Source organism: Scomber japonicus, chromosome 21 (genome assembly GCF_027409825.1).
Source record: "Scomber japonicus isolate fScoJap1 chromosome 21, fScoJap1.pri, whole genome shotgun sequence".
Classification (NCBI taxonomy): Eukaryota; Metazoa; Chordata; class Actinopteri; order Scombriformes; family Scombridae; genus Scomber; species Scomber japonicus.
The window spans coordinates 968,229-1,032,780 of NC_070598.1; the positions used below are offsets into that span (position 1 = coordinate 968,229).

Sequence of the window (64,552 nt, forward strand, 5' to 3'; positions counted from 1 at the left end):
TTCCTTCCTTCCTTCCTTCTTTCCTTCCTTCCATCTTTCCTTCCTTCCTTCCTTCCTTCCAGCAGAGCCTCAGATTAACACGCCTGGATAAAAAGCTCAAATATTATATTATACTTATTATAATGTTAGAAAAGGTAATTTTAGTGGTTTAATCTTCCTTCCTTCCTTCCTTGCTTCCTTCATCCCTTTTTTCCTTTCTCCCTCCCTCCTTCCTTCCTTCCTCCTTTCCTTCCTTCCCTCCTTCCCCAAAATGTTCCCAAATGTCCCAAAAAAATATTCCCATGTCCCTAAATGTTCCCAAAATGTTGCCAAATGTCCCCCAAATGTTCCCAAATGTCCGCAAAATGTCCCCCAAATGTTCTCTAAAATGTTCCCAAATGTCTCCAAAATGTTCCCAAAATGTCCCCAAAATGTTGCCTAAAATGTTCCCAAATGTCCCAAAAAATATTCCTATGTCCCTAAATGTTCCCAAAATGTTCCCGAATGTTCCCAAAATGTTCCCTAATATGTTCCCTAATATGTTCCCAAATGTCCCCAAAATGTTCCCAAATGTCCCCCCCAAAATGTTCCCGAATGTTCCCAAAATGTTCCCTAAAATGTTCCCTAAAATGTTCCCTAAAATGTTCCCAAATGTCCCAAAAATGTTCCCTAAAATGTCCCCCAAATGTTCTCTAAAATGTTCCCAAAATGTTCCTAAAATGTCCCCAAAATGTTCCCTAAAATGTTCCCAAATGTCCCCAAAAGTTCCCAAATGTCCCAAAAATGTTCCCTAAAATATCCCCAAAATGTTCCTAAAATGTCCTCAAAATGTTCCCTCAAATGTCCCCAAAATGTTCCCAAATTTTGCCAAAATGTTCCCTAAAATGTTCCCAAATGTCCCCAAAATGTTCCCTAAAATGTTCCCAAATGTTCCCAAATGTCCCCAGAAAGTTCCCAAATGTTCCCAAAATGTCCCCAAAACTGTTCCCAAATGTTCCCAAATGTTCCCAAAATGTTGTATAAAATGTTCCCAAAATGTTCCCAAAACTTATGAATGAGCTTAAGGTGAGTATTTTCTTTGTTAGAGAACTTTTTATTTTTTTTATTAATGTCTTTATTGAGGACATTGCAGGTACCACAAACTCTCCCCACTAAGGACAAAACAAAGCTACAAGCAAAAAGTAAACCAGAGAGGAAACATTAATAAATAAATAAATAAATAAATAGAAGACAACAGAACAAAAGGAAAGTGTTCAGTCAGACTTTAAGTGAGTTGACATATGTGATAAACAGCTGCCATTTCCAGTTGTAGGAGAAACATCCTGAAGCCACTCAGAGATCGGAGCGGTGCGATCTGATTTCCGCTGGAGAAGAAAACAACAGCGTGCTAATAAAGATGTAAAAGCTTAAAGTCCAACTGTTCACGGTTTGATCTCCAAATATTCCTGCAAAACATCCTGTAAGTTTGAGTCAAGAAGAGAAACATGTGACTTCAACCTCCTGTCAAGGAAGGAAGGGAGGGAGGGAGGAAGGAAAGAAGGGAGGGAGGGAGGAAGGGAGGAAGGAAGGAACGAAAAGAGGGAAGGAAGGAACGAACGAAAGGACGGAGGGAGGAAGGAGGTAAGGAAGAATGAAGGGAAGACGGAAGGGAGGGAGGAAGAAGGAAGGAAGGAAGGAAGGAAGGAAGGAAGAAGGGAAGAAGGAAGGGAGGAAGGAAGGAAGAAGGAAAGAAGGGAGGAAAGGAGGAAGGAAGGAGGGAAGGAATGGAGGGAAGAAGGAAGGGAGGGAGGAAGGAGGAAGGGAGGAAGGAAAGAAGGAAGGAAGGGAGGGAGGAAGAAGGAAGGAAAGGAAGAAGGAAGGAAGGAAAAGAGAGGGGAAAAGAGGGAGGGAGGAAGGAAAGGAGGGAGGGTAAGGGGTTAGAGGGAGAGAGGAAGGAAAGGAAAGGAGGGATGGAGGAAGGAAAGGAAAGGAGGGAGGAAGGAAGGAAGGAAACAACACATCAAACATTTCGAGTCTCTTTTAATGAACTTTTAACTTCGTCCAGTCGGAGCTGAATTCACCGTCTGTCTATAGAAGGGTGACATGTGACCCCCACAAAGTCCAGGACAAGCACTTTCTATTGACCACACACACACACACACACACACACACACACACACACACACACACACACACACACACAGCAGACTCAGCAGACACATCAGGATGAAGGGAAAGCGTCGAGGCAGCAGAAACGTTTAAAGCCGTCTCTTTTGTCCGCCCCGCCCGGCCTTCGCCCCCCGCTCGCCCCTCGCCCCCCCCCTGCTCCCCCCTCCCACCCCCTCGCTGCCGTATATATTGGGGGGTCCAACTTTTTCTCTGTTACACTGTGTGTGTGGTTGTGGGCCAGGTTGGAAAACATCCAGTGGGCAAAGATGTCGCAGTACTCTGGAAAGGTGAGTGAGAGATCAGCTGGAGGTCAAAACATTCAAAACTTACTAACTTTATTTAAACTGGTTTTATTGGACGTGAGTTTAGTTTAGTAAAAGTTTAATTCTAATTAAATCCAGACACTGTTGAGTTGAAGTGTTTCATCAGGTGTGAAGATCTTGTTTTATTGGCTGTTTTAAAGGAAATATTCTTATTTATTTATTTTATAAGTGTTTTAAACTTGAAGAGAAGTCCTCTGCAATATTTTATAGTATTATAATAACAATAAAACTACAATTTTAAGGTTAAATTACTGTTAAACTATAATATTTAAGGTTAAATTACTGTTAAATTATAATATTTAAGGTTAAATTACTGTTAAACTATAATATTTAAGGTTAAATTATTGTTAAACTATAATATTTAAGGTTAAATTGCTGTTAAACTATAATATTTAAGGTTAAATTATTGTTAAACTATAATATTTAAGGCTAAATTACTGTTAAACTATAATATTTAAGGTTAAATTGCTGTTAAACTATAATATTTAAGGTTAAATTGCTGTTAAACTATAATATTTAAGGCTAAATTGCTGTTAAACTATAATATTTAAGGCTAAATTGCTGTTAAACTATAATATTTAAGGTTTAATTACTGTTAAACTATAATATTTAAAGGTTCAATTACTGTTAAACTATAATATTTAAGGTTAAATTCATGTAGAATTACAGTTTTGCAGGAAATATTCTTAATTAATTATTTATTTTTTTAAGTGTTTGAGATACTCGGCCGCCTCAGAAATCATATATTTAAAAACAAACATACAAAAGTTGATATAATTAAATTTTTCTTTTTATTCTGGACTGAAAATCTTTCTAATAACTACATTTACTGAAGATGTTTGTGTTTCAGCAGCTTCAGATTTAAATTAAATTCAGTTGAAAAAAGTTTTATGAGACAAACTAAAATGTTTGTTTGATGTTTGAAGGAAAAAATTTGAACTATTTATATGAAAATGTGTTTTAAACTTGAAGACAATGAAGTTAAACATTAATGTCATTTTGAATTATTTAAAGCGGCTGAAATATCTTAAAAAAGAGACAATAAGCTTCGGTTTTTATATTAGTAAGTATTATATTAGTTCTTATTTGTTTAATTCAGATCAATTCAGTCAAATCTGATCAAACCTCATTAGATTATTATTATTTGTTGGTTTTAAAACTAAAATAACTTCTTTAGTTTGTGAGTTTCAGTGATTATTTATGATTAAACAGTAACCATGGAAACAAGGAGGTTAGAAATGTCTTAAAAAGGTAAAAACAGTGAAAGTTGATGTTTTTATTGTTTTCCTGCAGATTACCTTCTACGAGGGGAAATGCTTCACCGGCAGGAAGCTGGAGGTCAGAGGTGACTGTGATAACTTCCAGGACCGCGGCTTCATGAACAGGTGAAGAAGAAGAAGAAGAGCTGAGACACACACACACATACACACACACACACACACATGCACACACACACACACACACAGAGGACTGAGATCATTAGAATAAAAGTCATATAAGATAAAGTAATAATTAAGCAGCTACTTAAAAAAAGACACATTCGTTTTTATTTCCATGTTTTTTTTAATCAGTTTTACAGATTATACGTTTGTGATGTTTTTAAGAGTGAATGCTGAATAAATAAATTCAGTATTTGACAGAAAATATCAAGAAAAAGAATAAAAACATTAAATGTAAACAGAGAAAATGTTTCTGAAGAGAACAAATGTCAGTTTTAATCATCTTAAACCAGTTTTTAGAACATTTGAGTTAATAATGTAAAACTTTATGTATTCAGTCTTTATATTCACGTCATGTTCACCAACCTTCATCCTTTAAGTTTTACCATCGTGTTGATTTAATGTGACTGACTGAAGAAGACATAAAAACTGTGTTTGTTTTCAGGGTGAACTCCATCCGTGTGGAGAGCGGCGCCTGGATCTGCTACGATCATCCCGACTTTAAGGGCCAGCAGTACATCCTGGAGCACGGAGAGTACCCCGAATTCCAGAGGTGGAACTCCCACAACGACCACATGGGATCCTGCAAGCCCATCCGCATGGTAACCACCATCAATCTATAACCATCAATACTCATCAATAGTCTGAGCAATAACCATCAATATGACTATTTTCTGACATTTTACAAACAAATTAAGTCACTGAGAAAATATAATGAGACTAAATTACAAGCAGCGCTGCGACTTTATCACGAACGTTTATAATCTACATGCTGATGAACCATAGCATGACCTGTATCCATAGCAACCATAGCACAACCTGTATCTATAGCAACCATAGCACGACCTGTATCTATAGCAACCATAACACAACCTGTATCTATAGCAACTATAACACAACCTGTATCTATAGCAACCATAGCACAACCTGTATCTATAGCAACCATAACACAACCTGTATCTATAGCAACTATAACACAACCTGTATCTATAGCAACCATAGCACAACCTGTATCTATAGCAACCATAGCACGACCTGTATCTATAGCAACCATAACACAACCTGTATCTATAGCAACTATAACACAACCTGTATCTATAGCAACCATAGCACAACCTGTATCTATAGCAACCATAACACAACCTGTATCTATAGCAACTATAACACAACCTGTATCTATAGCAACCATAGCACAACCTGTATCTATAGCAACCATAGCACGACCTGTATCTATAGCAACCATAGCACAACCTGTATCTATAGCAACCATAGCACAACCTGTATCTATAGCAACCATAGCACAACCTGTATCTATAGCAACCATAGCACAATCTGTATCTATAGCAACCATAACACAACCTGTATCTATAGCAACCATAGCACAGCCTGTATCTATAGCAACCATAACACAACCTGTATCTATAGCAACCATAGCACAGCCTGTATCTATAGCAACCATAGCACGACCTGTATCTATAGCAACCACAACACAACCTGTATCTATAGCAAAATGTGATGATTTGCTGTCGTTTGTATTATTTCATGATGTTTAACTGTTTCAGACTAAACGATGCCGTGATGATGTGAATACTGAATGACATGACGTGTGTGTGTGTGTTTCAGCACGGAGAGCATTACCGCATCGAGCTGTTCGAGGCTTGTAACTTCTCCGGTCAGTGTGTCGACATCTGTGACGACTGTCCCTTCCTGCAGAGCCGCGGACTCTCCAAGAACTGCATCAACTCTGTCAAGGTGTACGGAGACGGAGCGTAAGTCCTACACACACACACACACACACACACACACACACACACACACACACACACACAAACACTGTAACACACACACACACACACACACACGCACTGCAGTACCGTGTGTGAAATCTGGGGCTCACACACACTCAGGAAAACCAACCCTGTGGGGACCAGGAGTCGGTCCCCACCAAGATAGAAAAACGTGCGCACACACACACTGTAACTCACACACACACATGCCTGTTTTTACTACCTTGTGGGGACCCCTGACTGAAGGGTCTAGAGACATAATTTTAACTGCTAAATTTATCATTTATCATTAAAGCATTTAAACTAATGTATTGAAACCTTCATATTATTTTACATTAACATGCCAGGGAGATATTCACTAAGCTAATATGCTAATACCAATACAGTCTGCAGTCCTGTAGTACTACTCTGAGGTATTTTTACACACTTTGGGAAATAAACACTGCAGTACTGTGTGTGACCACTAGGGTTCACACACAGTCATGAAAATGAGCTTTGTGGGGACCTTAAAAAAACTGCACCAGGCATCGGGAGGCTTTCTATTGTTTGCAATGCCCACACACACTCTTTAACACACACACGCACACACTGATTGATTGACTGACTGATTGATTGATTACCTTGCAGCTGGGTGATGTACGAGGAGCCAAACTTCCGTGGCCGTATGTATATCGTGGAGCGTGGAGACTACTGCAGCCATAACGAGTGGCAGGCCCAGAACCCCAACATCCAGTCCATCCGCAGAGTCGTCAACTACTTCTAAACCTCTGACCTCTGACCTCTGACCCCCCCACCTTCACATGAACTGTGACTGTAATCATGTACAATAAATAAATCCAGACGAAAATAAGAAAAAAGGTTTTTTATCAAACACTTTCTGTGTGTGTGTGTTGTTTCATCATCATGGATTCATCCGCCGCTGAAAATAGTCCCACAAAAAACTTGTTTCGTTTGTTTGTGTTTTAAAACTAAAATGAATTAGAGTTATTTTTTTTATTTTAAAAATACAAAACTATATTTAAACCAGCAGGAACAGAGCCAGTGTTTGCGTTTTGTTTTCAGATTTACTTTAAATATGAAACTATGAGTTTATCTCATAGTCCCAAAAACAAAGCACTCCATTACCTCCTGTTTGATTTAAAACTACAATGAATCAGTCTTTTTAAATTTTATATAAATGTTTACCAGCAGGAAAGATTTACTTTAGAAAATGAAACTAAAAAGTCAAAAAAGCAGTTTAATTTTATCTACAGTAGTTATTTAAAATATGGAGCTTATTTCTGTAAAAATGTCCCAAAACAATAAAAGCTCTGAGCTGATCAAAAATCAGTAAATAACACTATAGTTTAAATATTTGACATCTCTAAGTTGTTTTAATATTCAGACATGGAGTCAAACAACCCCTCCCTGAGCTACTACCTTATTGTGATGGAGTGGTTTGCGTGTCCCAATGACCCCAGGAGCTCAGTTGTCGGGGGCTTTATGCCCGTGGTACGGTCTCCCATGGCAACAGGTCCGGGGGGATGAGCGACATGTATGGTCTTCCGTGTCCTTTGCCAGGACGTTGGTCACCGGGGCCCCTCCCTGGAGCCAGGCCCGGACGTTGGTCATCGGGGCCCCTCCCTGGAGCCAGGCTCGGCTTGACCCCTTCGGCCCCTCCCACAGACACTTAATGTGAAATGTGTCAAAAACCATGGCTATATTTTATAAAACAAAGGATATCCTCAACAAGGAATCATCATTCACACTTTATTGTTCTGTTACTTCCATATAATGTGTGTAGATATGAGGTAACACATATACAACCAACACTGAACCTACTTTTAAGTTACAAAAAAAGAGCTATAAGAATTATAAATCGATCAAACTTCATAGAACCAACAAACGTATTGTTTATCATTTAAAAACGGTAAAATTTTATGATTTAGTTGAATTTAAAAAAGCACCGATAATGTACAAAGAACAAATATAAAGCAGAGGTATGTTTCTGTTAGAGGTGGTAACTTGTGGAATAGCCGTGACAATGGACTAAAGTACTAAAAAATATACAAATTGGGTATGACAAAGAGTAATAATGAAAATACTGAAACTTTTGGTTGTGTTTTCTTGGATTATTGTTGTGGAACTTTATTTTATTTAAGATGTTTGAAAGTTTGTTTGTTCTGAAGGCTTATGGTGTAACTCAGACCATGTAGCTTCAGCATAGACCTTTTTCATTAGCTTCATCACTCGTTGTATTATGTTGGGTTGAGATAAATCTACGTATTTCATTGGGGTGGATTTTGAATGATAATCGAATAAAACTAAAACTAAACAAAAATAAATAAAACTAAACTATGTGTGTTATAGTTAGTGGCTAAACTCTTCCAAAATGTTTAAAAAGCTCGCTCACAACTTGACGTTTCAGTAAACTTTGAGCCGCTGGTGGTTTTCTCTCTGAGAGCTTCTGAGTTTCACTTTGGGTGTTGGACTTGAACATTGACTGAGACTCATAAGGATCAAAGCCACGACCCCCCAACCTCCAAACAGTCCTCTAACAGACTGAAATATCTGCTCTGAGAAAATCTAGTACTAAATAACATGAGAACGTTTCTCTGACAGGAGGAGACTCTCCTTCCTACAAACCACACAGAGACACTGAGGAACCAGGACCGACCCAGAACCCAGCATACAGAGGTTCAGTGAATGTGGTGTTGAAGGTGTGGAGGTGGATCAGTGTGTCAGAGGAGACTCTGTAGAAGGACAGAGTGCCAGCAGGACAGTCCACATACACTGCTACTCTGTTAGAGACCGAGGAGGAGGAGGAGAAGGAGGAGATGGGTGTTTCTCTCTTATCGTGCCAGACAGAGTAACCAAAAACATCAGAGCACCTCAGACTCCAGGACTGATCGTTCGCTCCAAACCAACAGTCATCACTCTCTCCTTTCCTGCTGATTCTTCTGTAACTCACTGATATATCAACCTCTCCACTCCCCACTACCTCCCAGTAACAGCGACCAGTCAGATCATTTCTACTCAGCAGCTGAGGCCAGACATAAAATCTGTCTGGATGATCAGGATATGACTGATACTCCTCCACCACATGTGTCACCTTCCTGTTGTTATCAGACAGTTTGAGGAATCTGTTCATTGTGTTTGGATCCAGTTCTAGTTCACAGAAATCTGATGGAGAGACCGAGACACAATACAGCTGCAGTTATTGATCAGTTATTGATCATCTGTTTCTAACCTGATGTCAGTCGGCCATCTTGGACAGTTATGTACTATCCAAGATGGCCGACTGACATCTGGTTATTGATCTATCATCTGTTTGACGATGACATCATCTTCGTCCTCAGTAGGACTGACACACACACACACACACACAGAGACACACACAGAGACACACACACACACTTACAGAGACATACGCATACACAAATACAGAGACACACACACAGACACACACACAGACACACACACACACACACACACACACACACACACACACACACACACACACACACACAGATATTTAATGTTTAATAACTTATTGAGTTCTTTTATTTTTTGTGCTGTTTTTGTCGTTCTGTTCTGGTTGTAAGTCTGAATGTTGACTTTATGCTTCTTGTTTGTTTTTCACAATAAAATAAAGAATAAAAATAAAAGCAGACTTACACTTCCTCAGACCTGGTGTCAACCATCGGACTCCTGCAGGCTGCAGGCTGAAAGGAGGAGGGGGGTCAGAGCAGCACGTTCTCTTTCAGCATGCTAACATGGACGTTACATGGCTCTAGTCTACTGGTTTATTATTCTCTTCTAATGTGGGGTTGGGCTTTCATACACTTTGATCCAATCTGAATCCACTATCCCAATCCTTCTGAAACCCTGATTGAATTCAGGTTTAACTTTCAACATTTACAGGAAACTTCAGTTAGAAAGAAGAAAAAGTCAAAGATTCAGTTGAGATCTGTGATCAGCTCTGACAGAGAAAATGTTTCCAGCTCTTCCTCCTCTATCACACATTGTCTGTCCATACCTGAGAGTGTCCAGTCTCCAGTGTGGATCCTCCAGTCCAGCAGACAGGATCCTCTTTCCTGAGTCTCCTGGATGATTGTAGCTCAGGTCCAGCTCTCTCAGATGGGAGGGGTTGTCCTGCAGAGCTGAGGCCAGAGAAGCACAGCCTTCCTCTGTGATCAGACATCCTGACAGGCTGCAATCACACAAAACAACACACATGTCACACAGTGTGAGAGTACTGCTGTGTGCAGTCACATACAACAACAAACTGTCTCCAAACTAACTCACTAAAAGATGAAGTGAATCAGGGAGCTCCAGAAAGTTGAGCATCCAGCCAGATGGGAAGATTCAGCAGCATGTTTTTACCTCATCATTGTGATCCAAATGTTCAAATCATTCTAATGTGTTTATGAAGAGTGAAGCTTTTGCCAAAAGGAAGAATAAAGATGCACTTTTATCACAGTGCTGTGTCAACTTCTCAGGTTTTTTAAAACTCCACAATATCAAGGAGCCTCCTGATATAAAATGTAACTTCACAGAGGTTCATCAGAGTCTCCACCAGACAGACTAGTCTGCTCTTTAGCCTGAAACTGCTGCTCGAGGAAACCTGTGAGCAGGGATGGGCACAAATACATCAAAATGTATTTCCAAATAAAATACCAAATACCCACCTTAAAAATGTATCAAAATAAGCTACAAAATACAGCAGCCAAAAAATGTATCAAAATAAAATACTGTATTTTCGTATTTTCTAAATACTACAAAATACTTCTTTCCCCAAGGCACTTTTTTAAACAACCTTTCTCTAATAGCCTTTTTCATCTATCCCTTCACTTGTACACCACCTGGAAAAACATCTGAAGGCAAGAGACTCCTCCCATAATCAGTCAACAGATGACATATGCTGACCCCTCATGTTAGAGACATCCTAATATAAACCTCTGCCCTGAGAAATGTTCCTTAAGTATACTTATTTACTCTCTTGGTGTAATAGATTACTATGAATCAGTGACAATAACTCAAAGACAAATAATCCAAATTGATGATTTATTTAGAAATATAAACTTGGTAGCATTTTAACCTTTTCAGTTATTTAACACCATCACTACCAAACTTATGGGGAGTTTCATCACAGTTGAATCATTTTATATGAAACTGGTGTGTGCACAACCTCTGTCAATGTCAATACAAAAAAAAATTGGTGGTCACATTAATACCATCCAATCAGTTAAGACAATTAGAATCCAATAATTATGACATTATCAATCATTTCTTATTTGAAATGTGCAAGAGGTTGGAAATGTCCTTGTTTGAGGTCAAATCACCATAGCACTGAAATATTTCATAGGCCAGAGAACAGACAAATTTAAAGTCTAGAAAAAAACTGTAAAACAGAAAAAAAATAGCAAACTCAAGTGTTGCTACCAAAGCTTGTGAACTCAAGCCCTTGTGTGAGCAAAGGAATATGTGTAACCAGAGGCGGACAGAGTACACAGCTTCCTTACTTGAGTAAAAGTACAGATACCCCTTGCTAAATTTTACTCAAGTACAAGTAAAAGTACTACGGTCAGATGTCTACTTAAGTAAAAGTACTTGAGTATCAAGAGTACAAGAGTACATTTTCTAAATATTGCATTACTACTGCCACAGGGCTTACATTTATGTATAGAAATGTCCTAGATGGAGTTATGATAAATGTTAATGTTAATACCTTGGAGAATGTAAAAGGAACTGAAAGTAAAATCAAGTCATTTTCATCCCGGGACCTGCTGCGTCCTCTTCCATTGTTTCCTCCATGGTTTCCTTCCTTCCTTCCACCCTTTCTTCTCTCCTTACTTTCCTCCATGGTTTCCTTCCTTCTTTCCACCCTTCCTTCTCTCCTTACTTTCCTCCATGGTTTCCTTCCTTCCTTCCACCCTTCTTTCTCTCCTTACTTTCCTCCATGGTTTCCTCTCTCATCTAACCTGACCATGGAGTTGACTTTGGCTGAAGGTGTTTTTTTAGTAGAAGTAACGGGTGATCACGGTTATGGATAGAAATGTAGTGGAGTAAAGAGTACAATACTTGCCTCTCAAATGTACTTGAGTTAAGTCATGAGTACTCCCCAAAAATGATACTCGAGTAAAGTACAGATCCCTCAAAATTGTACTTAAGTACTGTACTCAAGTAAATGTACTCCGTTACTGTCCAGCTCTGTGTGTAACCTTTGTCACCTTAGCTAGTGGTGTCTCCTCAGTTGATGCCTTCAAGCACAACTAGACAACGCCTACGGGGCCTGTTAATCAGTCCAGCAAAGGAAAATAATCGCCTGCCCATAGCCCATCGCAAGTGTGAAACAGCGCCAAAAATTCCCAGTGGCCGAGAGCGGTATCACAGGGGCTTGACCATGTGAGGGTGCCACAGACAGACTGAGAGATTTTGTAGATATATAGACGGACGGACGGACAGACAGACAGATGTCATAACGGTGTTTCACAGAAAGTATTTTACAGTATTTTGAAAATACAAAAATACACAGCACTGGGGTTGAGCATATCTCAGTGGCTAGAGCACCCACCCCATGTGTAGAGGCTACAGTCCTCGCTGCAGGCGACCCCGCTTCGAATCCCGCACCAAGCGGTCCTATTCTGCATGTCATTCCCCCTCTCTGTCTCCTGTTTCCTGTCTCTCTCTAGTAACCTGCACAATAAAGGCAAAAAGCCCAAAAAATATACTTAAAAAACCCAAAACACAGCACTGAAGTATTTTGATACAAAATACGAAGGCATTTTCATAATCTCAATAAAATACGAAGGCATTTTCATAATCTCAATAAAATACAAATTACAAAATAATATTTTGTATTTGAAATACGTATTTTAAATACATTTATTAGAAATACTTGCCATCCCTCCATGTGAGTACTTGGCTGTGCAGCTCCAACGGTTCTAAGACACATTTCCAGGAAATGTGGGGAACTCTTCACTTTGCACCTTTGCTGATTTGATGGAAAGTAGCTGATAATTAACACGTAATGACCAACTAGTTTCTGTCTAACTTCTGCAGGCCAGTAAACCAAACAACATTTTTAACCATTTACATTCTCAACTATTTCTGAATCATTTCAGCACATCCATTTTTTATTGTAGCCTCAATAAATGACTAATTACAGAGTAATACAACTTCATCATCAACTATCAAGTTACTCATTGAACCTTTTCCAAGTTGTTTGTACCTATGGTCCAAACAACAGTTCAGAGTATCCACCTTTTCTGGACTCCTTAGAGGGGGTGCTGGAGAGTGCTCCCTCTGGGGATTCCCTCATTCTGCTGGGAGCTCACGTTGGCAGCAACAGTGACAGGGTGGCAGGGTGTTATTGGACTTCTGTGCACACCATGTTCAAGCATAAGGGTATCCATATGACACAGGACACCCTAGGCCACAGTTCAATGATTGACTTTGTAGTCGTGTCGTCAGACTTGCGGCCACATGTCTTGGACTTGGGCGAAGAGAGGGGCGGAGCTGTCAACTGATCACCACCTGGTGGTGAGTTGGCTCTGATGGTGGGGGAGGATGCCGGTCAGACCTGGCAGACCCAAAAGTATTGTTACGAAGAGGTTCTGGACCACCATCCGACGTCTCAGAAGGGGGAAACAGTGCGCAGTCAACACTGTGTACGGTGGAGACGGTGCGCTGCTGACCTCGACTCAGGACGTTGTGGATCCGTGGAAGGAATACTTCAAAGACCTCCTCAATCCCACCGACAAACCTTCCGGTAAGGAAGCAGGGCCTGGGGACTCGGGTGTGGGCTATCCTATCTCTGGGGCTGAGGTTGCCAAGGTGGTCAAAAAGCTCCTTGGTGGCAGGGCCCCAGGGGTGGATGAGATCCACCCGGAGTTCCTCAAGGCCCTGGATGTTGTGGGTTGGTTGGATGGTTGACACGACTCTGCAACATCGTGTGGACATCGGGGGCAGTGCCTCTGGATTGACAGACTGGGATGGTGGTCCTCTTTTTAAGAAGGGGGACCGGAGGGTATGTTCCAACTATAGGGGGATCACACTCCTCAGCCTCCCTGGTAAGGTCTATTCATGGGTAGTGGAGAGGAGGGTCCGTCGGATAGTCGAACCTCGGATTCAAGAGGAGCAATGTGGTTTTCGTCCGGGTCGTGGAACTGTGGACCAGCTCTACACCCTTTGCAGGGTCCTTGAGGGTGCATGGAAGTTTGCCCAACCAGTCCACATGTGTTTTGTGGACTTGGAGAAAGCAACTGACCATGTCCCTCGGGGAGTCCTGTGGGGAGGTTCTCCGGGAGTATGGGATATCGTACCCCCTGATACGGGCCGTCCGTTCCCTGTATGACCCGTGTCAGAGCCTGGTCTGAGTGGTCTGAGAGTGCACTGGGTAGGGGATCAGAGAAGCTCGGTCATCCGGGAGAAGTTTGCCCAGGGCACCTTACAAGCTAGAACTGCCACTAACCTGATTAGTGGATTAATCATAAAAAAACGCAGTAAATTGTGGCCCTACCTAACACCCACAACTTTGAAGATGAAGCTCAGATTCCTCACGTGGAACCACTGGTTGGCCAGAAAACACTGTGATGCCTTTTTAAAAGCATCACTTTGTTCTTGAAGATGTAACAATAGGACGGGTGAATCCTGACCTGAGAGTTTCCAGTGTACAGTGTGGACTCTCCAGTCCAACAGAAAGCTGTTTCACTCCTGAATCCTGCAGGTTGTTGTTACTCATGTCCAGATCTCTAAATCTAGAGAACTGTGAGCTGAAAACTGAGGACAGAGCTGCACAGCTTCTCTCTGAGAGGTTACAGCCATTCAGCCTGGAAAGGAAATATAAAGAAACAAATGACAAGCAAGAAGTTACTTATTTTAAAGACAGCAGAATATAATAAATATATAACAATAAATAAATCAAACTATCTGTGCACCTACAGAGCTTTTTTGGAGGCTTTGACCACTGGCAGCAGCCTCATAAGAGCCTCCTCTGAAGCAGAATATTTCTTCAGGTCAAACACATCCAGATCTTTTTCTGATGACAGTAAGATGAAGACCAGAGCTGACCACTGAGCAGGAGACAGTTTATCTGCGGAGAGACTTCCTGATCTCAGGTACTGTTGGATCTCCTCCACTAGAGAACGATCATTCAGTTCATTCAGACAGTGGAACAGATTGATGCTTCTCTCTGCAGACACATTCTGACTGAGCTTCTTCTTGATGTACTCAACTGTTTTCTGATTTGCTTGTGAGCTACTTCCTGTCTTTGTCAGCAGACCTCGTAGGAGAGTCTGATTGGTCTGCAGTGAAAGACCCAGGAGGAAGCGGAGGAACAAGTCCAGGTGTCCATTTGGACTCTTTAAGGCCTCGTCCACAGCACTCTGGTAGAAACATGTCTCTGCAGATTCTTCTTTAGTTTCAGACTTCTGGGATGTTGTTTGTTCTTCTGCCAGCAGATTGACTCCAGACTTGATGAATGTCAGATGGACATGAAGAGCAGCCAGAAACTCCTGAACACTCAGATGGACGAAGCAGAACACCTTGTCCTGGTACAGCCCTCTCTCCTCTTTAAAGACCTGTGTGAACACACCTGAGCACACTGAGGCTGCTCTGATATCAATGCCACACTCTGTCAGGTCTGATTCATAGAAGATCAGGTTGCCTTTCTGCAGCTGCTCAAAAGCCAGTTTTCCCAGAGACTCAATCATCTTCCTGCTCTCTGGACTCCAGTGTGGATCTATCTCAGCTCCTCCATCATACTTGACGTTCTTCAGTTTGGCCTGAACCACCAGGAAGTGGATGTACATCTCAGTCAGGGTCTTGGGCAGCTCTCCTCTCTCTCTGCTTTTCAACACATCCTCCAGAACTGTAGCAGTGATCCAGCAGAAGACTGGGATGTGGCACATGATGTGGAGGCTTCGTGATGTCTTGATGTGGGAGATGATGGTTCTGGCCTGCTCCTCATCTCTGAATCTCTTCCTGAAGTACTCCTCCTTCTGTGGGTCAGTGAACCCTCTGACCTCTGTCACCATGCCGACACACTCAGGAGGGATCTGATTGGCTGCTGCAGGTCGTGTGGTTATCCAGAGGCGAGCAGAGGGAAGCAGTTTCCCCCTGATGAGGTTTGTCAGCAGCACATCCACTGAGGTGGACTCTGTAACATCAGTCAGGATCTCAGTGTTGTGGAAGTCCAGAGGAAGTCGACACTCATCCAGACCGTCAAAGATGAACACAACCTGGAACTCTTCAAACCTGCAGATTCCTGCTTCTTTGGTTTCAGCAAAGAAGTGATGAACAAGTTCCACCAAGCTGTACTTTTTCTCTTTCAGCACATTCAGCGCTCTGAAAGTGAATGGAAATGTGAAGTGTATGTCCTGGTTGGCTTTGTCTTCAGCCCAGTCCAGAGTGAACTTCTGTGTTAAGACTGTTTTCCCAATGCCAGCCACTCCCTTTGTCATCACTGTTCTGATTGGTTCATCTCTTCCAGGTGAGGCTTTAAAGATGTCTTCTTGTCTGATTGTTGTTTCTGGTCTGTCTGGTTTCCTGGATGCTGTTTCAATCTGTCTGACCTCATGTTCATCATTGACCTCTGCAGTCCCTCCCTCTGTGATGTAGAGCGGTGTGTAGATCTGATTCAGAAGGGTTGGGTTTCCTGCTTTAGCAATCCCCTCAAATACACACTGGAACTTCTTCTGCAAGTTAGACTTGAGTTTACGTTGACACTTTGCAGCAGGAGTTCCTGCTTAAATTAAAATAAGTATATTACTATTAATAAAAGTCTGACATCATACCTTACCAATGAGTATAATCAAAACATATATACATTAAAACAAGAATCATTGTTTCAAAATAAATATCAGAGAATGTCACACTAGAATAAGCAAGTGTGTGAGAGAGGTGATACCTGAAGGTTCACTTGAGTCAGGGGACTGTGGGAGCTCCTCTCTCTTGGGGCCTGTTTCAGAAAGCATGTTTAGTGAAAACTCTGAGTTAGTTACCCTGGCAACATACTCCGTGAACCTAACCTGCTTGCTGACAGTTTTCTTCAACTAACCCTGAGTTTTTCCTTCTTTTTAGTTGAAGCCCGCAGACTGAAGGAGGTGTCAGACATGGTGTGACTTTTTCTTAAAGAGACAGTTAATATTGAGGCACAAATACGAAGCAGAAATCTCCATTAGAGGATGATCAGACCTGCTGGGATGTTTTATCATTCTCTGATGACAGCAACAACCCCTCCTCCCACCTATGTCCCACCCCCGCTGCTGCTACTGTATTGTTTTTTTTTCTTAAATATATAGTCATTATCTGCATGCATTCATTAATATTTCTAACTCCATTGTGGAGAAGTAGGAGGACTGAGCCCTTTGTTTCTCCTGTTGTCATGGTGAATCAAGTTATCTGTGCTCCATTGATGAGGGCTTAGTATCTCCTCATGCACAAGCTTTACTCAGGGTTACTTTGACTCAGAGTTGATTGAACTAAATGTTAACTGTTCTGAAACTGAAAACTCTGAATTTGACAGCCTAGAGTTAAAGTTTTAACTCAGGTTGTTAAACTTGCTTCCTGAAAAAGCCCTAGATCTCTGAGTCTAGTTGTTGTGTTTGGGAACCACCTAAAACCCAACAATTCACACAAACCAGAGTGTCACAATATTATGGAAAGATAAGTTAATTATATTTAACAAAAACTTCTTGCTGGTTAGACTTGTTTACGTTGACTTATTAATAGTACATATTCCCCTAAAGAATGTATATATGAACACATGTTCTTCCATCTCTTGAAACACAAGTAAATTCATTTCTTACCGCACTTCTTCAGACCACAACACAAAAACACCCACTGAAACCTTTTCCTCTGGTTAGACTTCGGTTTGCACTGGTCCTCAACAAGAATCTCTGAATGAATAAACAACAATTGAAAGTAATATTGTAAAGTAACAAATTACTTAAACTAACAAGTGACAAGTAATATACAATATATTGCATATATATTGCATTTTGAAAGTAACTTTCCCAACACTGACAACAACAGAACTGTTCATATCCCTCTGCTACTGAAAGGCTCCTGGTACAAACACCACAGCAGGGTCCAGAGTCACTCACTCTTCTGTAGTTCCCTGGTGGTGGAACGAGTTACTCTAATACGCAGAGTCCCTCTCAGTCTTTATAAACAGATTAAAGACTTCATGAAAAAATAATTCTGCTTCTATCCAGTCTGTTCACTGCCTGTAGGAACCTACATCATACCAGACTTGGTTTCCACTACAGGAACTTGTGGTTTATCCATTGTTACTGATTCTGCTTTTGTTTCCCTTGTGGGGAGCTTCACACTACATAAAACTAGACAGCCGCCCCCGGCATCTTGCACAGTCAGTCAGAAGTAAAGAAGACTTTTGGATGAGAGGAGAAACACCTCAAAGAATCTAAAACAGGTCTACCATCCAACAACTGGGCACTAAATATGTAAATATCTTTGTAACATTTTAATCTTTCCATGACTTACCTTTAGGTTCTGGGAGGAGTGACAAACGTTCCAGTAGATTATTCTGATTCATCTTCCCTAAAATAATTTTGGTCACTTTAATAGCCTTTATAGAGTAGCTCTCGAACATCAGATCCACTGTTTTAATTCTGTTTGCTTTCTCCAGTCGACACTTGGGGATTGATTTGAAGCCTTCAAGGACCCCCCGCTGATACAGGTACCACTGGAATAATTCAAAGTCCTCAGATCCTAAATCCTCCAAACACTTCAAGAGGACCTCTGTAGGTGTTGCCATCTTTTGTGCTGCTAAGATCTAAAAGAAAATATGAAAATCTGTATTAACAATTACACAATTAATTTTCTGGATTACAAAAAATGACTGATTTGATTAAAAATGGACCTGGAAAACCCAGCTTGTTTCGTGTCAAAACATTAATACAACTATTAATGAAAGAGATTCAGTTTCTGATTAATTTAATGTTTGGTTAATATTGGACCTAATTTAGCTAATGAGATTATTAAGCCTAGCACTAAAGATGATGTGGAAATTAAAATGATGATAAATATAATAATGTAGTAAATATAAATAAATAATCCATGTTAATAAAGTGAACAGATGAACTGTCCTGTATGGTCTCATTGTGTTTTCTGGTTTTGGTTGTCTGTTTGCTCTGTTTGTCCCTCCTGTGATCCTGTACTCCTCCCCAGCCAATCAGCTCCCTTCCTGTCCTCCTGCCTCATTAGTTCTGTTTGTATTTAAGTCCAGTTTTCAGTTCAGTCTGATTCTGTTCTGAACTACAGTTTATGTCAAGTTTCAATAAACAGCTGTTTTTTAGATCCTGTCAGCCTCTCTCTTACACTTGGGTCCACCTACCTGCACTCCAAACGATTCGAACAGTAATGGAGCCAGAAGAGGACTGGAAATACTCCTCCAGTAGTGAGGACAGAGAGACAGCTAAATAGAAATGAAGGAGCCTGATGTGCATCATTTGGACTTGTTGAAGCATGTTATGTTATTGTGCAGGACGGATGTTTTGTCATGATTGATGTCGACTTTGTAGACTCAGAAACAACCTGAAAGTCCTGTAAAATCAGCAGCATGTAGTGTTTACAGTGTGAAGACAGAGCTGCTTAAAGACCGGTAATAACATCTTTTTTCCAACTCTGGTAAAGAAAAATCTGAAGTCAATGATTAAAATGATAAATGGTCAGAAAGGTAAGATGTTATATTTGACTTTTACACATCTGACTAGTTAGAAACATCATATGATCATTTATAACAGTAGTTAAAGCAAAGCTGAAGGTTGGTTGTAACTTTAGTAGAGACATTTTATTATCTGATGGTGTAAATAATTGTGTATGTGTACTTGCTCTATGTCACTTTTCTCTGTCACACACACACACACACACACACACACACACACACACACACACACACACACACACACACACACACACAGTCTCATGGCACTTTGTGAAATAGTCACAAAGTTTTTAAAAAATTAACAATGTCTGTGCAACAATCACAGATTAGATAACAACAGCTGACGTCTGAAATTAAATATCAAATCATTTTAGTTTTGTGACGTTTGGCCAATCCAGTAACATCTTCCAAACCCAAATCTACACCCATGAGTTAAAACAAAATGTGAACACAAAGTAGTCTACGTGTGGAGTTCAGCACACAGTGATGTTAATCTCCTGGTGGAAGCACCATCCAGATGTTTATTGATAGATTGAAGCACACTGACCTGTATGTTGGAGCTTTTGGGCTCCTCGCTGGATGAGGCCATTTCTTCTCTTTGGCCGGGTTGCTGGTCTAGTTGTCTGTGTTCTTGTTTTCCTCTTCCATTACACACCTGTTCTTTGTTTCTTCATGATGTGCCCCTGAACTTCCTCTGCCTGAGTAAAACAATAAGAGGATGATAAAAAAGGGAACATTTGTCTGAGGAAGTTTTATTTAAACTGGCATCACAATTTGTCAACTATCAAAAATCATCAAACCTTAAAACTAGTTTTTAAAATCAATTTAGCCTGTTTGGATTCATATAAGAAAGAAACTGTCAGAAATTCAAGTTTTAGATGCTTGAAACTGGATTATTTGTCTCCAAAGTCGCCTCAGTTTATGAGTTGTAGCATCTTTAATCTCTTTTAATTCACTGTTCAGACTCGTTTTTGGTCATTTTGAGCTGATGAAGACAAATGAAGAGCAGCTCCATTGAAACAAGTCTAATCATGTACAGTGCAGATGGTGCCTGAGAGGAGGGTTTGTCTTTGATAAGATAAAATAAGTTGAATCCTCCTTAAATAAGACATTGTTGGGCAGTTCATGCAGTGCACAGTACATGACACACAGGAGAAAAGCCTAATGTGATTTCAGGAGAGCTGTTCAGTGTATGTTTTAGGTTAAATGCATAGACTGTGTATATAATGGACGTAACAGCTGTGACGCCACCCATTGGTTTGTGGACTGCTACTTTGAGGCCAATAGTATCAGATCTGAGCAGCGACATTTTGAAAATTTGAGGTGCATGTTGGGAAAAAAAGAACATAGATTCAACTTATATGGGCATCCGGAGGAGCAAGAGGAAGGAGCGGGGGAGGGGATGAGAGCTGGATCTCGAGGAAATTGCACGCCGACCTACCACAGTCTACACTGGGAACCTGGTGATGCTAACCAAGTTAGCTCCCACAATTCGAGGTAAACTTTACAGCCAAGTGTTAAAGTAGTTTAGCAACGTGACATAGCTAATTGCATACATGTATACAATCAGCAAATATTATGAGAGGAGTAACGTTAGCAGGTGGAAAATAGCTTATTTAACTAACGTGATGTCATCATTGGGTGTTTTTAACTGTTATCATATACTGTTAAGGGCAATAGGTACACACCAAGTAACATTACTTCAGTAAGATTATTTTTTGCAGGTCTCGTTCATTTCATTGTCAAAAACAATACATCTATTGGAAATATTTCTTTATCTTTCAGGAAGAAAACATCCTGAGCTACACAGCTGCATTATGGCATATGGACCTGAGAAACCATACCCTGCTTTATCGTCAAATATAAAATCAGGGAGGCCAAAATTTCACAGATGAACATCATACTGCATTGAAGAAGGCTTTAAACTAGCCATTGAGACCATAAACACATTTTGAAAACGTTTACTGAGGTTAGAAATCAAGTGAGAAGTTGGTGAATTCTTCATTGACTTCATATAGAGACAGTCGCCCCCTGGTGGCCTTTTGATAGAATGCAGCTCTAAGTTACTTCCTGGTTGGCTTCATTTCAGAGGACCAGAACTCCCCGCCTGGTTAAATGGCTCACAGCTCATAGCATGGACTGTTAGCTGGACATGAGGGTTAGGGTCAACACATTTGATGACACATTTCCATCAAGAAGCGACACTAGTTCATGTTGGAGGAGTGTCAATAAGATGAGTGCTGTCTTTGTGAATACTACAGTATTTATTGCATCAAAGAAGTGAAGCCCCTCACCCCCCTGCTGGCTCCACATCAGTCCTGTAGTATCAATAGAAACAGTCTATATTCAGCTGTAGACACACACACTCACAGCTGTTCTCCAGCAGCTGTCCAGTGTTTCGGTCTAACTAGTGACTTTCTCACATTTTAAGATCCGTTACGAGAGGTGAATGAGTCTTCTGAACACAACTGAACATACATTAATGGTTACATACTTAGATATTAAAACACAGATGAGCAAAAAGGATTAAACTACAAAACCATTTTTAGGGAAGTCACCAGTTAACACGATCACCAGTTAAACCGTAACACCGCATTTAGTGACAGCGGGGAGAGCAAAAGAGGAAGAGGTTTCAGCCGTTAGTTTGAGTTCATTTTTAACAACCAAACTGCAGATTTCTGCTGTTTGTGAGGAGCTAAACTAACAGCAGTCAGCACTAACAACACGAACAAAGAGACATTAAAGTCTAAAAACACAGAAAGTGTCGGTTACATTACCTTCAGACGGAGAAAACTATCTGCAGCACGATATCAGAGGAAGTGAAAGTAAAGTGTGAAGAGGAAGAGGGAAAGGGAGGAGTTGATTTTTAGTGGCACTAAACTAAATTCTGAAGAGGAAGAGAGTCAGCTGACTGATGACTCTGCTGCCTTTGTTTCAGAAAACAAATCCAAAAACAAAAAGGCTATAAAAACCCTTCATGTATGTTCACCTTTGAATATCTTTGTGTAATGTACCCGAGTATTCCTCTGTCTATATCCTTTATATACTGTTCTGTATACTGTGTTCTTTTACAATAAAGATTTCTTAAAATAAAAATAAAAATAAAACAAACTTTAAAGAATGAGTGTGGAGAGGAATTGGACAGCAAGTATTTTATATTTGTAGTATTGTGACTAAAGTTGTAAATAGAACATATATATTGATCCTTGTTTCTTGTAATAACTCAGTATTTATTTCAAATATAACATGAACCTCTCTTCATTTTATGACTGTTGTTTTTTTCCAATTTCAAATGAAAAGAATTAAAACATATTTGTAGGACTACTTTTTATTCTCTGTTATTCCTCACTTCCACCTTCCACTGTACTAAACTGTTCTTTGTGCCATAAAAGACACATATGGATCATTGCTGATTTCAGAGATGTGTAACTGTATAAGAACCAAGGCTGATCCATCCTGTCTCACTGTCCTCACCATCAACCAGAAAAGACTCTGATCAATTCCTCATTGAGCTAATCAAATCTGCCTGTATCCATTATTTCCAGTGAAATAAATAAATAAATATCTCCAATAATAACAAAACATTTACATCTACTTACAATACTGTAACGTTCAACTAGCCTTTGTTTATAGATGTTAAAGTAACAGCAATGTATATCTTTAGAAGTAATCTACAAAGTTTAATAAATGCAACCACTCACCTTGTTTCTGCTCCTCAGCCGCTGCTCGCCTTTTCACCGTCATCAATCAGCTCAATCGATCCTTCTCCTCTTCTGTTAATGGGGAATAGCAGCAGAGCGGGGCGCCTGTTGTAGTCTTATTAACATCTTACATCATTCTTCTCACTTCTTTATCACATCAACACCACATTTACATGACTATTTGCAGCGCGCATGAATATTGCCGCCACAGCAGAGGTGATTTGTGTTAAGTTCACACATTGAAATTTACATTGAACTCAACTGACTTACAAACCTGAGCTTTAATACTGATAACTCATAAAATTCAGTTGAAAATTCATAACTCTTGATGTTAAGTGGAAGTAAATTATCGTGACTTGTTCATCAAATCCCTTTTTTGGCTTAATGACCAGTGTCAATTTGTGTAACCAGTATTTTTTTTTTCAACTAATCAGTCTGATCAATTAATCACCTGTAAAACATCTTCAGCTTTTATATCATTAACTGGACAAACCCTCCTCAATGTGCTGATTATCATCTTTAGGAACAATTATTGATTAATGATCAGTACAGTTATGGTGCTTTTCCACTATACAGTTCTAGCTCTACTCGGTTTGGTACCAGGAACCTTTTCCATTACTATAGTTCCTCTTCAACGTGGGCGGGGTCGTCTTAGCAACGCTGCGTTAAACTGCCGTGACTTTGTTTTGTACGCGACACAAACACATAAACAATGGAGGACATGGAGGCGATGTGTACTTGCTGTATGTGGCTTTCTGTCACACACACTTCCTTCCTTTCCTTCCTTCCTGCTGTATGTGTCTTTCTGTCACACACAAAGCAAGAGAAGAGAAACCACACTGCTGTAACGCTGTTGTTGATATTTAAAAATGGCGGCTTAGGTTCTTGTGTGGGACGGCTCATGACTCTTCCAGTGACTCTCTGACCAATCAGAGGCCGGAAGTCTGATGACGTCACATTTAGCATCGGCTCGGCTCGCTTGGAACCTCAGCAGAGCAGATACTAAAACAAGCAGCAGGTACCAGGTACTATCCCTGATGGAGGAGCAAAAAACCCGAGTAGAGTCGTGCTGGGACTGTGTAGTGGAAAAGCACCATTATAATGTATCTAGCATCTACATTAAATGTGGACTATTACTTTTCATTTATTTGCCGCCATCTTGTGGTAAAAAGGTAAACTGCATGCTGTTTAATGAACACAGATGACATGATGTGCTTTTAAATGATAAAATAGTTAAATATTGTTATTAGAATGGTAATAATGACTTCTGTAAAATGCTCACAAACACAAAGAGGGACAGAGAAGCAGAGTGAAGCTATTTCAGCAATATTTCCAACACATGGAGGCTGTTTGCTCAGTCATTCTTCATCCTGCCACCAGATGGAGACAAAGTCAACTAAGCTCCTCAATCAGCTCAATCGATCTCTTCTGTTAATGGGTAATAGCAGCAGAGTGGAGCGCCTGCTGCAGTCATATTAAAATATCACATCTGTTTTACACTTTACAGTAAGTTGTGTGGAGGTTGTAGAAATGAGAAACTGAGTCTGCACTAAACTGAATGAATTATAGAACTATTAATAATGTTCAGATTATTATTAGAGGGACATTTTTATGAATGTGACAATAAAGACAGATCAAATTAAAGCTTCTATTATTATTGATCATCCTTTTTTTATTGGACATAACAGGTGATACAGCAGTTCCATTTATTTCTGCCTGAGTAACACAAACATACAAATGATCAACTTTACTTGGTAAAAAGACAAAAACAGCAAATGAGAAACATGTGAAAAGATTAGAAACAGATGAATGATCCTGTAAATGAGCTTTTTATTGTGGATATTTAGTAAGGCGCTAAACTGTCAGCTGTTTGTCCTCTAATATTCTGTTCACATACAGCCAGAGCTGCAACTATTAGTCCATTCATTGATTATCCATCAACACTAAATCAGCACTTCATCATCATTTTAGTCCTCTTGAAGCTTTTCTTTGTCTGACATGATAATAAACAGAATATTTGATGTTCTGGACTTTAGTTCAGACTAAATGAGACATTTAAAGACGCTGCCTTTGACTCTGAGATTATAACCAGCGTTTTAGGAAGGCAGCTTTATTTATATAGCGCATTTCATACACTGGGTCAATTCAATGTGATTTACATAAGAACTAAATATTAAACTGTAAAAAGAAGTTAAAAAAACAATATTTTGACTATTTTCTGACATTTTAGAGACAAAACTATGAATGGATGAATCATCATGTTGATTGACAGCTGTACATGCACATCCAGTAGAGACACATAAAAACATGTTGGTTTCTGAATCCACTATATGATTAAAAAAACAAGTCATTGAACAAGAAGCCAGAAAACCAAATAAGAGGAGAAAGAAGTTCCTCTATAGGCCAGCAGATACTTCCTGTCATTATGTGTGTTATAGTTAGTGGCTAAACTCTTCCAACATGTTTAAAAAGCTCGCTCACAACTTGACGTTTCAGTAAACTTTGAGCCGCTGGTGGTTTTCTCTCTGAGAGCTTCTGAGTTTCACTTTGGGTGTTGGACTTGAACATTGACTGAGACTCATAAGGATCAAAGCCACGACCTCCCAACCTCCAAACAGACTGAGATATCTGCTCTGAGAAAATCAGCTTCTGTTTTACAGCTTTTTAAATGTGGATATATGTGACTGACTAACTAACTGTCAGTCATGTGGAAACCATGTTGGCTTTAGAAACTCTATTTACAACCAGTGAGAGATCAGGTTGGTACTAAATAACATGAGAACGTTTCTCTGACAGGAGGAGACTCTCCTTCCTACAAACTACACAGAGACACTGATGAACCATGATACAAGTCCATAAACCCAAACCCAGCACACAGAGGTTCAGTGAATGTGGTGTTGAAGGTGTGGAGGTGGATCAGTGTGTCAGAGGAGACTCTGTAGAAGGACAGAGTGCCAGCAGGACAGTCCACATACACTGCTACTCTGTCAGAGACAGAGGAAGAGGAGGAGGATGAGGAGGAGGAGGAGGAGGAGGAGGAGGAGATGGATGATCCTCTCTTATTGTGACAGACAGAGTAACCAACATCAGAGCATCTCAGAATCCAGGACTGATTGTTCATTCCAAACCAACAGGCAGCACTGTTTCCTTTCCTGCTGATTCTTCTGTAACTCACTGATATATGAACTCCTCCTCTCCTCTCGACCTCCCAGTAACAGCGACCAGTCAGATCACTTCTACTCAGCAGCTGAGGCCAGACATCAAATCTGTCTGCATGATCAGGATATGACTGATCCTCCTCCACATATGTCACCTTCCTGTTGTTATCAGACAGTTTGAGTTTTCTGTTCATTGTGTTTGGATCCAGTGTGAGTTCACAGAAATCTGATGGAGAGAACGAGACACAATACAGCTGATCAGTTATTGATCTATCCTCAGCAGGATGTGAGTGAGTGATGTTACAGTTTGATGAATGAAATAAAAAGCAGACTTACACTTCCTCAGACCTGGTGTCAACCATCGGACCCCAGCAGGCTGCAGGCTGAAAGGAGGAGGGGGGTCAGAGCAGCACGTTCTCTTTCAGCATGCTAACATGGACTTTACATGGCTCTAGTCTACTGTTTTATTATTCTCTTCTAATGTGGGGTTGGGCTTTCATACACTTTGATCCAATCTGAATCCACTGTCCCAATCCTTCTGAAACCCTGATGGAATCTAATCAGGTTTAACTTTCAACATTTACAGGAAACTTCAGTTAGAAAGAAGAAAAAGTCAAAGATTCAGTTGAGATCTGTGATCAGCTCTGACAGAGAAAATGTTTCCAGCTCTTTCTCCTCTATCACACATTGTCTGTCCATACCTGAGAGTGTCCAGTCTCCAGTGTGGATCCTCCAGTCCAGCAGACAGCAGCTTCTCTCCTGAGTCTCCTGGATGATTGTAGCTCAGGTCCAGCTCTCTCAGATGGGAGGGGTTGTCCCGCAGAGCTGAGGCCAGAGAAGCACAGCCTTCCTCTGTGATCAGACATCCTGACAGGCTGCAAACACACAAAACAACACACATGTCACACAGTGTGAGAGTACTGCTGTGTGCAGTCACATACAACAACAAACTACAAACTAACTCACTAAAAGATGAAGTGAATCAGGGAGCTCCAGAAAGTTGAGCATCCAGCCAGATGGGAAGATTCAGCAGCATGTTTTTACCTCGTCATTGTGATCCAAATGTTCAAATCATTCTAATGTGTTTATGAAGAGTGAAGCTTTTGCCAAAAGGAAGAATAAAGACGCACTTTTATCGCAGTGCTGTGTCAACTTTTCAGGTTTTTTAAAACTCCACAAAATCAAGGAGCCTCAAGCATTATATCCTGACTGGCTTTTTGCTTCAGCACCTTTTAAGGTAAACTAACACATCATTAAATGATGGTGGAACTGAAGCTTCATGCTAACCAGCTAGCCTCAGGCGGCTAACTCAACAGTATAATCCAAGTTAATTTAACGGGAAACGAACTGCCGCTCTGCAGCTGATCAGTTTTCGCCCTCTGAGCATAGCTCAATGGGTAGAGCACCCGGCCCATGTGTTGAGGCTACAATCCTCTCAAGCGGACCCAGTTCGAATCCCGCACTGAACAGTCTTATCGTGCATGTCATTACCCCATCTCTGCTTCCAGTTTCCTATCTCTCTCCACTTACCTGTACATTAAAGGCAAAAAGCCCCCAAAAACATACTTTAAAAAAACTTAGGTGAGAGGTTATAGAACAGCCATGTTCCGGGTCTGTATTCCACACTGTTACTGTATCCACAACATCCAGAAAATGTAAAGGGTGAATGTTTGAGTAATTTCATAGAACTTACTTGCTAAATATTACATAATTAAAATTTAATTTGTGGACCTGTAAAATCAAGTGTAATTAAAATCTGTAAAATCAATATTTAAACAATACAAATATGCATAGAAAGTAATTCTGTCCTGCATATCATGTCAGCAGAGACAATCCTACAAAGATTTCATGTTTTATGAAATCATTCAGATGTTAAATGTTTGTTCAATCTCTTGAACAGGTTGATGGATCCTGACCTGAGAGTCTTCAGTTCACAGTGTGGACTCTTCAGTCCAGCAGAAAGCTGCTTCACTCCTGAATCCTGCAGGTTGTTGTTACTCAGGTCCAGATCTCTCAGACTAGAGGACTGGGAACTGAGAACTGAGGACAGAGCTGCACAGCTTCTCTCTGAGAGGTTACAGACACTCAGCCTGGAGATACAATAATGAACAACACAATAAATAAACTTTGATAAAAAAAAGTTGATTCTGAACTCTTTATGATACTCAATAAAAATTCTCCTCTCAACATTACTTTAAATCTTCGTTGTTCTATTCTAAACATATTGGAGACATGACAGTATAATATGATAGAATCATTGATGAAAAGACATGTAATGATCTAAATCCCATGATATCAAAGCAAAGATCACTTTCTCTGTCTCAGCTAGTCATGTATGTGTAATTACAAAGCTGAATCAAAGAAAGATAGAGGGGTGACGATACACTCAGCTCACAAGAACGAGATGAGATGAAATTTTATTTTTTATCATTTTTTGGACACTTCAATGACAAAATATATGACCAGAAAAATAGTCTTTTATTTGACTAAAAGTCACAATTTGAAATGTTTTAACTAATCCTCCTTTAATGTCACTTTAGTTCTACTCTCTAAGTATGAATGATCATAATATGCAATATGCAAGCACTGTAAAAGGCTTCCCCCCTCCACCTCCCATACAGATATTTTATAGATAGATAATTTTGTGGTATTTATGAAAATAATTAAGCCATCTTCTCTAATAAACAACAACTCCCCTGGGGTTGAGCGTAGCTCAGCGGGTAGAGCGCCCACCCCATGTGTTGAGGCTATAGTCCTCGTTGCAGGTGACCCCGGTTCGAATCCCGAGCCGAGCGGTCTTATCCTGCATGTCATTCCCCCTCTCTCTACCTCCTGTTTCCTGTCTATCTCCACTGTCCTGTACATTAAAATAGGCAAAAGCCCGAAAAAATATACTAAAAAAAAACAACAACTCCCAACCCTTGAAAGACATCCTGACTGCAGTGCAGAGAGAGTTCAGCAACAGACTCCTTCATTCAAAGTGTGTGAAGGAGTGATATCGCAGGTCCTTCCTTGCTGCAGCTGTACACATACACAAGTAGAACAACATACTTGTGTTTTAACTTTCTAGTGTGGCTATATTTACTTTTTGCGTCATTAGGCTACCATGATCACGCTTGATTTCCGCACTCCTCCGACCTCGAGATCTCGTCACACCCCTAAAGAAATCTTTAGGGGTGTGACTGACATCTTTAATCCTGTTACTAAAAGCCTATTGAAAAGCTTCTGTGATTAGACAGGCTGGGCCTGATAATTTAGAAAAATATAAGATAGATAAACTGTGAGTTGAACTGACCTGAGAGTCTTCAGTTCACAGTGTGAAGTCTCCAGTCCAGCAGAAAGCTGCTTCACTCCTGAATCCTGCAGGTTGTTGTTACTCAGGTCCAGATCTCTCAGACTAGAGGACTGGGAGCTGAGAACTGAGGACAGAGCTGCACAGCTTCTCTCTGAGAGCTTACAGCCACTCAGCCTGGAGAAACAATAATGAACAACATAATAAATAATCGTTTTGAAGAAAAACATTTTTTTATTTTGAAGTGTTGGTTATGCTGGATAAAAATGATCTTCTCAACAGTTTAACTCAACTAGTTTAAATCTTTGTTTTTCTATTCAAATTATATTCTGTTGTAGATGTGACTGATAAATCAGAACAGACACATAATGATCTAAATCACATGATATTAAAACAGAGGTCACTCATTGGCAGACTGCGGCCCAGATCCAGACCCAGACCTGAAACCGATGAAATATTGAGGATTGTTAAATTTTGTCAGAGCATTTCTAATTTAATGGGCGCATCTTCTCCCGGTATTACACTAAAAGTGGAGCGGCCCTCAGAAACTCACAGACCACTGTCCATAGAGAATCTTCTCACGTGACGCTTATCAGCCAATGAAATCCGTGCCTTCAGACGTGTGGAGAAACTTGACCATAGACATGTATACATGTCTATGTCAGTGAGTTACACACAGAGAAAAGAGGAGAGACAGAGAGGTAACAGATAAGAGGTAGCTATTTCACATGGCGTCCTCAAGGAAAAGGAAAGTGAACAATGAAAACAGGGCTTTTTAATCCACAATGGAAATAAAGCTACATGTTCGTTCTTCCAGAGGCCATTTCAAGACCTGTATGTTTCATATGATGAGACAGTGGCCATTATTAAAACCAGCAATGTTAAACGCCACTATGAGACAAAGCACAACACTTTTGAACAAACATACCCATTCAAATCAGCAGTGAAGGCACAGAAAATAGCTGATTTAAAAGATACAATATGGTAAATACTAATAAATGTTGCTGCCACATTATGGAAATCTACTGTATTTATTTGATAGTCTACAATCTACCCACTAGACACAGATGCTGATGGAACTACAATGCTACTTCAAGCTACTGAAGAATAACTCAGACCTGCACTTGAGGACATTTTCACAAATTGACCACAGCTTCTCTCTGAGAGATTACAATGAGTCAGCCGGGCGATATAATAATAAAACAAAAAAATAAATTTTGTTAAAACATTCATTCTGGGATGTTTGTAATGCTGGATAAAAAATCTCTTTCCAAGATAAGTTTAAATCTTTGCTGTACTATTCTAAACAAGTTGTTCATGTAGATGTGTTCATGTATGTGATCCATAAATATAAAGCTGAATCAAAGGAAGATAAACTGGATAATATCAAACATCTTTAATCTTGTTAATAAAAGTCTAGCTGTCTCAGTTAGTGATCATGTATGTGTGCCATAAATATGAGGCTGAATCAAAGAAAGATGAACTGGAATATTCAAACATTTTCTTTCCTGTGAATAATAAAACACCGGTGGAAAACTTCTGTGAACCAGAACTCCTGACATTAGAGAGACTGAACTTAATAATTTAGAAAAATATGAGATATATAAACTGTGATTTGATCTGACCTGAGAGTTTCCAGTCCACAGTGTGGACTCTCCAGTCCAGCAGAAAGCTGCTTCACTCCTGAATCCTGCAGGTTGTTGTCACTCAGGTCCAGATCTCTCAGACTAGAGGACTGGGAGCTGAGAACTGAGGACAGAGCTGCACAGCTTCTCTCTGAGAGCTTACAGTCAGTCAGCCTGGAGATACAATAATGAAACAAAAAATAAATTATTTTGTTAAAATGTTGATTCTGGACTTTTGGTGATGATATATATTCTCTTCCCAGAACTGGTTAAAATCTTTGCTGTTCTATTCTAAACATGATATAGATATAAGATAAACATATGTATGCACTGCTGACCTGGAGAAAGCCATTCATGCCTGTATATTATCCTTGATTACTGCAAATCATTATACTTTGTAATCCTGCAGTCCAGTTTATCCGTCTCCAACTCATTCAACATGCTGCAGTAAGAGTTCTCACAAAATCAAAAAGGATGGATCACATCACTCCCATACACTGGCTTCCTGTTAAGTACAGATTTGATTTTAAATCACGAACAATTGTTTATAAGGCCTTGAATGGACTTGCTCCTCTGTATTTAACAGAACTCCTGGTCCCATACCACACTAGCAGAGAACTTAGGTCATCTGGCCAGCGACTCCTGTCTGTCCACAGATGCAGGACTAAGTGCTTTAGGGACAGGCCCTTCTCCATTGCTGCCCCCAAAATGTGGAACTCTCTTCCTCCCCCACTATTGACATTTTCAAGAAAACCCTTAAAACTTACTTTTACTACCTGTCACTATATATTTAATGACAATGTATTTTTATTTCGGATTCCTTTTTTAAAATTGTGTTTTCTATTTTTTGTGTGTTCTTCCTTTGTGTGAAGCACTTTGAATCAACCATGTAGTGTTTAAGGTGCTATATAAATGAAGTTGAAGTCTGTAATGATCTACATTACATGATATTAAAGCAAGGATCAGTTTCTCTGTCTCAGTCAGAGTTTACGTTTGTGAATCAAAAAAAGATAAACTAGAAAATTCTAAAATTTGAAGATTTACACAGCTTCTCTCTGAGAGGTTAAACAAACAGAGGAAATATAAAAAACAAGGAAGTAGTTGTTTTTTTCCAGCAGAATATTTAAATAATGATGAATGAATCAAACTATCTGTGTACTTACAGAGCTTTGTTGGAGGCTTTGACCACTGGCAGCAACCTCAGAAGAACCTCCTCTGAAGCAGAGTATTTCTTCAGGTCAAACACGTCCAGATCTTTTTGTGATGACAGTAAGATGAAGACCAGAGCTGACCACTGAGCAGGAGACAGTTTATCTGTGGACAGACTTCCTGATCTCAGGGACTGTTGGATCTCCTCCACTAGAGAACGATCGTTCAGTTCATTCAGACAGTGGAACAGATTGATGCTTCTCTCTGCAGACAGCTTCTCATTGATATTCTTCTTGATATACTTGACTGTTTTCTGATTGGCCTGTGAGCTACTTCCTGTTTGTGTCAGCAGACCTCGTAGGAGAGGCTGATTGGTCTGCAGTGAAAGACCCAGGAGGAAGCGGAGGAACAAGTCCAGGTGTCCATTTGGACTCTTTAAGGCCTCGTCCACAGCACTCTGGTAGAAACGGGTTGATTTGCTTCTAAACATTCCAGTGAAACAAGATATTATTGTGTTTCCTGCCAGCAGATTGACTCCAGATTTGATGAATGTCAGATGGACATGAAGAGCAGCCAGAAACTCCTGAACACTCAGATGGACGAAGCAGAACACCTGCAATAGCCCACAGTCCTCCTTTTTAAAGATCTCTGTGAACACTCCTGAGCACACTGAGGCTTCTCTGATATCGATGCCACACTCTGTCAGGTCTGATTCATAGAAGATCAGGTTGCCTTTCTGCAGCTGCTCAAAAGCCAGTTTTCCCAGAGACTCAATCATATCCCTGCTCTCTGGACTCCAGTGTAAATCTTTTTTAGCTCCTCCATCATACTTGATGTTTTTGACTTTGGATTGAAGCAATACGAAGCGGAGGTACATCTGAGTCAGGGTCTTGGGCAGCTCTCCAATCTTACTGCTCTTCACATCCTCCAGAACTGTAGCAGTCATCCAGCAGAAGACTGGGATGTGGCACATGATGTGGAGGCTTCGGGATGTCTTGATGTGGGAGATGATGGTGCTGGCCTGCTCCTCATCTCTGATTCTCTTCCTGAAGTACTCCTCCTTCTGTGGGTCAGTGAACCCTCTGACCTCTGTCACCATGCCGACACACTCAGGAGGGATCTGATTGGCTGCTGCAGGTCGTGTGGTTATCCAGAGGCGAGCAGAGGGAAGCAGTTTCCCCCTGATGAGGTTTGTCAGCAGCACATCCACTGAGGTGGACTCTGTAACATCAGTCAGGATCTCAGTGTTGTGGAAGTCCAGAGGAAGTCGACACTCATCCAGACCGTCAAAGATGAACACAACCTGGAACTCTTCAAACCTGCAGATTCCTGCTTCTTTGGTTTCAGTAAAGAAGTAATGAACAAGTTCCACCAAGCTGTACTTTTTCTCTTTCTGCACATTCAGCTCTCTGAAAGTGAATGGAAATGTGAAGTGTATGTCCTGGTTGGCTTTGTCTTCAGCCCAGTCCAGACTGAACTTCTGTGTTAAGACTGTTTTTCCAATGCCAGCCACTCCCTTTGTCATCAATGTTCTGATTGGTTTATCTCTTCCAGGTGAGGCTTTAAAGATGTCTTCTTGTCTGATTGTTGTTTCTGGTCTGTCTTGTTTCCTGGATGCTGTTTCAATCTGTCTGACCTCATGTTCATCATTGACCTCTGCAGTCCCTCCCTGTGTGATGTAGAGCGGTGTGTAGATCTCATTCAGAAGGGTTGGGTTTCCTGCTTTAGCGATCCCCTCAAACAGACACTGGAACTTCTCCTGCAGGTTAGACTTGAGTTTACGTCGACACTTTGCAGCAGGAGTTTCTGTATGAACACAATAAATAAGATATGTTGACAATTTGAAGAGTACATATTCACTTCTATTCAGTGTGGCATACTCTGTCTCTCAATAACTATGCAATTTTCATTATCTTTGCACTAAATGTCACCTGATTTATATTGTTTGATGTACTGTTGATTTCTACATGATCAGTTTAACATATAGATACAACACACTAAATGTATGGAGATGGTAACCTGGAGGTCCACTTGGGCCAGAGGTCAGTGGGGGATCCTCTCTTCCCTCCGAGTCTGTGTTTTCTTTCTCCATCTCACCCCGTCTATCACTCTCCTCTGCCTCAGCAAGAACCTCTGAATGAACAAACAACAATTGACAGAAATAGAAAATATAAATCATAAAAATATGTTCTTACAAGTGTGGTATCTATTCAGTTCATTGTAGTTTAACAGTTTTATGGAAAGATCATTAAATCATATTCAATAACAGAGACTTTGAAACTGTATTGCCCTTTCCAACATGGAAACTTGGTTGGCTTGTTCTGAACCCAATGATCCAACATTCACACTTAAACTCACACAGATCTCCATATCATTCCTGCTGCAAACTGTACATTTTCAAGATGGGTATTACTTTCAGTTTATTCAAGATGGACAAGAACATAATAGTTAAGTGTAGGGATGTGTATGTGTAGAGAAGCAGTAGGAACTCTCTTCACTGAAAAATAATTGTTCTATTCTGTTCCAAAATGTTCTGTTGGTAATGAAGGTAAAAGCTGTTGTGATATCAGTGATTGTTATTGTACTGCTGAGTCTGCACTGCACCTGTTACATTAAGCAGTTTGTAGTGTACAGATGTTATTAGAGTTTTATCAATAGACCTAAAAGGCCAAAATGACATTGTATTAAGCACAGGCTTCGGCTACTGCCTGACTGGCATGTGTAAGTTATCACATAATAGGGTAAACCAACCAAAAGGAGAAGACAGTCTCTCACACTTACTGTTTCAGGCCTACACTGTCATTAGGCTATAACATATCGCTTTCCACTGCATTTATAATGAACTGCAATAAATGTGAGCTGCTATGGAACATTACCTCCTTCATTTTAGAATGACTAGTTGTACTTTTGTGATTAACATAATGCATTACTGAACAGAGAAAGTAATATTGTAAAGTAACAAATTACTTTCAGAAACAAGTAACTACGACTGAAAGGCTCCTGGTACAAACACCACAGCAGGGTCCAGAGTCACTCACTATTCTGTAGTTCCCTGGTGGTGGAACGAGTTCCTCTAATACGCAGAGTCCCTCTCAGTCTTTATAAACAGATTAAAGACTTCATGAATAAATAATTCTGCTTCTATCCAGTCTGTTCACTGCCTGTAGGAACCTACAGCATACCAGAGTTGGTTTCCATTACAGGAACTTATGGTTTATCCATTGTTACTGATTCTGCTTTTGTTTCCATTGTGGGGAGCTTCACACTAAATAAAACTAGACAGCCGCCCCCGGCATCTTGCACAGTCAGTCAGAACTAAAGAAGACTTTTGGATGAGAGGAGAAACACCTCAAAGAATCTAAAACAAGTCTAGCGACCATCAACTGAGATTAAATCTGCTTGTTTTAGTATCTGCTCTGCTGAGGTTCCAAGCGAGCCGAGCTGATACTAAATGTGACATCATCAGACTGCCGGCCTCTGATTGGTCAGAGAGTCACTGGAAGAGTCATGAGCCGTCCCACACAAGAACCTAAGTCGGCATTTTTAAATACCAACAACAGCGTTACAGAGATTGGTTTCTCTTCTCTTGCTTTGTGTAGGAAGGAAGGAAGGAAGGAAAGGAAGGAGGGGAAGGAAGGAAAAGAAGGAAGTGTGTGTGACAGAAAGACACATACAGCAGGAGGAAGGAAGGAAGGAATGAAGGAAAGGAAAGGAAGGAGGGGAAGGAAGGAAGTGTGTGTGAGAGAAAGCCACATACAGCAGCAGGAAAGAAAGGAAGGAAGGAAAGGAAAGGAAGGAGGGGAAGGAAGAAAGTGTGTGTGACAGAAAGCCACATACAGCAGCAAGTACACCATCGCCTCCATGTCCTCCATTGTTTATGTGTTTGTGTCGCGATACTCGCATACTAAAAGGAAGTCACAGCAGTTTTGCGCAGCCGTGCTATGACAACCCCGCCCACGTTGAGGAGGAACTATGAAGTAATGGAAAATGACCTGGTACCAAACTAGTCGAGTAGTGCTAGAACTGTATAATGGGAAAGCGCCACAAAACAAGTCTACCGACCATCAGCTGAGCACTTCTAAATATCTTTGTAACATTTCAATCTTTCCATAACTTACCTTCAGGTTCTGGGAGGAGTGACAAACGTTCCACTAGATCATTACGATTGATTTCCTTCAAAATATTTCTGGTCACTTTAATGGCGTCTTTACAATATTTCTGGACCATCAGATCCACTGTTGTATTTCTGTTGGCTTCTTCCAGTTCACACTTTGGGAGGCTGTCCTCCAGCGTCAGGTTCCACTTGAATTTATCAAATTCCTCAGATTTCAAATCCTCTAAACACTTAAAGAGGGTCTTTTTAAGCGTTGCCATCTTTGATGCTGAGACCTAAAAAGAATGACAAACATCTGTATTTGATTAACAATAACACAATGAATTTTCTGGAGTACAAAAACTGAAGTATTGATTGATATTATTAAAAATAAATAATAAATAATAATAAATACTTTATTTTTGGATAGGGACAGTGCATATTGATGATGATTGATATTTAAACATCTCTGTAAACATGCTGGATTATTGCAAAGCTGCTAATTTGCGTCTGTAGTCCCTAGTGAATAATTAAAAAGAATACAAATAGAAGAGACAGCAAATAAATAGATAAGATAGAACACACGCAATACAATACACAATCAAAAGGATATCAGATCCAGACAGGATACAGCAATGTAATAAACAGTTCAGCCAGTGTCAAGTCCAGTTAGTGGTCGCATTTTTGATTAGATTTGAGCCAATGTTTTAGTTGTCCTTTAAAAGAAGAGTATGTAGGGCATTCCCTTATTGTGGAGGGAAGACTATTCCAGATGTCCCCCCACCCACAACAGACAACACATTCCTCCCATACGTGGTGCGCCTGTGGGGAATCTCACAGTCTCCTCTATCACATGCCCTGGTGCTCAAACCTCCCATAGTCCTTTTCCTTATGAACTCATTCAGTGGTGGTGGAGCAAGACCATGGAGACATTTATACACAAAACAAGCAAATCTAAAAGTTTTGAAATTATGGAAACTTAAAAAAATATGTTTATTAAGGGTATTGCAGATATGGAAGGATAAGGGTTTTTTATCCAGAGTCTTCAGGGCTTTTTTATAGAGAGATTCTATCGGTTTAAGTGCTGTCGTACATGCCAGTGACCAGCTCGTTAAGCAGTAGTCTATATGTGAGAGGATCATACAATGTAAAAACATCAAAGCTGTACTGTTGGTTAATGAGTTCCTGATCTGACTGAAATTTGCCAGGTTGTATTTGACAGAGTTGGACACTTTTTTGATGTGTTTCCTGAATGAAAGTGTCAAGTCCAGGATGACTCCCAAGTTTAACAAAATGAAAAACAATCCGTAAAAGAACGATAAAAAGTCTGACAGCAAAGGTTCCAGACAGATACGATCAATTTGCAGCAATTAACCATAAGACAAAATTACATGTAATAAACTAAAAATACAGTTTTAAAAAGTTTTATGGACTAAATTAATTAAATTACAGTATATTATAGTTGATAAATGTTAAAATCCATGAAAAACAATGACTTTCAGGTTAATCTCTGAGAAGCAGTGACGTCATTGGTTCTCAGAAGAACTACAGCATGTTTTCTGTAGGAAAACAACAACTGCCACAAATGGTTTCATAACATTTCTGAGAGGAACAGCTGGACCATCATTATTTCATGTGTTATTGGTCTCTTGATGTTAAATTACGTGAATAAATCTCCTCCATCATTTGCTTTAGTCAGTTGTCTTTGATCTGAAAGATTTACATTTTAAATGATGAACACTTCTCTTTATAGTTGTGCCATTAATAATCTGCTTTGTGTCAATTACCTGAAAGCTAAATATACAGCATGTTTGTGTATAATTGCTAAACTGAATGCATCAGATGGTATTTGTTGGAGTTTAACAAACATCCAGCAGGTGGTGCTAACACAGCAAAAATAGAGATGATGCGGTGCATCATTTGGACTTGTTGAAGTATGTTATGTTATTGTGCAGGATGGATGTTTTGTCATGTTTGATGTTTGACTTTGTAGACTCAGAAACAACCTGAAAGTCCTGTAAAATCAGCAGCGTGTAGTGTTTAAAGTGTGAAGACAGAGCTGCTTAGAGAGCGGTAATAACGTCTTTTTTCCTTTCTGATCTGAAGTCAATGATTAAAATGATAAATGGTCAGAAAGGTAAGATGTTATATTTGACTTTTACACATCTGACTAGTTAGAAACATCACATAATCATTTATAACAGTAGTTAAAGCAACGTTGAAGGTTTGGTTTTAACTTTAGTAGAGATATTTTATTATCTGATGGTGTAAATAATTCTGTATGTGTACACGCTCTATGTCACTTTTCTCTGTCATAGACACACATACACACACACACCAACCCAGTCTTATGGCACTTTGTGAAATAGTCACAAAGTTTTTAAAAAATGAACAATGTCTATCAAATCATTTTAGTTTTGTGACGTTTGGACAATCCAGTAACATCTTCCAAACCCAAATCTACACCCATGAGTTAAAACAAAATGTGAACACAAAGTAGTCTACGTGTGGAGCTCAGCACACAGTGACGTTAATCTCCTGGTGGAAGCACCATCCAGATGTTTATTGATAGATTGGAGCACACTGACCTGTATGTTGGAGCTGTTGGGCTCCTCGCTGGATGAGGCCATTTCTTCTCTTTGGCCGGGTTGCTGGTCTAGTTGTCTGTGTTCTTGTTTTCCTCTTCCATTACACACCTGTTCTTTGTTTCTTCATGATGTGCCCCTGAACTTCCTCTGCCTGAGTAAAACAATAAGAGGATGATAAAAAAGTGAACATTAGTCTGAGGAACTTTTATTTAAACTGGCATCTCAATTTGTCAACTATCAAAAATCATCAAACCTTAAAACTAGTTTTAAAAATCAGATTTAAGCCTGTTTGGATTCATTTAAGAAAGGAACTGTCAGAAATTCAGGTTTAAGATGCTAGAAACTGGAGTCGCCTGAGTTTATGAGTTTATGAGTTGGAGCGTCTTTAATTTCTTTTAATTCACTGTTCAGAATCATTTTTGGTCATTTTGAGCTGAAAAACAGACTGAATACTTTACTGAGACAAATGAAGAGCAGTTACCTGGAAACAAGTCTAATAATCTACGGTGCAGATGGTGCCTGACTGGAGGATTTATCTGATGAGAAAAGTTTCATCATCCAAAATGATGGTTAAATTAACATTTTGTGGAATTTCTTTATTTGCAATGCAGAAGTGAGATGTAAAAATCTGATGAGTCAGAAATGACTGAAGGAAGCAAGTCACTCTGCTGTTAGTTTGGCTCGATGCAGCTTTTAAGATCTTTGGAATATTTGGATCACAGCCTGAAGTCACAATAATTCTTGTTATTGTCAAGCGACCTTGGGTTTTATGAAAGGCGCTATACAAAATAAAGTTATTATTATTATTTATTATTAATATTAGAAGTGTCCAGTTGGAGAAATAATGACATTACATTATTCCTGGTATTGATTCAAGGAAATCAACTGGAGCAGATAAATTGCAGGCCTTTTTTCTTAAATTGTCATCACCATTGATTACAGAATGTATAACTCATATTTTCAACCAGACTATCTCTGGAATCATCGCCATAGTCTGGAAAACAGCATCTGTCCTTCCCCTAGGTGGTGATGAATCTATAGTTAATAATTATAGTTAATAATTACTGCCCTATTTCCACACTGTGCTGCTTTGCTAAAATCCTGGAATCATTAGTTAATAATCAGCTCAGGTCTTCTCTCTCTTTGTTCTCTGTACTCACACCTTTCAGTCTGGTTTTAGGCCAATGCATAGCGTCATATCTGCAACCTCCCTGGTTTTAAATGACATTGCACTTGTCCTAGATAGCAAATTATCTTGTGCTGCTCTGTTTACAGACCTGTCTAAGGCATTTGATACTGTTGATCAATCAATTCTATTACAAAAAAAAGCCTGTATCACTTTGATTCTGTCAGTTGTCTATCGTTTAAAATCTACCTCTCTAATGTATGATGTTCACTCTGATTTTATAAATATTTTGAGTTAGGTCCAATATTGTTCTCAATTTACATGAATTATATTGTCCCCTCTTGTGAAATTCCACCAAATTACATGCAGACAACAGTTTTATATTGTTCCTGTCGGTCTACTGCTAAATAAAGGCGTCTATGCCAACAAAATCTTTAAAAAGAATCATCATGACGTTCATGTGAAGAGAAGCTGAACGTTACATTTACATTCATGAGATTTTAGACCTTTAACTGACAGATCATTGTGTGTGTCTGATAAATCATTAATAAATCATTAATGATGAACTTTGACCGCAATAAACATTAATTATAATCTTTCATAAACAACCTGAGTTTACGTGTCAGGATCTGATATAAGGAGCTGCTTTTATAGTTTTATGAGTTAATGTTTAATTGAAACACAGTCAGATTGAACAGTGAGGATCAAACAGTATCAACTGTAATGTGAAGTGTTGATACCTTTAAATGTTGGTAACCTGCAGCACCTGATGAAGACACACACACAGGTTCATTATTATTCTGCAGTCTGACAGAAAAACTCATCAGGAAATCAAAAGTGTGTTTCTACATGTAGACTCTGATTTAAAGGCAGCCAGCTGTTATTCTGAGGATTTACTGCTGGATGAACTTTGTGGCATTGAGTCTTTAACAAAGAGCAGAAATCAGTGATGAAGTGATGAGAGTCTTCTTCTGTTCAGGAAGTTGGTCATCAGACTGTAGGCTATGAGGTTGTGGATGTGGTGGTGTGAATAAATACTCAAACTAAAAGACATCAGTGTGGATCTGATGGATCACCTGCAGCAGGCTCTTCAACACTACATCCAGTACATAGTTTAGCAGGGAAGCTACTTCTCCCTCACAATGATTACTGATTAACTTTGACTTCAACAAAGTAGTATCAAAGATGATAGATGTGAGAAACATAATCATCAAATGTTCATTAATCATGTTTGATTCCAGTAAATCAATCATTTAACAACATGTAGATTTATCCTCCAACATGAAAGTTCTTCAAACTTTATGATGAAATAAAAAACAAAACAAAGCAAACTTACAGTTAACAGTCCAAACTGATCGACGGCTGTCACTAAGTGTTTTCTTCACAGGTGAGCTGTTTCCTGATAAGTCAGAGCTCCACCTGTAGAGGAGGCGGGACAGGAAGGAAGACTCAATACGTGACCACAGTTTATGGATGTTTTTCTATATTTATTGTTGTATTGATGGTTTCTCAGTGTTTAATTGTGTGCTGTTAGAACAAATAATCATGTTTCCTGTCGGTCTACTGCTAAATAAAGGCGTCTATGCCAACAAAATCTTTAAAAAGAAAAAAGAATCATCATGACGTTCATGTGAAGAGAAGCTGAACGTTACATTTACATTCATGAGATTTTAGACCTTTAACTGACAGATCACTGAGTTCATTGTGTTATAAAATAACTGATAAAAATCATTAATGATGAACTTTGACTTCAATAAACATGAATTGTAATCTTTCATAAACAACCTGAGTATCAAAGACCAGACTGAAGTCCAGATTGTGTTTAAGGATCTGATATAAGGAGCTGCTTTTATAATTTTATGAGTTAATGTTTAACTGAAACACAGTCAGAGTGATGTACTTCACAAAATCAATCCACAGATTAAAAAAAGGCTTCTCAAATGAAAGGTCTCTCAAAATACACAAAGAGGGACAGAGAAGCAGAGTGAAGCTATTTCAGCAATTATTCAACAACACACGGATGCTGTCACTGTCATTCTTCATCCTGCCACCAGATGGAGACAAAGTCAACAAAGCTTCAAATCCTACAAACACTGATCATTAATCATTTGTGTGTGGGTCAATGATGGAAAATGAGTGTGCAGGCTGATCTGTGTTGTGGCTTTGTGTTAGTTGACGATGTGTCTTCTCTGGTTACAGAGAGCTGAAGTGCTGCCAGTCAGCAGATATCAGAAACACAAACAGCAGATACATCAGTGAGCACACTTTTCTGAGCTTTCTGCGCTCAAACTGATTATTCAACTCAAACTGGATGAACATGATCTACTCAGCTGAAGCATCTGATACTAGCTGGGGGTTTCCACCGGGTCCGTCAGCGCTACGGTTTAGCTCCGTCCTCTGCCCGGTGTCAACTCATACCGGGAGCGTTACAGCAGCGGAGCTCTGGGAGAGAAATCTGCCTTTAAAATGAAGTTGCACTGTTAATAGAGTAATTACGGCAGCCCAATCAAATCCGAACGAGTGCCTTTAGTCTACCGTAATTACTTTAGTAGCAGCACAACTAAACGGCCCGATTTTGTTAACTTGCTCAATTTTGGTTGATTTGATAATTTTCTTTGATGTTTGTGCTGATGTCATGTGTCAGTAGCTACGTAGCTAGATGGAGTCTTTATCTGACTGTTTTATTCCTGTTTGTTGCTGAAATACGATCGGGAGGCTGCACGGGTTGTTTTATTTTGAAAGACGGAAGTTTTATTATGCCGATTCTGTGTCTGACTTCCTGTCTAGTGCGATCTGCTCTGTTGAGCTTGTCGTGAGTTAGAAACAGCTCCGTCACAAATAGAAATACTGCGGATTGATAGCTGCTGAGACCCGGAGAGAGTAGCAGTCAGCAGCTGTGAGGGATAAACTGTATTTGATGTAGACTGATGACAGTGTGCAGCTGCTGCAGCTCTTCTATTAAACTCGCTTCACTGAAAAATATGCAACGTTTCAAATCCATCAAATCATGATTGACACAAAGCTTGAAAGAAATCCACATTTATTTTTCAGGCCACATCAGCCAGCCCTAACTTATTGATGATGTAATAATAGTGAGACAGAGAAAGCTGCCACCAGCTGCTGCACTTCTACTATCAGTCCACTAGATGGCGACATGAAGCTGCAGTGAAGTGAAGAGCAGCACACATGATGCATGGAGGAGCATTTACATTCACTGACTCACTTTGAGAGGAAGCTTCACTTTCATTCACATTCAGTCAATTAAACACCAATAAACATGTAAATAGTTTTTTCTCTTTATGTTGTTGTCACATTAGTAGAGAACATGACGCACAAACGTCGTCTGACTCATAATAAAATGAATCATATAAAATAAAAACTTAATCTTTGAGCGTGAATGTGGAAACAAACAGGAAGTCTCATTATTTATTTATTTATTTATTTGTTCCGATCATGGCAATTTTCAAATCATACAAACAAACAAACATGAAAGAAAAAAAAACACAACTATCATCTGAATCATATTCCATGACGGAAAAGGAGCAGGAAGAAGAAACTCTTATTTAAACAATAGAAACAGATGGTCTGCCTAATTACAGTTACTCAATACAACATTACCATCACAAGAGAAAGAAATAAATGATCTGTCTCAACACTTTACACACAATATAAATCCTATCTAGTTCATACAATGCAAACATTCTTTCTTTAAACTGAAATATATTCAAGCAACCCTTTAAATCCATCTTTAAGGAATTCCACAGCTTAACGCCAGAAACAGAAATACACATCTGCTTTAAAGTTGTTTGTGCAAATTGGTGCTTAAAATTAAATGTCCTGCTTTGATCTTCATTATTAGAACTAAAAATACACAAATTCTCTGGTAATACTTTACATCCTGCCCTGAACATGACTGTGAGTGTCTGTAGTTTCACCAAATCATCAAGTTTCAATCATCTTCATTCAATAAATAACCTGCTGGTGTGTTCTCTATAAGCCACATTATAAATAACTCTCACTTCATTGCTTTATAATATAACACGTTATTCTGTCCAAACACGACTCTGTTGCATCTTTAACAGGTTTATTGTCAGAAGTGGAGGGTGAAACTAAAAAGGAAAACACACAATACAATCAAAAAATGTACGTTACATCTCTAAAAATATGAAAATAAGCAAAATGAAATATTACCTACACTTGCATGAATTTACAAATAAAAAGCCACTTATACTTTCCAAAGTGCAAAATAAAACATCTCCAAAGACCAAACAATGATTAATTTGACACAGGAGTGATAAGATGCAAGTAAAAGCATATGAATACTAACATAACAACCATACATACCAACGATGCAACCTCAAACAGATGTAAGCAAGAATGCTAGCACATGCTCTGCCACATGTCTTTTCTCTGCCATGTCACACATGATGAATAAAGTTTTTTCTTACAAATTAACACACTACCAAAAAGCGTCAGTAGGTGGCACTGTTGTACCCTTTGAATCTACACACAATGAAATAAAATAGATTAAATGCTTTTTTACAACTAAAACAGAACACACGTACTTAGCCTTATTCAGAACTAAAATATTCTGACACACTTTTGATTTTACCTGAGCTATATGAGCTTTCCATGTCAATGTATCATCAATGATTCCACCTAAGAACCTAAATTCTGACTCTATCCATTGAAACTCCTTCTAAAGGAAGTGATATATTCGCCTCCCTTCTTTGATGGCCAAAAATCATAAACTTACTTTTGTTCAAAATTTAGAGACAACTTAATTTCATCAAACCATTTTTTTCAATTTCACCATTTCCTTTTCTTTACCTTTTGCAAGACTTTTTAAAATCATCACCTGAACAAAAAAAAAAGTCAAACACAGACTGAAGTAATTTTGACACTTCACATTCGTTAACATATAAATTAAAAAGTTTAGGCCCCAAGACTGAACCCTGGGGGACTCCACAATCAATGTTCATATAAATCTGATATAATTACCAGAAAAGTGCACATATTGTTTTCTATTATCTAAATAGCTTTGTACCCAGTTTAAAACCACGCCCCTCACCTCATATGAATATCATTTTGAAATAAGAATTTTATGATCAATGGTGTCAAACGCTTTTTTAAAATCAATGTTTCTTGCTTCCTATTGCTGTGGTCATTTCGTCTATTCATTTCATTAAAGCATAACTTGTGGACCGATTTTTACGGAAACCAGATTGACTTTAACAGTTTCTCCAACACTTTAGAAAACTGTGACAATAATGGTCTATAATTAGTGAAACTGTGTTTATCTCCTGCTTTAAAGAGTGGCATAACTTTTAGCAATATTCATTCTATCTGGCAAAATACCAGTACAAAAGGAAAGATTCAAAATGTAAGTTAAAGGTTTAATTATACAGTCAATGGTTTTTTAAATAATGATCATGTCAATCCCATCACTGTCTGTTGAAGTCTTATTTTTAAATTGTCACAATACAAATTATTTCAGTCTCATTCACTTCTCCAACAAAAATAGATTGCAGTACTTTACTTTCCCCATCCCAGCCACCTTCTGCTTGTCCATTATTATGTTGTTTAATAGTTTTTGTAAGATTCAGCCCAACATTTACAAAACAGGACTTAAATTCATTCACCACTTCTTTCAGGTTTTTTAGGACCACCTTGCTGTCATTAATGTAAAAGCTACTAAGTTTACTTGTGTGCTCTGGATTATTGGCAATTACTTCCTTCAGAATTTTCCAGATACTTTTAATATCATTTTTATTTTCTAATAGCCTTTTATTATAATAATCTCTTTTAGCTTGTCTCAATATAACTGTCAACTTATTTCTATATATTTTGTATTGCTTGTGTTGAGCTCGGCCTGTATCTGTCTTTCTTTCTGCTTTTTCCTTCATGATATTTTCTTTAGTTTGTGCAAAGCAAAAAGACAGTGTATAAAGAATAGTCGACATAAGCTTATCGTTGTATTTCATTTTCTTGAGATTACCTTAAAGTTCGTAATCGTTTGTGGAGAGTGAAATCACAGCAACCACTTCGGCAGCCATCTTGTGGAGTGTGTTGAGTGTGTGTGTGTGTTCAGGCTTAGGCTACTTTTGGGGACGCAGACTTGGGACCAGTTGATAAAGCTAAAGTGTCCGTTAGCTCAGTCAGCGTTTCTACTGAATAAGCCGACTCACTTCTCCTTTCTGTCTTTTCATCCAAGACATTAAAGTCATCTGCTGCTGATACTGAATGTTAGCAGCTAAAAATACTGAATGATTAAAAATCACAATATTTTGACTATTTTCTGACATTTTAGAGACAAAACTATGAATGGATGAATGGATGAATCATCATGTTGATTGACAGCTGTACATGCACATCCAGTAGAGACACATAAAAACATGTTGGTTTCTGAATCCACTATATGATTAAAAAAACAAGTCATTGAACAAGAAGCTAAAAAAGCAAATAAGAGGAGAAAGAACAAAGTTCCTCTATAGGCCAGCAGATACTTCCTGTCATTATGTGTGTTATAGTTAGTGGCTAAACTCTTCCAACATGTTTAAAAAGCTCGCTCACAACTTGACGTTTCAGTAAACTTTGAGCCGCTGGTGGTTTTCTCTCTGAGAGCTTCTGAGTTTCACTTTGGGTGTTGGACTTGAACATTGACTGAGACTCATAAGGATCAAAGCCACGACCTCCCAACCTCCAAACAGTCCTCTAACAGACTGAGATATCTGCTCTGAGAAAATCAGCTTCTGTTTTACAGCTTTTTAAATGTGGATATATGTGACTGACTAACTAACTGTCAGTCATGTGGAAACCATGTTGGCTTTACAAACTCTATTTACAACCAGTGAGAGATCAGGTTGGTACTAAATAACATGAGAACGTTTCTCTGACAGGAGGAGACTCTCCTTCCTACAAACCACACAGAGACAACGAGGAATCAGACCAGTAGACCCCAAACCCAGCATACAGAGGTTCAGTGAATGTGGTGTTGAAGGTGTGGAGGTGGATCAGTGTGTCAGAGGAGACTCTGTAGAAGGAAACAGTGCCAGCAGGACAGTCCACATACACTGCTACTCTGTTAGAGACAGAGGAGGAGGAGGAGGGGGAGGCGGAGATGCGTGTTTCTGTCTTATTGTGCCAGACAGAGTAACAGACAGAGTAACCACCATCAGAGCAGATCAGTCTCCAGGACTGATCGTTCATTCCAAACAAACAGTCATCACTGTTTCCTTTCCTGCTGATTCTTCTGTAACTCACTGATACATCAACCTTTCCGCTCCACTCGACCTCCCAGTAACAGCGACCAGTCAGAACATTTCTACACAGCAGCTGAGGCCAGTAATCAAATCTGTCTGGATGATCAGGATGTGACTGAACCTCCTCCACAAGTGTCACCTTCCTTTTGTTATCAGACAGTTTGAGTTTTCTGTTCATTGTGTTTGGATCCAGTTCCAGTTCACAGAAATCTGATGGAGAGAACGAGACACAATACAGCTGATCAGTTATTGATCAGTTATTGATCATCTGTTTCTAACCAGATGTCAGTCGGCCATCTTGGACAGTTATGTACTGTCCAAGATGGCCGACTGACATCTGGTTATTGATCGATCATCTGTTTGATGATGACATCATCATCATCCTCAGTAGGACTGACACACACACACACACACACACACACACACACACACAAACACAGACACACACACACAGAGCCACACACAGACACACAAACACACACAATACACAATACACACACACACACATACAGAGACACACAATACAGACACACACACACACATACACAGACACACACACAGAGACACAGACACACACACACAGACAAACACACACACACACACACACAGACACACACACACACACAATACACACAGAGACACACAATACACACACACACAGACACACATATACGGAGACACACACAGGCACACAATACACACACACAGAGAGAGAGACACACACACACACACACAGAGAAACACAATACACACACACACACACAAATACACACACAGACACACATATACAGACACACACACACACACACACACACACACACACAATACACACAGAGAAACACAATACACACACACACAAATACACACACAGACACACACACAGAGACACAGACACACAAACACAGGCACACATACACACACAGACAAACACACAGACACACATACACACAGAGACTCACTCACACACACACACACACACACACACACACAGAGACATAGACACACACACACACACACACACACACAGACACACAACACACACAGACAGACACCCACACACACACACACACACACACACACACACACACACACACACATACAGACACACACACACACATACAGACACACACACACACACACACACACACACAAACACACAGATATTTCATGTTTTATGAGTTTTTATTTATTGAGTTCTTTTATTTTTTGTGGTGTTTTTGTTGTTCTGTTCTGGTTGTCAGTCTGAATGTTGACTTTATGCTTCCTGTTTGTTTTTCACAATAAAATAAAGAATAAAAATAAAAGCAGACTTACACCTCCAAGGACCTGGTGTCAACCATCGGACTCCAGCAGGCTGCAGGCTGAAAGGAGGAGGGGGGTCAGAGCAGCACGTTCTCTTTCAGCATGCTAACATGGACGTTACATGGCTCTAGTCTACTGTTTTATTATTCTCTTCTAATGTGGGGTTGGGCTTTCATACACTTTGATCCAATCTGAATCCACTATCCCAATCCTTCTGAAACCCTGATTGAATCTAATCAGGTTTAACTTTCAACATTTGCAGGAAACTTCAGTTAGAAAGAAGAAAAAGTCTTCCTCCTCTATCACACATTGTCTGTCCATACCTGAGAGTGTCCAGTCTCCAGTGTGGATCCTCCAGTGCAGCAGACAGGATCCTCTCTCCTGAGTCTCCTGGATGATTGCAGCTCAGGTCCAGCTCTCTCAGATGGGAGGGGTTGTCCCGCAGAGCTGAGGCCAGAGAAGCACAGCCTTCCTCTGTGATCAGACATCCTGACAGGCTGCAAACACACAAAACAACACACATGTCACACAGTGTGAGAGTACTGCTGTGTGCAGTCACATACAACAACAAACTGTCTCCATACTAACTCACTAAAAGATGAAGTGAATCAGGGAGCTCCAGAAAGTTGAGCATCCAGCCAGATGGGAAGATTCAGCAGCATGTTTTTACCTCGTCATTGTGATCCAAATGTTCAAATCATTCTAATGTGTTTATGAAGAGTGAAGCTTTTGCCAAAAGGAAGAATAAAGACGCACTTTTGTCACAGTGCTGTGTCAACTTTTCAGGTTTTTTTAAAACTCCACTAAATCAACACAATAATAAAGAAATGTATTAAAAACCGGAACAAATAATATATGAATGCGCTTTCCCAGGACTACAACAGCAGCTTAGCATGTAGCACTTAGCTTAGGCTACAATGAAGCCTACAGTGGTTAGCGGCTAACAAGCTTAGCAGCATCAGCTATATTCTCATCACATGACACAAACATTATATCCTGACTGGCTTTTTGCTTCAGCACCTTTCAAGGTAAACTAACACAGCATTAAATGATGGTGGAACTGAAGCTTCATGCTAACCAGCTAGCCTCAGGTGGCTAACTCAGCAGGATAATCCAAGTTAATTTGGTGGGAAATGCACAGCCGCACTGCAGCTGAGCAGTTTTCTCTTTCTGACAACACGCCGGCTCCACTCGCTTTAACCTTTGTAAATCTGACATTAAAACGTTTATTTTACTCTTTAAACTAACTCATGTTTGTCCTCACAGCTGTCTGAGTAGCTGCTGCAGTAACTGAAGGAGACTACAAACTTCTCTGTGCAGCCGAGAAGATGTTTAGGGATCGTTGGTAAACTGTAGCATCTACCCATCGACTGCATGAGAAGTGTTTAGGGAACATCTGTACCGTTAGTAGGAGACCTGTTCAAAACTTAGGTCAGAGGTTACAGAACAGCCATGTTCCGGGTCTGTATCCACACCGGTAGAGGGTATCGGTTACAACATCCAGAGAATGAAAAGGGTGAATGTTTGAGTAAATTTATAGAACTTATTTGCTAAATATTACATATTTAAAATTTAATTTGTGGACCTGTAAAATCATCAGTAATATTTAAACAATACAAATATGCATAGAAAGTAATTCTGTCCAGCATATCATGTCAGCAGAGACAACCCTACAAAGATTTCATATTTTATGAAATCATTCAGATGTTAAATGTTTGTTCAATCTCTTGAACAGGTTGATGGATCCTGACCTGAGAGTCTTCAGTGTACAGTGTGGACTCTCCAGTCCAGCAGAAAGCTGCTTCACTCCTGAATCCTGCAGGTTGTTGTTACTCAGGTCCAGATCTCTCAGACTAGAGGACTGGGAGCTGAGAACTGAGGACAGAGCTGCACAGCTTCTCTCTGAGAGGTTACAGTCAGTCAGCCTGGAGATACAATCATGAACAACACAATAAATTAACTTTGATAAATAAGTTGATTATGGACTCTTTATGATACTGGATAAAAATTCTCCTCTCAACATTACTTTAAATCTCCGTTGTTCTATTCTAAACATATTGGAGACATGACAGTTCAATATGAGGATCAATGATAAACAGATATGTGATGATCTAAATCCCATTATATCAAGGCAAAAACTAGTTTCTCTGTCTCAGCTAGTACTCATGTATGTGCGCCATGAATATGAAGCTGAATCAAAGAAAGATAAAGTGGAATATTCAAACATTTTCTTTCCTGTGAATAATAAAACCCTGGTGGAAAACTTCTGTGAACCAGAAATCCGGACATTCGAGAGACTGAACCTAATAATTTAGAAAAATATACCAAAGACAAACTGTGATTTGAACTGACCTGAGAGTTTCCAGTGTACAGTGTGGATTCTCCAGTCCAGCAGAAAGCTGCTTCACTCCTGAATCCTGCAGGTTGTTGTTACTCAGGTCCAGATCTCTCAGACTAGAGGACTGGGAGCTGAGAACTGAGGACAGAGCTGCACAGCTTCTCTCTGAGAGGTTACAGTCAGTCAGCCTGGAGATACAATAATGAAACAAAAAATAAATTATCTTTGTTAAAATGTTGATTCTGGACTTTTGGTGATGATATATATTCTCTTCCCAGAACTGGTTAAAATCTTTGCTGTTCTATTCTAAACATGTAGATATAAGATAAACATATGTATGCACTGCTGACCTGGAGAAAGCCATTCATGCCTTTATATTATCCTGTCTTGATTACTGTAAATCATTATACTTTGTAATGCCGCAGTCCAGTTTATCCGTCTCAAAAAGGAGGGATCACATCACTGCCATACACTGGCTTCCTGTTAACTACAGAATTGATTTTAAATTACTACAAATTGTTTATAAGCCCTTGATTGGACTTGCTCCTCTGTATTTAACAGAACTCCTGGTCTCATACCACACTAGCAGAGAACTTAGGTCATCTGGCCAGCGACTCCTGTCTGTCCACAGATGCAGGACTAAGTGCTTTAGGGACAGGCCCTTCTCCATTGCTGCTGTGGAACTCTCTTCCACTATTGACATTTTAAAGAAAACCCTTAACACTTACTTTTACTACCTAGCTTTTAACTGTATCTGACTGTCACTATATATATATATATAATGACCATGTATTTTTATTTCAGATTCCTTTTTTAAAATTGTGTTTTTTGTGTGTTCTTCCTTTGTGTGAAGCACTTTGGATCAACCATGTAGTGTTTAAGGTGATATACAAATGAACTTGAAGTATGTAATGATCTACATTACATGTTATTAAAGCAAAGATCAGTTTCTCTGTCTCAGTCAGAGTTTATGTTTGTGAATCAAAAAAAGACAAACTGGAAAATTCTAAAATTTGAAGAGTTACACAGCTTCTCTCTGAGAGGTTAAATAAACAGAGGAAATATAAAAAACAAGTAAGTAGTTGTAGCAGAATATTTAAATAATGATGAATAAATCAAACTATCTGTGTACTTACAGAGCTTTTTTGGAGGCTTTGATCACTGGCAGCAGCATCAGAAGAGCCTCCTCTGAAGCAGAGTATTTCTTCAGGTCAAACACGTCCAGATCTTCTTCTGATGACAGTAAGATGAAGACCAGAGCTGACCACTGAGCAGGAGACAGTTTATCTGTGGAGAGACTTCCTGATCTCAGGTACTGTTGGATCTCCTCCACTAGAGAACGATCATTCAGTTCATTCAGACAGTGGAACAGATTGATGCTTCTCTCTGCAGACACATTCTCACTGATCTTCTTCTTGATGTACTCGACTGTTTCCTGATTGGCGTATGTGCTACTTCCTGTCTGTGTCATCAGACCTCGTAGGAGAGTCTGATTGGTCTGCAGTGAAAGACCCAGGAGGAAGCGGAGGAACAAGTCCAGGTGTCCATTTGGACTCTTTAAGGCCTCGTCCACAGCACTCTGGTAGAAACATGTTGATTTGCTCCTAAGCATTTCAGTGAACCAGGATATGATTGTGTTTCCTGCCAGCAGATTGACTCCAGACTTGATGAATGTCAGATGGACATGAAGAGCAGCCAGAAACTCCTGAACACTCAGATGGATGAAGCAGAACACCGGAAACATCCCACAGTCCTCCTCTTTAAAGATCTCTGTGAACACTCCTGAGCACACTGAGGCTGCTTTGATATCGATGCCACACTCTGTCAGGTCTGATTCATAGAAGATCAGGTTGCCTTTCTGCAGCTGCTCAAAAGCCAGTTTTCCCAGAGACTCAATCATCTTCTTGTTCTCTGGACTCCAGTGTAAATATTTTTTAGCTCCTCCATCATACTTGTTGTTTTTGACTTTGGATTGAAGCAACACGAAGCGGAGGTACATCTGAGTCAGGGTCTTAGGCAGCTCTCCTCCCTCTCTGCTTTTCATGGTGGACTGCAGAACTGTAGCAGTCATCCAGCAGAAGACTGGGATGTGGCACATGATGTGAAGGCTTCGTGATGTCTTGATGTGGGAGATGATGGTGCTGGCCTGCTCCTCATCTGTGAATCTCTTCCTGAAGTACTCCTCCTTCTGTGGGTCAGTGAACCCTCTGACCTCAGTCACCATGCTGACACACTCAGGAAGGATCTGATTGGCTGCTGCAGGTCGTGTGGTTATCCAGAGGCGAGCAGAGGGAAGCAGTTTCCCCCTGATGAGGTTTGTCAGCAGCACATCCACTGAGGTGGACTCTGTAACATCAGTCAGGATCTCAGTGTTGTGGAAGTCCAGAGGAAGTCGACACTCATCCAGACCGTCAAAGATGAACACAACCTGGAACTCTTCAAACCTGCAGATTCCTGCTTCTTTGGTTTCAGTAAAGAAGTGATGAACAAGTTCCACCAAGCTGTACTTTTTCTCTTTCTGCACATTCAGCTCTCTGAAAGTGAATGGAAATGTGAAGTCTATGTCCTGGTTGGCTTTGTCTTCAGCCCAGTCCAGAGTGAACTTCTGTGTTAAGACTGTTTTCCCAATGCCAGCCACTCCCTTTGTCATCACTGTTCTGATTGGTTTATCTCTTCCAGGTGAGGCTTTAAAGATGTCTTCTTGTCTGATTGTTGTTTCTGGTCTGTCTTGTTTCCTGGTTGCTGTTTCAATCTGTCTGATCTCATGTTCATCATTGACCTCTGCAGTCCCTCCCTCTGTGATGTAGAGCGGTGTGTAGATCTGATTCAGAAGGGTTGGGTTTCCTGCTTTAGCGATCCCCTCAAACAGACACTGGAACTTCTCCTGCAGGTTAGACTTGAGTTTACGTCGACACTTTGCAGCAGGAGTTTCTGTATGAACACAATAAATAAGATATGTTGACAATTTGAAGAATACATATATGAACATATTTTCCTCCATATCTTGAGACATCAGTAAATGTCGAATTTATCCAACATGTTAAATTAATAAAATACAAGGTCAGTCACTCTGCAGTTTGGATCTATTGTCCTCATCTCTCTTCTCAGTACATGGTTTGTGTTTTTCTTTCGATCTTATAACTTCATGAACATTATTCCAAAGAGAGCTTTTACTGCTTACGCTATTGCTTAAGAAAACAGCTGTAGTGGAACAAAAATTTAACTTTAACTTTTGGGACACAAGAATATCAGAGTCCTACTACAGATCAGTAAAAGACCATGTAAAAGTTATGTCTCCAAACCAGCAAAGTCTGTAAGCTGCTTGGAGTGCGACCAACTGATAGCGAGGAAAAGAAGATCATCAAATACGTGAGAGTGAGCAGTACATTGACTACCACATGCTAACAACAGACACAGATTATTACCTACAAACTAGAATTGTTTTAAGAGTATTACTTTTCAGCTCAGTTTAGGGTTAGGGTTAGTGTAAGACGTGAGAGAGTTGATATACCTGGAGGTCCACTTGGACCAGAGGTCAGTGGGGGATCCTCTCTCTTCTTCTCTGAGTCTGTCTGTTGGGTTTGTTGATGTCTTTGGGAATCACCTAAAAAAAATCAGAGTCAGACTTCAAGGTGAAGAAGAAAAATGTTGTAAAAGGTTTTATAATGTGATTTCTACATGATCAGTTTAACATATAGATACAACACTAAATGTATGGAGGTGGTAACCTGGAGGTCCACTTGGGCCAGAGGTCAGTGGGGGCTCCTCTCTTCCCTCCGAGTCTGTGTTTTCTTTCGCCATCTCACCCTGTCTGTCACTCTCCTCTGCCTCAGCAAGAACCTCTGAATGAATAAACAACAGTTGACAGAAATAGAAAATATAAATCATAAAAATATGTTCTTACAAGTGTGGTATCTATTCAGTTCAGTTTTATAGAAAGATCATTAAATCATATTTAATAAAAGAGGCTTTGAAACTGCATTGCCCTTTCCAACATGGAAACTTGGTTGGCTTGTTCTGAACCTGATGATCCAACATTCACACTTAACTCACATAGATCTCCATATCATTCCTGATGGAAACTGTACATTTTCAAGATGGGTATTACTTTCAGTTTATTCAAGATGGACAAGAACATAATAGTTAAGTGTAGGGATGTGTATGTGTAGGGAAGCAGTAGGAACTCTCTTCACTGAAAAATAATTGTTCTATTCTGTTCCAAAATGTTCTGTTGGTAATGAAGGTAAAAGCTGTTGTGATATCAGTGATTGTTATTGTACTGCTGAGTCTGCACTGCACCTGTTACATTAAGCTGTTTGTAGTGTACAGATGTTATTAGAGTTTTATCAATAGACCTAAAAGGCCAAAATGACATTGTATTAAGCACAGGCTTAGACTACTGCCTGACTGGCGCATGTAAGTTATCACATAATAGGGTAAACCAACCAAAAGGAGAAGACGGTCTCTCACACTTACTGTTTCAGGCCTACGCTGTCATTAGGCTATAACATATCGCTTTCCACTGCATTTATAATGAACTGCAATAAATGTGAGCTGCTATGGAACATTACCTCCTTCATTTTAGAATGACTAGTTGTACTTTTGTGATTAACATAATGTATTACTGAACAGAGAAAGTAATATTGTAACAAATTACTTTCAGAAACAAGTAACTATGACTGAAAGGCTCCTGGTACAAACACCACAACAGGGTCCAGAGTCACTCACTCTTCTGTAGTTCCCTGGTGGAGGAACGAGTTACTATAATACGCAGAGTCCCTCTCAGTCTTTATAAACAGATTAAAGACTTCATGAAAAAATAAGTCTGCTTCTATCCAGTCTGTTCACTGCCTGTAGGAACCTACATCATACCAGACTTGGTTTCCATTGCAGGAACTTATGGTTTATCCATTGTTACTGATTCTGCTTTTGTTTCCATTGAGGGGAGCTTCAGACTAAATAAAACTAGACAGCCGCCCCCGGCATCTTGCACAGTCAGTCAGAACTAAAGAAGACTTTTGGATGAGAGGAGAAACACCTCGAACACCTTTCCATGACTTACCTTTAGGTTCTGGGAGGAGTGACAAATGTTCCAGCAGATTATTCTGATTCATCTTCCCTAAAATAATTTTGGTCACTTTAATAGCCTTTATAGAGTAGCTCTCGAACATCAGATCCACTGTTTTAATTCTGTTTGCTTTCTCCAGGTGACTCTTGGGGATTGATTTGAAACCTTCAAGGACCCCCCGCTGATACAGGTACCACTGGAATAATTCAAAGTCCTCAGATCCTAAATCCTCCAAACACTCAAAGAGGACCTCTGTAGGTGTTGCCATCTTTTGTGCTGCTAAGATCTAAAAGAAAATATGAAAATCTGTATTAACAGTTACACAATTAATTTTCTGGATTACAAAAAATGATTGATATGATTAAAAAATTGACTTGGAAAATCCAACTTGTTTCGTGTCAAAACATTAATACAACTATTAATGAAAAAGATTCAGTTTCTGATCAATTTAATGTTTTTTTGGTTAATATTGGACCTAATTTAGCTGATGAGATTATTAAGCCTAGCACTAAAGATGATGTGGAAATTAAAACTAATACATGTAATAATGTAATAAATATAAATAAATAATCCCTGTTAATAAGGTGAACAGATGAAAAAGGAATTCTTGACATTGTTAAAATATTGAAGAGTAAGAAGTCTACATACAGGAAAGGAATTGACTGATTGTGGTTAAAAATATTTTTGAGTGTGAGGTGAAACCACTGACACATACTGTCACTGTCCTGTCTGGTCTCATTGTGTTTTCTGGTTTTGGTTGTCTGTTTGCTCTGTTTGTCCCTCCTGTGACCCTTTACTCATCCCCAGCCAATCAGCTCCCTTCCTGTCCTCCTGCCTCATTAGTTCTGTCTGTATTTAAGTCCAGTTTTCAGTTCAGTCTGATTCTGTTCTGAACTACACTTCGAACAGTAATGGAGCCAGAAGATGTTTCCTCAGGAACTATGTGAGGTAACTTATAACCTTTTGTGCCTTTGTAATGACTGGAAATACTCCTCCAGTAGTGAAGACAGAGAGACAGCCTTATCATTGGCACCAGGCAGTGTCTTTAAAGTCTTGGTTGAGGAAACTGCTGCCTGGGTGTTCAAAGAACGTTATTAACCTTCCAGTCAGTACTCCAGTAGCCATTTTAAATGATGAACACTTCTCTTTATAGTTGTGCCATTAATAATCTGCTTTGTGTCAGTTACTTGTAAGCTATATATACAGCATGTTTGTGTATAATTGCTAAACTGAATGCATCAGATGGTAATTGTTGGAGTTTAACAAACATCCAGCAGGTGGTGCTAACGCAGCTAAATAGAAATGAAGGAGCCTGATGTGCATCATTTGGACTTGTTGAATCATGTTATGTTATTGTGCAGGACGGATGTTTTGTCTTGATTAATGTCGACTTTGTAGACTCAGAAACAACCTGAAAGTCCTGTAAAATCAGCAGCATGTAGTGTTTACAGTGTGAAGACAGAGCTGCTTAGAGAGCGGTGATAACATCTTTTTCCCTTTCTGATCTGAAGTCAATGATTAAAATGATAAATGGTCAGAAAGGTAAGACGTTATATTTGACTTTCACACATCTGACTAGTTAGGAACATCACATGATCATTTTTTGTCTGATGGTGTAAATAATTGTGTATGTGTAATCGCTCTATGTCACTTTTCTCTGTCATGCGTTTTTTAAAAATGAACCATGTGTGAGCAACAGTCACAGATAAGATAACAGCTGACACCTATTGACAATCCCAATATACAGTAATTTATATAAAAGTTCACATATCTACCACAGAGTGCCTTAGTCTTTTTTTCTTTTTTGGACATAAATCCCAGTATACATTCCTATCATCTCCTCTATACACTGCTATCACACCTTCAATCCAAGTAGCCCAACATCTACTGCCTTGCTCTTATATAAAAGAGCCAAGCAAATGGTGACACCTCTCATTAACACCCATGAACTGCTGGTATATTCGTTTAATATCAACATTATCCAACTTCTCTTGGTGGCACACAGCAGCATGGTTCAACCTCCTCTGTGTCATTGTGGTTCTGAGCCATGTTTTTCATTCATTAGCAGCCTATGAGGGGGAATATTTACTTCAGGTGATTTACACTTTGTTTGGTGAAAAACCTTCTAAGCCAATCAAAACACAAACCTGTCTCAAAGACGTATTTGGGAGGCGGTGCCCTTTGTGTGTCAAGTGAGGCGCGTTTTTTCCCTTCAACCTTAATATTGGTATGGACACGTCCAAACGGTTCAAACGCAACTCTACGCCTGAACAGAGACTGCAAAAGCAAAATGTCTCGCTAGAAATGTTATCAAAACGCATTTTAATGCAAAAACTATCTTTAAATATTACATTCTACACTGAGAATTAAAGTAATGGCTGCCATTTTATTCTATTTATTGTATTTGTTTTCTCAGACAAAAACTTGAAAGTGATGTGCACGCAGTCCTATAGTACGACGGAGTATTAGGGCCAGACTGATTACGAGAATAAAGTCGTAATATTATGAGAACTCTTCCTGCGTTAAAATGAGGAATGTTGAGCATCTTGTGAAGTTATAATTTGGTATCGGTTTCACAAATAAGGAAATACTTCATGTTTTGACACATCAGCATCAAATTATTATCAGTATCAGGACAGGAAACGATTGTTCAAACGACTGAGTCTGTTTGGAAGAAAGAGCCACACGGACTTGGAAGAAATTCCACTTAAAGGCTATCCCTGGTTAGCACTTTATTCTCGTAACATTATGACTTTATTCTTGTAATTTCCAACATGTTATCTATTTATTTATTTTATTCCCCCTCTTAGTATGGCCCTAATACTCCGTCGTACTATAGAAAAGAATAGAGCAGAGAAAACGTTTTGACTGTGAACCAACGTAGCTGTGATACGTTTAGATGTGAGAAACATAATCATCAAATGTTCATTAATCATGTTTGATTCCAGTAAATCAATCATTTAACAACATGTAGATTTATCCTCCAACATGAGAGTTCTTCAAACTTTATGATGAAATAAAACAGACAGCAAAAAAACAAACCCTGAAGTTACTAAAGAGAAAGTTAAAGAATGAAACAAAGCAAACTTACAGTTAACAGTCCAAACTGATCGACGGCTGTCACTAAGTGTTTTCTTCACAGGTGAGCTGTTTCCTGATGAGTCAGAGCTCCACCTGTAGAGGAGTCGGGACAGGAAGGAGCAATACTATTTGCAAACGCGTATCTCTCTGCGTGTGTGTAGTCAGATACGTGTGTGTGTGCTTTATCATTTGTGTGTGCGCATCCAGATCTGTGTGTGGGTGTAAAAAACTCTGGATGTCTGTATTCAGATTTGCAAGACAAATGTATGCAAAGGTCTGTGCACGTATCTACAGATCTGCCACGGCAGAAGTGTAGCAAAATCACGTGTAAAAAGACAGCCAATCGAGAGCTCCTGCCTGAGTTGTAACTGAAAACATTTACAGATATGTTTACACATTTATAGATCTATGTACACTTACAGATGTATACGCATTCACAGATCTTTGCATGCATTTGTAGATTTGTCTTCACTTGATAATCTCAATACAGAAATACGGATTTTTTAAACACACACAGATTGAGATACGCATTTGTAAATAGTATTGCTCCAATAACAGCTCCATACATGACCATAGTTTATGGATGTTTTTCTATATTTATTGTTGTATTGATGGATTCTCAGTGTTTAACTGTGTGCTGTTAGAACAAACAATCATGTGAGGAGAAGCTGAACGTTACATTCACATTGTTGAGATTTAAGACCTTTAACTGACAGTTATTAAACATCTTTTTATGGTATTTGTAAAGTTATTTCTTCATATGGATAACTGCTCTTCATCCTCTGTTACAGAACACATCAAGTTCACCAGCTGATATTTCTGTTTGAAATAACAACTGTTTAAAGAAACTCCATCCAGCAACACATTCATTATAAATTAGTTTCTCCTGCTGAAATTATTAGTGATTCATTTTCCACAAACTAGAAAAAAACATGAAATCAAACTCCACTTACTGAACTTTGTCTCATGAGCTTCGTCACTCTGCAGCTCCAGACACCTTAACCTCTTCACAGTTAAAGTACTTTATGCAGTCTGACTGGTTGGACTGAATCTCAGAGTAAAGATGAAAAAGAGTCATTTACATATGAAGCTTCCTCATATGAACACACACACACTCAGCTGCTGTTTGAGTATTTGAAAGCTTTATTGTGCCGATTCTGTGTCTGACTTCCTGGTACAATCTGCTCTGTTGAGCTTGTCGCGAGTTAGAAACAGCTCCGTCAAAAATAGATTAAAATTTCTCTTAAATAACCTCATAATATTGGCAAAATACTTCATTCATAAATGTAAATTTCTAAATGTAAGCCCTTTGTTTTCTATTTTCTTAAAAGAGCTCTCTATTTTTGGGACTCACTTAAAAATATTAAGTCCAAAAATGCACAAAGTTTATATCATTTATTTGATCTTTCCCTTCATCAGACCCCAGAAAACTAAACTTATTATATATATGCTCCTAATTCTCTATGTTTGTAAATTTCATTTACCTTCTGTGTATTAAGTATTCATTTAATTTATTTATTATTAATTAATTTTATCTTACTTTTTATCTTTTTTTACCTTAATTATAATTTTTATATATATATATATATATATATATATATATATTTTTTTTTAATTTCATGGCTTTCCTGTTCCATCTGTTACTGTGTTAAAGTTTTATTGAAATGCTGACATGTTTAGCTCAGTTTCAAAGTGTATGTTGTATTGAAATTTCTTCTGCTTGTAAGATTTGTAAGACTAATAAAAAATTAAAAAATTTAAAAAAGCTGTGGATTGATATCTGCTGAGACGCGGAGAGTAACAGTCAGCAGCTGTGAGGGATAAACTGTATCTGATTGACACATCAGCCAGCCCTAATTTATTGATGATGTAATATCAGTCCACTAGATGGCGCCATGAAGCTGCAGTGAAGTGAAGAGCAGCACACATGATGCATGGAGGAGGATTTATATTCACTGACTCACTCAGAGGAAGCTTCACTTTCATTCATATTCAGTCATTTAAACACCAATAAACATGTAAATAGTTTTTTCTCTTTATGTTGTTGTCACATTAGTAGAGAACATGACACACAAACGTCGTCTGACTCATAATAAAATGCATCATATAAAATAAAAACTTTATCTTTGAGCGTGAACGTGGAAACAAACAGGAAGTCTCATTATTTATTTATTTATTTGTTCCGATCATGGCAATTTTCAAATCATACAAACAAACAAACATGAAAGAAAAAAAAACACAACTATCATCTGAATCATATTCCATGACGGAAAAGGAGCAGGAAGAAGAAACTCTTATTTAAACAATAGAAACAGATGGTCTGCCTAATTACAGTTACTCAATACAACATTACCATCACAAGAGAAAGAAAAAGAAAAAAACTGAAATAAATGATCTGTCTCAACACTTTACACACAATATAAATCCTATCTAGTTCATACAATGCAAACATTCTTTCTTTAAACTGAAATATATTCAAGCAACCCTTTAAATCCATCTTTAAGGAATTCCACAGCTTAACGCCAGCAACAGAAATACACATCTGCTTTAAAGTTGTTTGTGCAAATTGGTGCTTAAAATTAAATGTCCTGCTTTGATCTTCATTATTAGAACTAAAAATACACAAATTCTCTGGTAATACTTTACATCCTGCCCTGAACATGACTGTGAGTGTCTGTAGTTTCACCAAATCATCAAGTTTCAATCATCTTGATTCAATAAATAACCTGCTGGTGTGTTCTCTATAAGCCACATTATAAATAACTCTCACTGCTCAAGGTTTCATGTTGGTAGAGTATGTATTACCCCAGACTGCTGCACAGTAACTTAAATAAGGCTAAATTAGTGAGCAATATAAAATCCTCATTGCTTTATAATATAACACGTTATTCTGTCCTTGATGCATAGATTGACAGACAGCTAAACACCTCACTCCAAACACGACTCTGTTGCATCTTTAACAGGTTTATTGTCAGAAGTGGAGGGTGAAACTAAAAAGGAAAACACACAATACAATCAAAAAATGTACGTTACATCTCTAAAAATATGAAAATAAGCAAAATGAAATATTACCTACACTTGCATGAATTTACAAATAAAAAGCCACTTATACTTTCCAAAGTGCAAAATAAAACATCTCCAAAGACCAAACAATGATTAATTTGACACAGGAGTGATAAGATGCAAGTAAAAAGCATATGAATACTAACATAACAACCATACATACCAACGATGCAACCTCAAACAGATGTAAGCAAGAATGCTAGCACATGCTCTGCCACATGTCTTTTCTCTGCCATGTCACACATGATGAATAAAGTTTTTTCTTACAAATTAACACACTACCAAAAAGCGTCAGTAGGTGGCACTGTTGTACCCTTTGAATCTACACACAATGAAATAAAATAGATTAAATGCTTTTTTACAACTAAAACAGAACACACGTACTTAGCCTTATTCAGAACTAAAATATTCTGACACACTTTTGATTTTACCTGAGCTATATGAGCTTTCCATGTCAATGTATCATCAATGATTCCACCTAAGAACCTAAATTCTGACTCTATCCATTGAAACTCTTTCTAAAGGAAGTGATATATTCGCCTCCCTTCTTTGATGGCCAAAAATCATAAACTTACTTTTGTTCAAATTTAGAGTTAGGACTTATTTTCATCAAATCATTTTTTCAATTTCACCATTTCCTTTTCTTTACCTTTTGCAAGACTTTTTAAAATCATCACCTGAGCAAAAAAAAAAAGTCAAACACAGACTGAAGTAATTTTGACACTTCACATTCGTTAACATATAAATTAAAAAGTTTAGGCCCCAAGACTGAACCCTGGGGGACTCCACAATCAATGTTCATATAAATCTGATATATTACCAGAAAAGTGCACATATTGTTTTCTATTATCTAAATATCTTTGTACCCAGTTTAAAACCACGCTCCTCACCTCATACGAATATAATTTTGAAATAAGAATTTTATGATCAATGGTGTCAAACAGCTTTTTTTAAATCAATGTTTCTTGCTTCCTATTGCTGTGGTCATTTCTTCTATTCATTTCATTAAAGCATAACTTGTGGACCGATTTTTACGGAAACCAAATTGACTTTAACAGTTTCTCCAACACTTTAGAAAACTGTGACAATAATGGTCTATAATTAGTGAAACTGTGTTTATCTCCTGCTTTAAAGAGTGGCATAACTTTTAGCAATATTCATTCTATCTGGCAAAATACCAGTACAAAAGGAAAGATTCAAAATGTAAGTTAAAGGTTTAATTATACAGTCAATGGTTTTTTAAATAATGATCATGTCAATCCCATCACTGTCCGTTCAAGTCTTATTTTTAAATTGTCACAATACAAATTATTTCAGTCTCATTCACTTCTCCAACAAAAATAGATTGCAGTACTTTACTTTCCCCATCCCAGCCACCTTCTGCTTGTCCATTATTATGTTATTTAATAGTTTTTGTAAGATTCAGCCCAACATTTACAAAACAGGACTTAAATTCATTCCCCACTTCTTTCAGGTTTTTTAGGACCACCTTGCTGTCATTAATGTAAAAGCTACTAACTTTACTTGTGTGCTCTGGATTATTGGCAATTACTTCCTTCAAAATTTTCCAGATACTTTTAATATCATTTTTATTTCCTAATAGCCTTTTATTATAATAATCTCTTTTAGCTTGTCTCAATATAATTGTCAACTTATTTCTATATATTTTGTATTGCTTGTGTTGAGCTCGGCCTGTATCTGTCTTTCTTTCTGCTTTTTCCTTAATGATATTTTCTTTAGTTTGTGCAAAGCAAAAAGACAGTGTATAAAGAATAGTCGACATAAGCTCATCGTCGTATTTAATTTTCTTGAGATTCCCTTAAAGTTCGTAATTGTTTGTGGAGTGTGAAATCACAGCAACCACTTCGGCAGCCATCTGGTGGAGTATGTTAAGTGTGTGTGTGTGTGTGCGTGTGTTCAGGCTTAGGCTACTTTTGGGGACGCAGACTTGGGACCAGTTGATAAAGCTAAAGTGTCCGTTAGCTCAGTCAGCGTTTCTACTGAATAAGCCGACTCACTTCTCCTTTCTGTCTTTTCATCCAAGACATTAAAGTCATCTGCTGCTGATACTGAATGTTAGCAGCTAAAAATACTGAATGATTAAAAATCACAATATTTTGACTATTTTCTGACATTTTAGAAACAAAACTATGAATGGATGAATCATCATGTTGATTGACAGCTGTACATGCACATCCAGTAGAGACACATAAAAACATGTTGGTTTCTGAATCCACTATATGATTAAAAAAACAAGTCATTGAACAAGAAGCTAAAAAAGCAAATAAGAGGAGAAAGAAGTTCCTCTATAGGCCAGCAGATACTTCCTGTCATTATGTGTGTTATAGTTAGTGGCTA

General features: G+C 39.0%; 5 protein-coding genes across 5 annotated transcripts in view; 1 reads left to right on the top strand and 4 right to left on the bottom strand.

Moving 5' to 3' along the window:
* Positions 1-16,634, bottom strand: part of LOC128382757 (uncharacterized) — a 371,423-nt gene extending 354,789 nt beyond the window's left edge. The window contains exons 1-3 of the mRNA XM_053342769.1: positions 16,568-16,634; positions 14,602-16,402; positions 9,695-9,868 (exon numbers count right to left, since the gene is read on the bottom strand). Coding sequence (XP_053198744.1) covers positions 9,695-9,868; positions 14,602-16,402; positions 16,568-16,634 — 2,042 coding nt within the window. The remainder of the gene's footprint in view (positions 1-9,694; positions 9,869-14,601; positions 16,403-16,567) is intronic.
* LOC128382165 (gamma-crystallin N-B) lies at positions 2,394-6,439 on the top strand. Its single transcript, XM_053342161.1, has 5 exons — positions 2,394-2,414; positions 3,744-3,835; positions 4,335-4,491; positions 5,513-5,658; positions 6,304-6,439. The coding sequence occupies exons 1-5, from the start codon at positions 2,394-2,396 to the stop codon at positions 6,437-6,439; spliced, it is 552 nt and encodes a 183-aa protein (XP_053198136.1).
* Positions 16,635-25,861: 9,227 nt separating the features above from the next.
* LOC128382758 (NACHT, LRR and PYD domains-containing protein 3-like) lies at positions 25,862-38,996 on the bottom strand. The gene is made up of 10 exons (XM_053342770.1): positions 38,955-38,996; positions 36,392-36,662; positions 34,293-34,406; positions 32,288-34,079; positions 31,125-31,298; positions 29,503-29,676; positions 28,124-28,297; positions 26,909-27,082; positions 26,544-26,590; positions 25,862-26,433 (listed from the first exon to the last, which is right to left on the bottom strand). Exons 1-10 carry the CDS (start codon positions 38,994-38,996, stop codon positions 25,862-25,864), a joined length of 3,534 nt encoding a protein of 1,177 aa, XP_053198745.1.
* A 7,139-nt stretch (positions 38,997-46,135) lies between these two features.
* Positions 46,136-54,768, bottom strand: LOC128382759 (NLR family CARD domain-containing protein 3-like; the record flags this gene model as incomplete). Its single annotated transcript, XM_053342771.1, has 8 exons — positions 46,136-47,552; positions 48,657-48,703; positions 48,968-49,141; positions 50,396-50,569; positions 50,997-51,170; positions 52,119-53,913; positions 54,494-54,586; positions 54,711-54,768. Coding segments are annotated over 8 exons (3,072 nt in total), but the record flags the coding sequence as incomplete, so codon positions are not given.
* Positions 54,769-64,500: 9,732 nt separating this feature from the next.
* Positions 64,501-64,552, bottom strand: part of LOC128382100 (NLR family CARD domain-containing protein 3-like) — a gene marked incomplete at its 5' end in the record, with an annotated part of 10,057 nt that continues 10,005 nt past the window's right edge. Inside the window, one exon of the mRNA XM_053342085.1 lies at positions 64,501-64,552. This exon is cut by the window's right edge and continues 920 nt beyond it.

What these genes read in the sequence shown, in the direction of transcription:
- LOC128382165 (XM_053342161.1), top strand. Translation starts at nt 2,394, where the DNA reads ATGTCGCAGTACTCTGGAAAG. An exon ending in CCTGCAAGCCCATCCGCATG is followed by an intron (nt 4,492 to 5,512) that starts GTAACCACCATC and finishes TGTGTGTTTCAG; the next exon opens with CACGGAGAGCATTACCGCAT. An exon ending in AAGGTGTACGGAGACGGAGC is followed by an intron (nt 5,659 to 6,303) that starts GTAAGTCCTACA and finishes ATTACCTTGCAG; the next exon opens with CTGGGTGATGTACGAGGAGC.
- LOC128382758 (XM_053342770.1), bottom strand. Translation starts at nt 38,996, where the DNA reads ATGGCCTCATCCAGCGAGGAGCCCAACAGCTCCAACATACAG. An exon ending in ACTCCTCCCAGAACCTGAAG is followed by an intron (nt 34,407 to 36,391) that starts GTAAGTTATGGA and finishes TTGTTCATTCAG; the next exon opens with AGGTTCTTGCTGAGGCAGAG. An exon ending in AAAGCCTCCAACAAAGCTCT is followed by an intron (nt 31,299 to 32,287) that starts GTAAGTACACAG and finishes TTGTATCTCCAG; the next exon opens with GCTGACTGACTGTAAGCTCT.